This window comes from Canis lupus, chromosome 13 (assembly GCF_003254725.2).
Source record: "Canis lupus dingo isolate Sandy chromosome 13, ASM325472v2, whole genome shotgun sequence".
Classification (NCBI taxonomy): Eukaryota; Metazoa; Chordata; class Mammalia; order Carnivora; family Canidae; genus Canis; species Canis lupus.
The window spans coordinates 21,353,909-21,425,997 of record NC_064255.1 but is presented as its reverse complement, the minus strand read 5'-3'; the positions used below and the strand labels follow the sequence as shown (position 1 = coordinate 21,425,997).

General features: G+C 42.9%; 1 long non-coding RNA gene across 2 annotated transcripts; it reads left to right on the top strand.

Moving 5' to 3' along the window:
* Nucleotides 1–19,935: 19,935 nt before the first annotated feature.
* LOC112662285 (uncharacterized) lies at nt 19,936–68,000 on the top strand. 2 transcript variants are annotated; one of them, XR_004809982.2, is made up of 3 exons: nt 19,936–20,241; nt 66,906–67,098; nt 67,889–68,000. It is a non-coding gene; the product is annotated as an uncharacterized LOC112662285 (long non-coding RNA). The 2 variants fall into 2 exon arrangements; XR_007401821.1 differs by lacking the exon at nt 19,936–20,241 and adding an exon at nt 51,943–52,148.
* The last annotated feature ends 4,089 nt before the right edge of the window (nt 68,001–72,089 follow it).

The following is a 72,089-nucleotide window of genomic DNA, read 5'->3' as shown; positions in this document are numbered from 1 at the left end:
CTTAGGAACATTCTATGGGCAGTATTGGGTCTTCAGCACACCATTGTCTAATCAATGGGTGTGACACTTTCTGAGGGGCTCTCTCATGAGGCTGAGCTTCACTTCCCACAAAGGCAAGTCTTGTTCACACATTCTTTATTGGTTCTTCGCTCTCCATGTCTCATTGCCCCATCTTCTTCCTTTGTCTTACCCTGGGATCACTTTCAATTAAATTCCTTGCATCCAGGATGCCTGGGGGACTCAGCAGTTGGGTGTTTGCCTTCAGCTCAGGGTGTGATCTCGGGGTCCTGGGATTGAGTCCCACATCAGGCTTCCTGCATGGAGCCTGCTTCTCCCTCTGCCTATGTCTCTGCCTCTCTCTCTCTCTCTTTCTCTCTCTCTGTGTCTCTCATGAATAAATAAATAAAATCTTTAAAAAAATTCCTCGCATCCAAGTCCTTATCTCAGAGTCTGATTTTGAGGGAACCAGCGTCAGTTTTAGCAACCCCTACCTCAGATGTGTAGCAACGCCTGGAGGAAGGGTCCATTCTGCCCGACTTAGTCCGTTTGGGCTACTCTTAACAGACCCACAAACTGGGTGCCTTAAAAACAATAGGAATTTACTTCTTCCAGTTCCAGGCTAGAAGTCCCAGAGCAAGGCATTGGCATATTTGGAGTCTGGTTAGGGCTGATCTCCACACAGATGGTGATTTCTGGCTGTGTCCTGACATGGCGGAAAGGAATAGTGAGCTCTTTGGGCCCCTTTGGTAAGGGCACTAATCCTACTCATGAGGGCCCCACCCCCATGACTTAACAATTTCCCCAAGGTCCCACGTCCTAATACTATCCCATCAGGTTTTAGGATTTAATGTATGAAATTTGGGGGGGTGCAACTATTTGGGCCATAGCACTAGTGAGCACAGGTAGTAGAGGTAGTTGTTGATAAGTAATAATGATAATAATATTAAAACATGGTAATGATGCAGGTACTTAGCGTGTGTGCCAGACACTGTGATAAGCTCTTCATGTGCATTGGTCCCCTCAATCTTTAAACTGCATAAACATGTGCTATTTGTTATCCCAGTTGGTGGGCAAGAAAACCAAAGCTTAGGGTTGTCAGGGAGCTTGCTCTGGACACCTGGTTGGAAGTGGCAGAGCTGGGATTCGAGGCTGGACCCTAGGACCTGTGTCCTCAGAGAAGGGGACACCTGGTCTGGTCCTTTAAGGAAGAGTGGGTGGGATCCTGCCAGCTGGGCAAGGGAACAGTAGGAGCAAAGGCATGCTGGGGCATAGTGAGTCTTGCAGAGGGGCTCACAGGAAGCGTGGGATGGTTGGGAAGGATCGCCATAGAAAAATAAGTGCAAGCTACTCAGGCTGTGGTAGACTTCACTCACCCTACTGAGATCTTTGGGCTTAGAGTGGTTGCAGGGGACATTTGTCAGCACAGTATACTGTACTCAGATTGGTGTAGCACAGCAGAGTAAGGGACAGGGTTGGGAGAGGTGGCTGGAAACCAATTAAGGAACAATTGTGATCTGATTTGCTTCGATCTTGTCATTCTCCCAACTCCTTTTGTGGGAGACAGGTCTGGGCTGGCAGAGGAATTGAGCAGGTCCCCTGGGATGACCCTTTCAGCAACTGGCTGCTCTTCCTATAGAGGAGCCAGTTTTATAGAGCAGCCCACAGACTGTCCTGATCTATAAATAAGCCTTATCTGTCACCATTCACCCCCTCCTCCAATGCTCCTGGCAAAGCCTTTTCTAGAATTCAGACAACCAGAGAGATCTCTGAAGCCTCTGGTGGGGGTGAGGAGTGGGCGGGCAGTTCCGAGGGATGCAGTCAGTGGAGTTGTGCATGTTTGAGCTGCACAGGATCTTGAGGAAAGGGAGACTGAGGCCCAAAGATGGGAGCCTGGGTCTCCTGACTCCCATTCAGTTACATGGCTCCACCCTAAGCCCTTTGCTTTCGCTATTTCTGTTGCCTACAAATGTTCTTTCCCTGGAGAGTCCCTTAGAATGCACCTCTCCTCCTCAAGGCTTTGCTTAAAATCTCACCTTCCCAATGAGCATTACATCCTCATGATTTATTTATTTTATAACTGGAAATTTGCAATTATTGACTTCCTTCCCTCATTTTGTCCATCCTCCAACCCATCTCTCTTCTGGCAACCATCATCTTTCCTCCATATTTATGAGTTTTGTTTTGTTTGTTCATTTGCTTTTGTTTTTGTTTTTAAAATTCCATATATAAGTGAAATCATACAGTGTTTGTCTTTCTCTGTTTGACTTATTTTACTTAGGATAATGCACTCAAGGTCTATCCATGTTGTTGTGAATGGCAAGATTTCATTCTTTTTTTTTTTTTAAAGATTTCATTCTTTTTTATGCCTGAGTAACATTTCTTTGTATATACACACACACACCACATCTTCTTTATTCATTCATCCATTGATAGACATTTAGGTTCTTTCCATATCTTGGCTATTCTAAATAGTGCTGCAATGAACATTTGAGTGTATAAATCTTTTTGATTTAGAGTTTTTGTCTTCTTTGGATAAATACCCAGAGGTGGAATCCCTGGATCATATGATAATTCCATTTTTAATTTTTTGAGGACTCTCATATCGTTTTTCACAGTGACTGCACCAATTTACCAACCCACCAACAGTGCACAGGGATTCCCTTTTCTCTACATCCTCGTGAACACTCATTATTTCTTGTCTTTTTAATTTTAGCCATTCTAACAGGTGTGAGGTGATAGCTCATTGTGGTTTTACTTTGCATTACCCTAATAGGTAGTGATGTTGAGCATCTTTTCATGTGCCTGTTGGCCACTGTATGTCTTCTCTGGAAAAATGTCTATTCAGATCCTGTAGCCAATTTTTAAGTGATTTTTAAATTTTTTGCTATTGAGTTATATGAGTTCTTTACATATTTTGGCTATTAATCCCCTATCATATATATGATTTGCAAATATTTTTCCCATTTGGTAGGTTGCCTTTTCATTTTGTTGATGGTTTCCTCTGCTGTGCAAAAGCTTTTTATTTTGATGTAGTTCCACTTATTTATCTTTTGTTGACTTTACTGTTGGAGTCAGATCCAAGAAAATCATCATTAAGACTAATGTCAAAGTGCCTACTTCCTATATATCCTTATAGGGGTTTTATAGTTTCAGGTTTTACATTCAAGTCTGATCTATTTTGAGTTAATTTTTGTGTGTGCTGTAAGATAATGTCTAGTTTCATTCTTTTGCATTTTACTGTCTTGTTTTCCCAACTCCATTTATTGATGAGACTATCTTTTCCCCATTGTATATTCTTGCCTCCTTTATAAAACATAAATTGACTACATATGCATAGGTTTATTTCTGGGGTTTCTACTCTATTCGTCAGTTAATGTATCTGTTTTTATGCCAATACCATACAGTTCTAATTACTATAGTTTTGCAATATAGCTTGAAATCAAGAAGCCTGATGCCTCCAGCTTTGTTCTTTCTTAAGATAGCTTTGGCTAGTTAGGGTCTTTTATGGGTTCCATACAAAAATTTTTTTTTTCTATGAAAAGTACTATTGGAATTTTGATAGGGATTGCATTGAATCTATAGATTGCTTTGGGCAATATGGACATTTCAACCGAATTAATCCTTCCACTCCATGAGCATGGAATATCTTTACATTTCTTTGTGTCATTTTCAATTTCTTTCATTAATGTTGTATAGTTTGTAGTATACAAATCTTTCATCAACTTGTTTAATTTATTCTCAGGTAATTTTTTTTTGGTGCAATTGTAAATGGGTTGTTTTCTTCATTTCTCTTTCTGATAATTTGTTGTTTGTATGTAGAAATGCAACTGATCTTTGTATATTGATTTTGTTGTATCCTGCAAGTTTACCGAATTCACTTACTGTTTCTAATAGGTTAAATTTTTTTTTTTTGCACGTGTGTAGTCTGTAGGTTTCCTGTATATAAAGTCATGTCATCTGCAAACAGTAGCAATTTTATGTCTTCCTTTCCAATTTGGATATCTTCTAATTTTTTTTGTCTGAATGCTCTGACTAGGACATATATATTATGCTGAATAAAAGTGGTGAGATTAGGCCTCCTTGTCTCATTCTTGATCTTAGAGGAAAACATTTTAGCTTCTCACTGTTGAGCATGATGTTAGCTGTGGGCTGTCATGTATGACCTTTATTATGTTGAGGCACATTTCCTTTATATCCACTTTGTTGGGAGCTTTTATCATAAATGGATGTTGACTTTTGTCAAATGCTTTTTCTGTATCTATTGAGATGCTTATGATTTTTATCTTTCATTTTGTTAATGTGGTGTATCACATTTATTGATTTGTGGATGTCAAGACATTCTTGTATCCTTGACATAAATCCTACTTGTTCATGGTTATGATTCTTTTAAAGTATTAAATATAACTTGCTAACATTTTGTTGAAGCTTTTTTCATCTATGTTTATCAAGGATATTGGTCTGTATTTTTATTTATTTATGTACTGATTGATTGTTGTGTCCCTGTTTAGTTTTGGTATCAGGGTAATGTCTTCATAAAATGGGTTTTGGGGACACCTGGGTGGCTCGGTGGTTGAGCATCTGCCTTTGGCTCAGGACATGATCCTGGGGTCTTGGGATCGAGTTCCTCATCAGGCTCCCCTCAGGGAGCCTGCTTCTCCCTCTGCCTGAGTCTCTGCCTCTCTGTGTGTGTGTCTCTTGTGAATAAATAAAATATTTTTAAAAAATAAAATGGGTTTGGAAGGCTTTAAGGATTCTTTATTAATACCAAAATGTTTGAAAATGAAGGCAAATCAGAGAAAAATTCCAATAAAATATTTGAGTAAAAGTATTTTTATCTGTAGCTATGGATCTCTATCTCAGAGTTCCTGTTGACAAGGGAGCTGTGGTTTGTAGCCAAATCTGAGAAGTGTGGAGACAAGAATAATGAATAGTGGTCAGGTGATGACACCTTGGAATGTGAATTCTTTGGAGGCAGGTGTGGCATCCTCTATACCTCAGAGTCCTCCATACTGCCTGGTCCAGAAGAGGCTTTCAGTGGAGGATTACATTCAAGCCTTGGATTAGTAATAGAGGGACAGTAGGCAGGGGATAATTGTTTTATTTTAAAGATGAAGATCTGACGCCTAGAAAAGGATGATTTGCCTAAAGTTTCCAGCGATTAATAACCAGGTCAGGCCACATCTCACACCTCCTGCCCCCCAGGCCAGTGCCTTTCCAGTCCTCACAGCACTGTTCATCATCACCACCAATGGGAAGGGGATCAGCTCCTCCCCACTCATCCAGATTCCACCCTGTCTCTGGAACAATGAGTGTCACAGGCAGAATAATGCCCCCCAAGGGGCTCCGAAGGATGTCTATCTTCCAGTCCCTAGAACTCATAAATGTGTAAGATCATGTGGACTTAAGGTTGCAAATCCATCTACCTTGAGATAGGTTCATTCATTGGGATTATCCAGCTGGTCCAGTGCTGTCACAAGTCCTTTAAGTTCTCTCCTGTACAGCAGGAGAGAACTAGAGATATCAGCATGGGAAAGACACAGTTCAGTGCTGCAGGTGTTGAAGACGGAGGAAGGACCATGAGCCAAAGAATGCTCTAGAAGCTGGAAAATGCAAGGAAATGGATTCTCCCCCAGAGCCTCTAGAAAGAATGTAGCCCTGCCAACACTTTGATTCTTAGTTCACTGAGATTCAATTTGGACTTTTGACTGCTAGAACTACAAGGTAATAAACTTGTGTTGTTTTGAGCAATTGAGTTTGTCGTAATATGTTAGAGCAGCAATGGGAAACTCATACAACAGATACTCCTGGATTCCTGGCTGGGCACCTTTGACAAGAGCATTGTGACCTCCCTCAGTGAGAGGAGGGTGTGGACAAAGCCCACCTCTTTATAATTAGTCATCATGCTTAATTTAATTGTTTGCTGATCCAATTAGTAATTTATCCATCAGCTATGATTAAATCGCTTTTAGGCCAAGATCAGGGAATACTCCTAGTGAAGCCCAGGAGCAAAAATACCCTAAACGGAGCCTTACATGAACCCTTCTGACAACAAGCCTCTGAAGTGGGTATTGTACCCATTTCACGGACAACGAAACTGAGGCTCAAGAGGGAATCAATATGCTGTTCAAAGTCCCATGGGGAATGGCAGCTTGAATTCAGGTTTGCCTGGGCTGGCTCTTCTCCATACTACACACTCCAGCCTCAATCGCCTCCTTGCTCAATGTTAAAGAGGAATTTCAGAGTCCCTCCGTGGAGACTCCTTCTCTGCCGCCCACTACAGACATGCTAAGTTACCACATGTGCTCTCTCTGTGTGGCCTGGACATCATCCTTCATTGCCCCCACGGAGGTCTTGTCCTCTTAATTAGATCACACACTCTGGGAGGCGGCACTGGCTCCTTCTGAATTCTGCTCGGTGCCTGGAGCCTGCTTTAGGGGCTCACCGAATTCCTCCAGGAGGAAAGAATCAAATCTACCAGGAGAGCAGGAGAAACCCCTTCCTCTACTTTCTTTTTCTTCATTTCCTTAAAAAAAAAAAAAAAAAAAATTATACGTTTATTCCAGGGAGAGAGAGAGAGAATGAGCAGGGAGGGGCAGAGGGAGAAGATGCCAAGCAGGCTCCATGCCCAGCACAGAGCCAGACGCTGGGCTCAGTCTCAGGCCCCTGAGATGGTGACCTGAGCTGAAACCAAGAGTCCGACACTTAACCGAATGAGCCACCCAGGCACCCCATCCCTTCCTCTTCTTTCAATCTATGGGGAATTCCCACCCCCTTTCCCTGAAAACCTAAACCCACTTCTGCAAGTAGTTGTCACTGGGTATTATAACAAAGGTGTGTGTGTATGAGCCTGGAAGAAATTCTTTTAGTAGAAGTTTTAAAAACTCAACATTGAAATGCTTTGGGGAATGCTTTGATATGCATGAGGGAAGTCCTCTAGAGTTTTGTTAGGGTCTCTCTCTCTCTCTCTCTCTCTCTCTCTCTCTCCCTCACACACACACACACACACACACACACACACATTTCTACAATATGAAAGATTCTCTTTGCCTCCTCCATACTCAAATGATGGTCGGTTTTAATTCCAGGGAATTTCTCTGTTGCTGTCCTGTGTGGATGGAGAGGTCTTCTTTGCTTTGCTCAGTAAAATCCTTTAATTCCTTCATTGCCGAGTGCTACGAGAAGGGCCAAGGAGTTTGGACCGCAAGGTGGGGCAGGAGAAAATACCCTGGCTCTGAACCAGAGGACTAGGATTTCTCCAAGGTCAGGCACCTAAATCCCAGGCCCTGAAAACTCCTTCCCCTGTTTGCATGAAAATTACACATGTGAGCCCTCCAAATCTACTTAATTGACAAATTGATGTGTGTCTCTGGAATTGTTTGTGCAACCGGCTGCATGTGAATCTGAGAGAGGCGAGGGCGTCAGAAGGGCGAGCTGGGATATTTTAATATTCAGTATTTCCAGACTCAGCAGGCAGCAGGCTAAATCTGTCCGCTGATGGGCAGACATGAATTATGAAACCACTCACGTAGGTTGAGAGGTTGCCCGGGGCTGGGGAAGTGTCGCCACCAGTGTCCCCGCGGGCTGGCTGCGGGTAGGGTCGCCCCCCCAGCAGGGATGGTCCAGGACAGGTGCGTGAGCAGGTGCGGGTGTGGCCCTCATGCAGCGCCACCAGCAGGAGCCCCGCAACGAGCTGGGCAGCGGGATCCCAAGACCCAAGGGATGACCCCAGTTTTCTGTGCGGCCAGAGGGTGAGGCTGCCCCCTAGTGGCAAAGGTCCACAAGGAGGGGAGGCCCTGAAGTCAAGGGGTCCCAGGGACCTGTGACCTCCTTCCTGCCCTAGGTTCTGACACCTACACCTCCTCCCTCCACAGGGGCAGTGCGGGCTGAGGGGTGCCCCAGGGTGAGCCTGGAGGCTGGGAGGTCAGGTCTAATCACCAAGGAGAGAAACCTGAAGGCCAGGGGTAGGGTAGGTGGTGGTGGTGGTGGTGGTGGTGGTGGTGGTAGTGGTGGTGGTGGTGGCAGTGGACAGCCTCCAAGGGCCAGGGAAGGGAACCAAGGAGCCCATCCTCTGCAATCATATTTACCAAGTCAATAATAACCATTTACTGCTGATCTGTGTCTGCAATGGTGCTGAGCACATGACACGTATTTTCTCAATTCCTCACAGCAATCCTATTCATTAGATATCATTATTTCCCCATTTACAGACAAGAGGCAAAGAACCCCAGTTCATCATTACCATGTCTGTGGTAGTTAACAGTTGGGTAATACTTAATGTAACACAGGCACATTACAAGCATTATCTCACAGAATCTTCATGCTTATTTGAGGATGTAGGTTTTATTATTCCTTATTTCCATTATATCATTGAGGAAGCAGAGGCTTAGAGAGGGTGTGTATCAGTTGTAAGCATTTGCAATGTAGCAAACCAGCCCCAAAGTTAGTGGCTTGAGACAGAAATCCCTCATTTTTTTAGTGCAGGGAGGGGACAATTTGGGCTGGGTTCCCCTGGGCAGTTCTTCTAGTCTCAGCTGGTCCAGGGAGAGCATCATGCATCTGTGGTCAGATGCTGGCCAGCGAGGGAGCTCTGCTTCAGGGGATCGGTTGGTCGGAGGCTGCGGTAAGGGTGGAGGTGGGTGCATGGGTGCCTCCTCACCCAGCTGGCTAGCCTGGCTATGAGCTGGGCAGGGGGTCTGAGGGGGAGCCTGGAGACATGCAAAGCCTCTTGAGGCCCTGGGCTCAAAACTGGTACGAGGTCACTTCTACTGAATTTGATTGGCCGGAGCAAGCCTAGGATCCACGGACAGGGAATATAGACTCCTGATGGGAAGGGCTGTGAAATCACAGGGCCAAGAGTGAGTGTTGATACAGGGAGGGTTGGAGAAGTGGGGCCATTTTGACAATGTATCTCTAGGTGGGTACCAGGAACAGGTCTGGGAACAGGTCTGGGTGGAGTAGGATTCCCTGGTGGAAAGAACAGTATATTCAAAGGCCCCCGAAGACTTCTTCTAGTCAGGATAGAGCACGTGTTTCTGAAAAGTTGGTTGGGGTGCCTGGAATATAGGAGGGGAAATTTGGAGGAGTTAGGGACGGGGTGTTATTCCAAGCACTTCATCTGGGTTAACTCCATCGTCCCAATAACCTCATGAAGCAAGCAGTGTGGTTACCTCCCCTGTTTCTAGATGAGGAAAATGATGGAGAGGTCAAACAATAGTCCAAGTCACACAGCTAGAAGCAGCAGTGTCAGGGTTCCAAGTCAGGGGGTCCAGATATAAAGCCTCCACCCCGAATCACTTACCACCCTGCTGGCACCACAACAGGTAGGAGAAAGGACATGGGAAAGAGGAGTTCGGGTGTACAGTAGGAGGGAGGATGTCGGAACTACTTTCCTGAGGGGCCTAGAGACACTGGGATAGAGATTCCCTGTCACCTCCTATTCACCCAAGACTAAGGCTGCTTGTTTTTGTTTGGATGTGGGAAGAAGCTGGGCTTTCTGACTCTGTGACCCTTACAAATAAGAGCACAATAGTATCAAGTGTATTCACTAAGATACTTTTTCTTTAAGCAACAGAAACTGATTCCATCCAGCTCAAGTTTAAAATGAAGTATTTTTCTTTTTTAAACATTTTTATTTTATTTATTTATTTTTAAATAGGTTCCACATCTGCTATGGGGCTCAGACTCATGACCCCGAGATCAAGAGTCCTATGTTCCACCGACTGTCCAGCCAGGCACCTCTAAAATGATGTATTTCTTAGGAAAGTGCTGGGAGAGCTCACAGAATCAGATCGTCCTAGGAAGGGTAAGGGCTGCACAAGGCCCTGGGACCTCAGAGGCACCAGTTGCTGGGCTCACTTTTCATTTGCTGCCAGTCCCATGACTTGGGTCTAAAGACTTCCAATCACTATGACTTATGTTTACATCTTGGCTTCCTGTGGGAGAGAATCTGGCACAATTTGGGTGGCATGTTTTTATATTGGACAACCTGTATCTGTCCAGGAAACAGGGACATGAGCACAGCCAAGGCCACTGGGGGAAATCACTATGAAGCCATCCTGCTTGGTGTCTACTGCTTGGCAGCAGCATGAGCGCTAAGCACCCCTACTTACATCCCCGGACAGTTCCAAAGACATATTTTTTCTCAAGGAAAGGAAAAGGCTTTCTTCTCCCAGGGATCCAAAAGTTCTAGAGCTTCTGACCAAACTCTCACCCGCGGCTTTATTGCAGATATGAATTCTCAGCAAGAGCATACGAATGTGATTTTATTAATTGACTTTTTTTCCGAGGCTAGCAAATAGTTTTCATTAAATTATAACAATCCAAGGCAGATGATATCCTTAAGCTCAAACAATTTTGCCATACAAAGATTATATTTATATTTGAGTGCTTTTCAATCCTGACTTCCTAAGTGATTGGGTTATAAAATATTTATTAGTGGTTCAAAAGCATTGCTTTTGCAAATTCAGTATCTTCTCTAGGATAGGTTCTAGGGCAGACGGCTCTTTTTGGCTGAGTTCACGGTGTGATGTGCAAAGGTGCCTCCTTGCATTTACTGAGGGGTGAAGCCAGGCTCTATAGGTGATCAGCTCCTCTTCTGAGCTTCATATGTGCTTTGCCCCTAAAACTGAAAAGGCCACTTGCACAGATTCCATGAAATCCATGGTTTTCAAAAATAAGTTTGGCTACTTAAATTTCTAGATGGGAGTTTCTTATAGATGGGCACAACCGGCTTCCATATAAATATTTTATAACTGCTCATTCCAATTCTTAACATAAATATGATTTTCATGAGCATGTAGTCTATTGGGAGAGTATTTGGGGTGGGAATTTAAGACTCAAGATACTCACCAGACCTGGATTTGCCACCATTCAATTCATGATACGACCTTGAGCGAACACGCTCATATTTATTTTGTTTATTTCAATATATCAAACTAAAATTGGTAAATATCAGTTAGGAATGTGTTTAGCTACAAATCAGGGAAAACCTGAAAGGGGTTTATTTTTTCCTTCCTTTCCTTTCCTTTTTTTTTTTTTTTTTAAAGATTTTATTTATTCATGAGAGACACAGAGAGAGAGGCAGAGATATAGGCAGAGGGAAAGCAGGTTCCCTATGGGGACTCCAATGCAGGACTCGATCCCCAGACCTGGGATCATGACCTGAGCCGAAGGCAAACACTCAACTGCTGAGCTACCCAGGTGTCTCAGGGTTTATTTTTTTTTCTTTCTTTTTTTTGGGGGGGGGGTTGTTTATTTTTCTAATGAGACAGATCAAGAGGCAGGGAGTCAAGAATTAGGAGTCAAGAAGCACCCCCCTCCCAAATAGTCTTCTCGTTACATCTTGTTTGCCAGAACCGAAATATGGCCACCTCTACTCACAAAGGAACCTGGGAAGGTGATCCTTTTATTTGAGCATATTAAAGCCCTGAATCAAAATAGGGGTCTGTCAGTAAAGAAAAATAATGAGTGTGGGGTAGCAATTTAACTGTCTCCTTTTTATCCCAAAGGGGCAGAAGGAGACCATTGCTTATTGGTTCACTTGGTCTTTTAGCTGGCAGTGAGCATTGTGTTAAGTCCTTCCGCTGGTCAACTCAGGTAAATTAATCTATGTGTGGCAGACAGGAACTCTAGTGGAGAGATGAAGAAACCCAGTCTTGGAAGCATTGAGAAAATTCCTCAAGGTAGCAGAGAGGAATGAATTCAAAAGTATCTCCTTTTTCTATTGACTTTAGGAGGGCTGGATGAGGTCTCTGGTTACTCTGAATAGTTTCTGTTGGCCTTCAGGGGAGGGGTTAGAGCATTCTCTCCCTTCTTTCCTTCTAAAGATGTTATTTACTTATTTGAGAGACACAGAGACATAGGCAGAGGGAGAAGCAGGCTCCCTGCAGGGATCCCAATGCAGAGCTCGATCCCAGGACCCCAGGATCACCCCCTGAGCCAAAGGCAGATGCTCAACCACTGAGCCACCAAAGTGTCCCTCTCTCTTCTTTTCACTCCTCACCCTGAAGAAGGTTGGGCTTGTGGGTAAGAGAGGATTCCCAGAGGCTCTTATGTCCATGTTTGTGGGTGCTGGGATTCTTGTCCAGACCTGGTCTTCCCTGAGGACATCATCATTCCTTCCCAGATTTCCTGCAACAGAGTGGTGGCAGGTTCCTCCTTGGAGCAAGGAGCAGGATCACTTCCTCACTGTTGCCCCACCCAAACTTCATGCTGGGCATTTGCAGGGATGGGAGAGAAGGAGAACAGGAGTCATTTGCCCCCAGCTCTCAATAGCAGGTAACACTGATTAGCTGGCCCCTACAAAGGGGCGACGTTGTAAATAGTCAAGCACACAGTGTCGGGAGCCTTTGGATCACACCTGGCCAGTTCCTGGCTACGTGACTTGCGAGTTGATTGCCGTACAGCTCAGTTTCCCCATCTGTGAAATGGGAGGTTAACAGTACCTGTCCTAGGGTTGTTGTGAGACTCTGCACACACAAAGCACTGAGGACCATGCCTACCATAGCCAACACTGGTGCGTGCTTAAGTCAGCTCCTTCTGACTGTCCTCTCCTCCAGACATCTTTATGATTAACTTGCTTTTATAGATTCTTTCTTTGGAATCTTGAAAGCCAAGTCTCCTGGGGGTTGTTCTTAAGTTACTATTTGTTTTTAATGAATCCTGGAGTTATCAATTAATGCCTCGGTTCCTGCTGTTAATGCAGAGCAAGAAAAAATAATAGCTAATATTTCAGCTCTTACTCTCCTGCCTTTCGAAAATACAGATTAACAGTACAGTGTGAGCTATGCCCCCTGGAGTGGTGTCATATGGTGGCCCTCCGATTAGTCAACTTGGGAGGGATGGGTTGGTAAATAGTGAAGATCACTTCACAGTTGGGGCTGAGCCTTCATGTTTCTCATCCAGTATTTTCCTTGGCACCAGCTCTCCTTCCTATACACACACATTGCAGTCATGAGTGTATATGCTCACATGTTTGTGAAATATATTTCTCAATATGGATCACGGTGGGCCCAAGGAAGACCACTTTCCATGTGCTGCTTTTCTGTGTGTTCTCAGTCACTGCCAGGAAAATGCCACCTGGAGACAAGAGGTCAAAGCACTGGATCCTCGTCCCTTCTCTGCTCTCGCCTCAAGCCATGATATTGGGCAAGGGACCCTCCCAGTTGGGCCTTCAGCTTCCCCTTCTATGAAATGATCTGTAGGGCCCACCCAGCTCTGCAGTTTTCCAGGATTTTCCAAAAGATGCCTTTGGACTTTGGAAGTGCAGCGTGCTCGAGAGATGTTGGTTTTCAAGTTTTCCGTTCGAGGATTGCCTTTGTGTTTTGAGCATCTTGTTGCTGAAACATATAATCAAGAAAGAACAGACTGAAGTTCCTTTTCCCTTCTCCAAATGTGATGCTTAAATAAAATGCAGTTTCCTGGAGCAGATACAGAGGAGTAGAAATGGATAGGGTTTCTCCTCTCTTTGAGCAGTCCCAGAGGAGGCTGCAAACAGCAGGGCATCCCTTCAACCAGATGGGCCTCTGAGCCTGGAGAGCCAGGCAGTCACAGAAAATAGAGAAATCAGTGGCAGAGATGAGGAAAGGCTGTCTGCTGTGATGTCGGCTTATTCTCGCAGCTGAATATAGTCAGCCTGGAGGCTGGGGAGAAGAGGGAGATTAACCCGGGCTGGTGGGCTGGGATGTTCCAAGTCACAGTTCTGATCAGATGAGACAATGGCCCAGTGAGCTAACTTTGGATGCAAGGCCTTCTTGAGAGCAGAGCCAGTCTCAGGAGACGTTAGGACACGGCAGGGTGAGCTGGCACTCGACACCCCTCCCCCTTTAGTGGCTTTGCCTCATTTTTCTTGGTGTTGTGAACAGCTTTATGTATCCAGGATTCTCCAGAGAGCTTCCCATGTGCCCCACCTAGGCCAGTCTTGATTTATCCAGTGACACTCTTGATTTCATATGTTTCCTACTCCCTTCCTTAGACCATTAATCTTATTAAAATTTTAGTGGGGGCGGGTGGAGCATGGTGGGGTAGAAGGAGTCCATGGCCTTTGGACTCAGTCTTGGGTGATGATTGATTGTGATCTTTTTGCTCATAGTCATGGGGCCTTGGGTAAATTACTTGATTTCCCTCAGCCTCGGTTTTCTCACCTTTGAGATGGGTACAGTCATACACAACATAAATAGTAGTTCCCCTCATCCTTGGTTTTGTTTTCTGCAGTTTCAGTTACCTGTAGCCGACTGCGGTATAGAAGCAGGTGATCCTCCTGATGGATTATCAGAAAGTCAAAAGTCATCTACCACTAGGTCGAAAGGCCTGTGTTATTCACCTCACGTCATCTCATCATACGGCATTTAATCATCTCACATCATCACAAGAGAGGTGAGCGAAAGAAATAAGATATTTTGAGAGAGAGACTATATTCACGTAACTTTTATTACAGTGTATTGTTACAGTTATTCTATTATATTATTGTTGTTCATCTCTTACTGTGCCCAACTTATTTTTTATTTTTTAAAGATTTATTTATTTGAGAGAGAGAGAGAGAGCATGAGCATGGGGGGAGGGACAGAGGGAGAGGAGAATCTCAAGTAGATTCCCTGCTGAGTCCAATGCAGGGCTCAATCTCATGACCTTGAGATCATGACCTGAAATGGGTTGAAATCTAGTTGAAATCTAGAGTGGGATGCTTAACCGACTGAGTGACCCAGGGCCCCTACTGTGCCTAATTTATAAATTAAACTTTGTCATGGCTCAGTATGTACAGAATAAATATAGCACAGAGCTTGGTACTGTGATTTCAGGCATCTGCTGGGGGTCTTGGAATGTATCCCTCACCAATAAAGGGGCTACTGTAGCATTATTGAATTAGATGAGATACAAAGGTTGCCTCAAAAAGAAAACCACCATTAGAAATGCCATTTCTTCCTACTTGTCCCATCTTATACTTCCTGTGCATGAGAATCTGGGGAATTTAGAAAATATACGATGCCTCAGATCCACCCTATCTCCTGGTGGGAATCAGTGCTCTTTAAAAGCTCCTCAGGTGGCTGTTGCAGCCTGAGTTAAGACCCGCTGCCCTCAGGCATTGCTGATCAAGGGTGTGCTGCTCCATGTCTCTGCTGCCTCTATTCCCATCCCCATTGGATCTGACTCCTAAAGTCAGTTTGCCTTGTGTGTTTTAATCTGACAAACGGCAGGTGATTAATCAAGGTTTGTGTGCTAGATCCCTCCCTGAGCCCTGGGTATTTATTTTCATTGGCACCTTGACAGGAGTAGGGCCATATTCTCTTCCGGCACTAAGGGGAGGGAACGGGTGGATAAAGATTTACTGAAATGTTGTGGCAGAGATGATAGGCTGCAGACAAGACATTCTCTGGGACATTAGCTGAGAATCAGAGGGGCCCAGTAGGACTGGTGAAGCAGCTGGGCAGATTTCCTGTCTTCATTCAGCAGTGCTGGAGCAGGAAACCTAGCAGCCAGGCTAGGACAAACTTCAAGAATTTAGAACTCAGGGGGTTGGGTCAGGATGTGCCTGACTGTGTGGTGTGGCCCAGGAAGGGAGGCAGGTGTTTTTGACTGACGGTGGCTTTCTGAGTTAGTCCTTCTTTCTCCCAGTTACATCTTGCAGGAAACCTTCAAACTGTATACTCTTAGGCTCCTGGGTGGCTTAGAGGTTAAGTGTCTGCCTTTCGCTCAGGTTGTGATCCTGGGATCCTGGGATGGAATCCCTTGTCAGGCTCCCCACAGGGAGCCTGCTTCTCCCTCTGCCTCTCTGCCTCTCTCTCTGTATCTTTCATGAATGAATGAATGGATAAAATCTTTAACAAACAAACTGTATACTCTTGACCCCCCCCCAAGGTCATCTAGAGATAATTTCCATACAGCCCAAAGTTTCCTGCATCTCTCAGCTTGGGGGTGTTCTCTGGCCTTGGGAGCTTGGCACTCACTGGGTGGCAGGCTGGAAGTATTGGGAAATTAATTGCTTGGGTGCCACCTTCACATGGAGGAATGTCAGTTGGTGGATGAACACCCCCAGCTTCCCTGCCCTTTGGTGGGACAGTCCTAAGCCATGTTCTGCATGGTTTCTTAGACGGTCTCCTGCGTGACAGAGTCCCAGATGCCACAGTGACAACACCCCTCATCATGAACCTTTTGCTGGCTTTCCTCCCTTCCCTGTCTCGCTTTCCTTCTGAAGTCTTCATGGATAGAGGAAGGAAATCATGGTAAGTGTAGTGCTTTCCAATCTGCGAGTTTTGACCCATGAGGGAGTTTTGCATCCATTTCTTTTTTAAAAAATTATTTAATTTTAATTAATTTATTTGAGAGAGAGGGAGAGCAAGAGAAAGAGCAGGGAAAGGGGCAGGGGGGAGGGGCAGGGGCAGAGAGAGAAGCAGACTTCCTGCTGAACAAGAAGCCTGTTATTGGGCTCAATCCCAGCACCCTGGGATCATGACCTGAGCTGAAGGGAGCCTACTGAGCCATCCAGGTGCCCGTGACGTCCATTTCTAAAAAATGAAAGGGAATGAATGTGACATAGCAGAGTGTGCTACATGTTGTGAGGGCACACACTGTTATATGAAAATTTCATTTCAGTCACATGTGAATATACTCACATGCTGGTGAAATATATTTCTCAACATGGATCATGGTCAAAAAATTTGAAAACAAAGAAACAAAAAAAATGAAAACATTGCCATCGTGGGCCTCTGTGGTTTTTGTCTTCCCAGAATCCATTTTCCATCTTCCTGAAGTAATAGTACTTCAATATTCCTCTCAACAAGGAAAGAAGACAGTGCCCCTAATTAGACCTAGTCTTGGTGGGACAATCAATCAAAGTGTTGCATCACTCCTTGGTCAAAAGATGGTCTCATGACCCATGACAGCTCAGTCAGATTATTGTTCCAGGGAACTTGAATCTAGAGAGGACACATGAAAGGGCTAAAAATCATTAAAGATGCTTCACTCAAAGGGCATGGATGTCTGGATGTTCATATCTATATGTTTCCTGAAACCTAGATCTTTAAACTTCCTTAACTTTTATTCCCTTCTAAAATTTGGTTGTTGAGCCATTGGGTTGGTTCTGTGAAATACCTGTGAATTTCTTCCTTCCTTCCTTCCTTCCTTCCTTCCTTCCTTCCTTCCTTCCTTCCTTCCTTCCTTCTTCCTCCCTCCCTCCTTTTGTCTTTCTTTTCTTTTCTTTTCTTTTCTTTTCTTTTTTTCTTTCCTTTCCTTTCCTTTCCTTTCCTTTCCTTTCCTTTCCTTTCCTTTCCTTTCCTTTCCTTTCCTTTCCTCTTTTTTCTTTTCTTTTCTTTTCTTTTCTTTTCTTTTCTTTTCTTTTCTTTTCTTTTCTTTTCTTTTCTTTTCTTTTCTTTTCTTTTCTTTTCTTTCTTTCTTTTTACCCTGTAGGTAGGTAGATCTATCTTCTGTTGCTAGAGACCAAAGAACTCTCCCATACCTGAGGACTTTGGAATTAGCTGAGCCTAACTCTACTGTCACTTGCCTGAGTGACTGGAAAATGACTTCTCTAAGCTTCAGGTTCCTCTCTTGTAAAATGAGGATAGGAATGCCAGATTGGAGGATATAGAGGATGTTTATATGGCACTTGACCCTAGACTTTCAATTAATGGCAGCTACTATTGTGAGCCAAATTTTAATCATCTCTCCCTGAGTAGTCATGATTTTCCACTTATTGAATATCTGTAGAGTAGATGAATGAATCCATGTGACAAGATAGATTTTCACAACTAAAACCCGTAGCTGAATTTCTTTAAGGAGTTACACCACCTTGGGTATTAAACATGTGATTTGTTGCTCAAAAACTTAATATGAGAAAATCTCCATGACCTGGGGTTAGGCAAAATAATTCTTACTAAGGACAACAAAAGCAAACTCCATAAAAGAAAAAAATTGGATAAATCAAACATTATCAAAATTGAAAACTTCTGCTCTGTGAAAGACAATGTCAAGAAAGTAAAAAGACAGCCTAGAGACTAGGAAAAAAATCTTATACAAATCACATAATCAACCAAGGACCCATATTGAGGATACATAAGACCTTAAAAACATACAACCTAATCTAAAAGTGGGTGAAAGACTTGAACAGACATATCACACAAGAGGACATATGGAGGGCAGAGAAGCACTTTAAAAGATGTTCAGCATCATTAGGCATTAAGGAAAAGCGAATTAAAGCCATAATGAGTTGCAACTACATACCTATCATACTGGCTACAATAAAAGTACTGACAATATCAAGCATTGAAAAGGATGCAGAGCAACGGGAACTCTCCCACGTTACTGATGGGAATAAACTATGGCTCAACTACTCTGGAAGATGACTTGGTGGTTTCTTATAAAGTTAAACATACACTTGCCACATGGCCCAGCAATCCCACTCCTGAGAAATGAAATGAAAACTTAGGTTCACACAAAACCTGTCCACATTTTTACAGCAGCCCTGATCATAATTATCCCGACTTGGAAACAATTCCAATGTCATTCAACAGCTAAATGCGTATACAAACCGTGGTCTATTCATACAGTGTGCTAAAACTCAGTAATAGAAAGGAATAATCTCAAAGAGGTCATGTTGAGTAAAAGAAGCCAGTCTCAAAAGGTTACCCACTGTATGATTTCATTTGTACAGGGATTAGGGGAGGGTGGAAGGTTTGGCAGTAAAGAGCACCAAGGAGTTCTTTGGGGGTGATGGAACTGCTCTATATCCTGATGATGGTGGTGGTTACATGAATCTATACACGTGTTAAAATTCAGAGGACTGTAAATGCAAAAAACCCCACAAAAAAACCTTCCTGTATGATAGTTAAAAATCCCTTTTCATCATGTAGAGTGAGATTGTGTTCATTTGGATATTTTTGTGTCCTGTAGATCTACCCCAACCAATACAGTAGCCACTGATCACTTATGCTAGTCCCAACTGAGGTGTGGAGTAAGTATCAAGTGCACATCAGGTTTTGAAGACTTAGTACAAAAAAAAAATGACATGCAATATCTCAATAATTTTTTAATCCTGAAATAGTACTATTTTATATTGAATTGAATATTTATATTGAAACAGTACTATTTGGGACAGATTTGGTCAAATAAAACATATTATTGATTAATTTCACCTCTTTCTTTTTACTTTAAAAAATGTGGTTACTTGAAGGCTATCACTACAATAGGTAGCTTGGGTTGTATTTTTATTAGACAGCTGCTCTGGATGACGCAGTCAGGGAGGAATGGGGAGGTCTGGATTTTTCACTCTTCATCTGGATCTGCAGGTGCAGGATTGCCCTCCTCAGGGCTGAACAGGATGCACCCAGGGCTGAACAAGACTGCATTTGGGGGCCGCTCACCCCCTCCCAGTCTGTCTGAGAGGTGAATGCCTCTTTCCACAGCTGCTTCATTTCCTGTCTGGCTTTTGGGAGGCTTTGGAGGAGAAGCAGGTGAGGGCAAGGTGAGACGGGCTTCATCAGAGGTTGGGGTGGTGGTGGCATCAAGTGATGGGTTAGACATGAGAGAACCTCGGGCCTTTGTTAGACTTGAGCTAGAATGCCATCTTAGCCACTGGCTAGCTGTATAGCTCTTGTTCTTTCTTAGCCTGGGTTTCTCTGTGTGCAGGAGAGAAAAACAGGTCTTGGAAGGGTTTCCTGGCCTGTGAGGGCTGCGCTGAGGGTGCCTAGGAGAGCGCAGGGAATGCACCCAGGAGGCCTTCTGGAGGTGGTCCTCTTGCTCCTTCTACTACTGCTCCTGCACCCCGGGCTCTGGTCTCCCTCCTCCTCCCCCTTAGTTGAACCCCGCAGCACTCTGCCCAACTTTTCTCCCTGATTCAGCACTGAGAAATGCCAAGGCAAGCGTTCCCATGAAGCTGCTTGTCAGCAAACACCCACTCCTGCCTCCGCTGCCCCCCCCATGTGTCAGAGACGGGCTTGGACTCCACGCGAGGCCGGGGCGCTGCCAGCTCCAGGGCTGACTCACACACACCCCTGCACAGAGGCTTCAGAGATCAGAAATTGGAGACTCCCGAAGAGTGCGGCAATCCAGGGAAGGCGAGAGGCCCTCCGGCTCTCAGGGGGGCTCCTGCTATCTCCCTGGATTCCATTTCAAAGGCATGAAGGCCTTGGTTTGGGACGTGTGCGCCTGGTCTGTCTGGCTCACTTTTTCTCCTTTGCCTTTCGTTTCAATTGAGCTGCTGCTAGTTATTTTGTTGCACGCCTCCCACTGCTCAGTGTTGGCATCAAATGGTAGGTAGGTACGGTGCAGCCTTATCAGCTGCATAGTTTGTCAAAGAAGCTTATTGGGTACCTGTTTGGGCAGGCACTGTATGGGGCTCTGTGGAAGGGACGTCCGAATTGGAGGTCTCTTGGGGCTCCCACGCATGGTAGTGGTGGTTGCTACCTGGTAGGGCTATATTGATCACCACCAGGACTTTAAGAGCCACAGGGTTCTGTTGGATCCCCAAGTTCAGGGGGCTGTGTGGCTTGAGGACCTCAGATTTAGGCCTGGGGTGGGACTCAGGCCATCAAATGAGGCCCTGTTTCGGGATGGAGCAGTGTGGTATGGGGGTCAAGGACATGGCTGTTGGCATCTGGCAGCCATAGGGTGTTTGCATCTGGGCTCCTCCACAAGGGGTCCTCTGGCTGCAGAGCCTGATCTGGGTAGGCCCCGCTTTCTCGGCTGACACCTGGGGTCATAATACCACTTCTTGCAGCTCATGGTGAGAATGTGACACCTGCCCTTTACTGAGCTGCTGCTGTGTGCCACAGACCTCACTACTTTCCAGGGGGTTTCAAATTTAATTCCTCTAACAACCCTACAAGGAAGGTATTGGTTTTATCTGCGTTTTACAGGTGAAGAAATGGAGGCTTAGGGAGGTTAAATACTATGCCCAGATGTAGATTCTAGTGCTCTGCTCCACACACTGCCTGACCCAACCTTCTCCATGTGGATGCTCCGGTGGGGACAGGGACGAGGGCTTCTGGAGCACGTGGGGTGGGGTCTTGGACAGCTGAGATTCCTCCCCTGGGAAGCCGGGAGGTGGCAGGGGCTGGGACTGTGCGTGAGCTAAGGCTCTGGACCTCTGAAGCATCTGCATTGTTCCATCCGACTTCATTGGCAAAATACACACTCAAAGGTAAAATTGGAGAAATTTAAGATGGTGATTACAGAGCGTCAAAACCCAGGCATGGGTGACCCCTTGAGGGCTGGGCCTGTGTGACTGCACTGGGCAAACAGTCACAAAACTGACCCTATTTTAAATGCTTTTTATGGCATGAACTTTTCTAAAGTGAGAAGTAAGTGTGTGTGTGTGTGTGTGCGTGTGTGTGTGTGTCTGTCTGTCTGTCTTGCTGTGTATTGGGTTTCCTAAATTGGGAGTGGACTCATCTACATGGATGTGTGTATATTAAAACATCCAGCAGCAACTCAACCAGTGTGACTCTGGGAAAATGAGTGCAGTGTCTGGTTATCTGCATACATGGAGTCTCTGCTGTTGGTTCAGTGGCCACACTGAAGACGCCTGAGTGTGCAATGCTCCTCCCTGCCCAGTTCAGAGTGTTTAGTTCACACCTTCCTTGGGAGGGAGAATAGTGCTGTGGCTAATAGCTTCCCTCCAAGGACTCCAAATACTTGGAGTTATTGATCAAACTCCCGACTCTGCAATTTTCTTGCCATTTGACCTTGGGTCAACTACTTAACTCTCTGGAAGCTCAGTTTTGCCATCCGTAACATAAGCGAATGGTACCCAAGTTCTCTGACTCTTTGAGGATTATAATAACAAGGGCATGAAAAGCATCCAGCACAGTGCCTGGCATGTATCGACACTCAGTAGATATTGACTGCTGTCATTATTCTTGAGTTTAAGAACAGCAACAGAACTTAAGAATTGTGTGTGTGTGTGTGTGGGGGGGAGGTAGTTAATTATCAAACTGGAATAGTACCAAGGATAAGATGGATGAATGAATTCTGAGAACTTTTCTCAGTAGTTTATTATCTAATAATAATGCTTGAGATGTGTTCATCATTGTATAGTCCACAAAGCACTTTCTTACACATAATTCCACTCTAGCCCCACAACACCCTTGCAAAGTAAGAAGAATGAGAAATTTATTATCCTGTTTTACAGATTGAGAAACTAGAGGCCCAGAGATTAATGACTGCTCATTTATTCAACAGTCATTTAATGGGCACTTACTGTGTGCAAGACACTATGCTAGATTTGGGGATAAAAATGAGTAAGAGGGTTTTTTTCCCCTGCCCTTTTGAAGAACTTATTGTGGGTCAGGGTAGCTAGAGCAGGCTTGCAGGAGGATGCTGACCTTAAGGTAATGTATCTGTCAGGATAAATCAGGTGATGGTGCAGAAATAGCAACAACAAATTTCTGGGACTTAAAGAAATGAAGATTTATTTCTCATTCATGCTATTGGTCCATCATGGGTCAGCTAGTGGCTCTGCCCCCCTAATTTCACTCTGAACCAGACAAGTGGAGCAGCCGCAGGTTGGAACATTGCCGGTTGTGGTCGTAGAGGAAACAGATCTGAAACTGGGAGGGTCTCACACCAGCAATCAAATTCTTCAGTCATGGGCCAGACTTTTAATATGGTTGCACCCAACCACGGGGGGGCAGAGCAGAAAGTAAAATTCCACTATGTGCCCAGAAGGCAGAAAGCTGGAAATATTTGGTGAGCAGATGAATAACTACTCCAGCTGGGCAGGCTCTGAAGGATGGGTAGGAATCAGGTGAATATTGGCCAGGTGGGTTTGGTGGGGAGCGTAGAAGGGTGAAGAGGAATTGGAGCCTTAAAGAGAAAGAGGCTGAAAAAAAAAAAGAGAGAGAGAGAGAGGCTGGTAGGAGGTATGGGGGGGTGGGGGTGGGAAACAATGGGAGAGACAGGAGGCAGAAATGCGAAAGGCGCTGGGGGAGGAATAGTGAGTCTGCCAGTCTCACTGGAAGAGTTTGATTCAACAGTTTATTTAACAAGTACTGACTCAGCTCCTATGTATATTAAGCGCCGGGACTGCAAAAGAAGGAAAAGCATGGTGCCTACCTTTGAAGAGCCTACAGTCCAGTAGGAGAGCTAGATTTTGTACATGGAACAAAGAGAATCAAAGTATAAGAATATTCTTATTCAAAGTATAAGAATATAAGAAGAATAGTGCTTATGTTTGCCGGGTACTCTTCTGGGATTTGTACATATTTGAACTTATGTAATCATCTTGTAGCTTCACAAGGTAGATGCTATCATTCCCATTTTATGGGTGTCAAAACTGAGGCATGGAATGGCTAATGGAGAGCAGAGGTGGGCTTCAAGTCCAAGGAGTCTCAGTCCAGTGTCTGTGCTCTTAATCCAAAAGCTTTACCCTACTGTTTTTTGTTTGGTAACTTGTGAGTTGGGGCTGTGCCTCTACTCTTGGATGGCAAGTAGTTTTGCCTGCAGATCCAAAATGATAGATTGTTATTGGCTGCTTGGAGCTCTGTGTTGGGAAGAGTTCCAAGACCAAGCTGGGACTCAGGGAGGAGAGAATGATGTGATTAATTAGTAATGCCTGCCACGGCATGAGAGGTGGTATTGTCAGCACAATGTATTTGGTAACCCTCGTCTATTTAATGCCCAGGGCGAAGTGGATTTAATCAATTTATTAACAATAAAGACAAAACCAAACAACTAATTCGTTGACCGTTTGCCTCACTTTTCAGTCTGTTTTCTTTCTTCAAGGCTCCATCACGTTTATGGCAGCCTAGGTATTCCTTGCTTGAGCAGTTAGCTTTCCTTCCTGGAGATTAATGTTTAAAATATCAAAACTGTAACCCCTCAGGCAATCATAACACCTTAATTGTCAAAACAACAAAAATATCAGCCATGGCCAATGTTCAATCCATTGCACCCCTGGTAAAGTCATCAGCCGGGATGGCATGGCAATGACAATAATTAAAAAAGGATTCTAATTGCTGAGCCTGATTTCTGTTCAAGGAAGAAACCATCAGTTAGCTTGGGGAATTCAGCCATGAGAGAACCCAGCTGTAGCCTGCATCATTAGGGGAATTCCTGCCCAGAAATGTTGTAAGGCTTTCCTCTGAGGGGAAGGTTCTAGAAACATTGTCTCCCTGCACCTCCTTTTCTTGGCTTTTCTTTCCTGGGTACCACTTCTACCTATACTCAGACTTTCATTTCTTTCATATTATTTCACATAATTCCTAGGAATGGATCCCAAATTTGGGTGCATGGAGATATAGCTAGAACTTGGAGCTCAGAGCTCAGATGATGAATAGGTTTCTTCTCCCTGGCCAGCTCTGATCAATTGCTCGTGGCTACTGAAATGCTGAGTTGAGAGGGTTTGCAATGGACGCAGCCCGAAAGCATATAGGGATTTATTAGTGATGTCTGCAATGAGCGTGGGCTAGGGACAATAATTTGTGTAAGCTTCCACTGGCTCTGCCAAGATGGAAAGCCTGCACTGTTCCTACAGCTGTGATGTTAGTGAATGAGCTTAGGGTTTGGCCTGAAGAGGTACTAGTTCGAGTCCTATCTCTTCGCTTGGAAACGTCACTTACCTCCTTTCAGTCTTAGTAAACCTTAAGTAAACATAATACTTCTTGTCAAGTGGTTGTAAGAATTGTAGGGATGATGTACATTCCTTCAACAAATACTTGTTGAGCACCATGGGAGGTGATGGAGGTACAATGGGGTGGTACATTATGGACATGATTCCTGCCCACACGAGCTTATTGTCCAGTGTGTGTGTAGGGGGGAGGATATATTTGTTTTCTAATGCTGTAACCAATTACCACACATTTAGAAGCTTTAAACAATATACATTTTTGTATCACACGTTCTGTGTGTCGGGGGTCTGGGCACAGCTTAGCTGGCCCCTCAGCTCAAGGTCTTATAAGGTTAAACTCAAGACATCCACTGAGTTGTTCTGTTCTGATCTGGAAGCTTGACTGAGGAAAAATCCACTTCCAAGCTCATTTAGGTTGCTGGAAGAGTTTACTTTCTTTCCATGGTAAGACTGTAGGCCTTGGTTTTGGCTGACTATCAGCTGGATTCCATCAGGCCATAGAACATTGATTGTCTCAATGCACCCCCAACCCCCATCTCTTTTCTTAACTTTTCTTTCCTGGTTACCACTTCTAGAAGCTACCCATAGAAACTGCCCATGACAACTAGAGGCTTCTTGTAGCTCCCTGGCCATATGGGCTTCTTCAACAAGGCCAGTTACTTCATCAAGTCAGAAAGCAGAGTCTCCTGCTCCAGTCTGCTGAAATGGAGTATTATGTAACCTAACATATCCACGGGAAGGACATCCCTTCATCTTGCTGTATGCTATTAATTAGAAGCAAGTCATAGGTCCTACGTATATTCAGGGGGAGGGGATTATATGAAGGCATGGAAAACACAGGGTCACTGGGATCATTGGGGGGTCACTTTGGAGTCTCTCCATCACAGGGACATACAAACAAGAGTTTGTGTATAAGAGAGTACACGTATGGGACACGTAACCACAAGAATAACAGTAGTGTGATAGTTGCTATGATGAGGAGATTCAGAGTGTAAGAAGGCCTAGATTGGGACACTCAAACAGTTTCAGGGTTGTCAGGACTTCTTGGAGGAAGGATTTTTCAGGCTGAGACCCAAAGGATGATCAGGGTTAGCCATGTCATAGGATTTTATCCAGATGCTACTTCTTCTCATGACTGTGTGCCACCCAAAATTGGAACACGTCTTCAGATAGGATCTTTCAAGCACTTACAGTGAGACCCTTTCCATATTTGCTCTGGGATCTTTTCTTTGTTAATGGACCCCAAGGAAAATCAGCTCCTGGACTCAAGTTTTACAAGATGACAAGGAGATGAGTACTAGGGTGAGAGGGAGATGGCGGGTCAGGAATGGGCTTCTAGGGATTCTCCGTCCAGCTAGTGTCAATTCCCACTGGTTCTCCCTTGGAAGGAAGAGAAACTGATGGATAGAATGAGAAACCCACTATCTGGTTCAGAGTGGGCCTATAGTTGAATAATCTACGGCCCAACCAAAGCTTTTCCCATTCCATACAGATCTGTTTAGAAATAACGAGAACATTGACAGTGCCATCCAAAGTCATGTCCCAATTTGTTAAGCTTTTAGGAGGCATTACTTGCTGTTTTTGAGAATAATGCATTATAGTTGTGAACATTTGCTGTATGACAGGCACTGGCTAAGCCCTAAGTGCTTAGATGGATTATCTATCCCAAGAAGAAGCTTCTCAGACACCTGGGTAGCTCAGTAGGCCAAGTGTCTGCCTTCAGCTCAGGTCATGATCCCAGAGTCCCTTGCTCAGCGTGGAGTCTACTTCTGCCCCCCTCCCTGACCCTCCCCCCATTCTCTCTCATAAATAAATAAAATCTTTATTAAAAAAAAAAAGCTTCCTCCATGTCTTCTAACACATTAAATTCTGGTAGAAAGATTATCTGTGCCTTTCCTTGCTGCCTATTAAAACCTTCCTCATCTTGCATGCTCCACCTCAAGTCCTACCTCTTTTAAGAAACTGGCCATGAGCACCCCAGGGCATATCATCCCTACCACCAAGTTTATCACCCCATCAGCCTCTATCTTCCATCACTTATAACAAGAACCATAGCATTTTGGTGCTCTGACTCACCTGTCCCTTTCTAGCTGCTCTTCTACCTTATACTCTATCTATCCCCAATCAATCTGACCACAATAACCCTGGTCTCTCTTCCTGCAATTCTTGCCTCCCTCTGCTCCATCCTGGGTATTGTGAACAGATTGGATTTTCTAAAGTTCAGTCTCGATTGTGTCACTTTATCCCTCAAAAACATCCAGTGCCTAATGTTTAATCCACACCAATTTTTCTTTTTCTTTTTCTTTCTTTTTTTTTTAATGATATCTACATGCAGTGTGGGGCTTGAACTCATGATCTTGAGACCAATAGTCACACACTCTACTGACCGAGCCAGCCGGGTATCCTTAATCCACACCAATTTCACTTCCAGCAATTTATCTCAGGCATATTTGCCCATGTGTGAAATGATGGCTGCCGTACATACCGAGTGCTGGATCACTGGTAGTAGCAGCAGACCTGAAGCAACTTGCACATTCATCAATAAAGGCTTGGTTAATAAGATCTGGTACATTTGTAACTGTGGTTTTTAAGCCTGGTTGCACATTCAGGTCACCTGGGTGTGGTATATTAGAATGATCTCAATTTCTCTGCTATTTCTCCTATTGAGAAATAGAGTCTAATGCCCTTTTTCTTGTTTGGGGACTTGCTTAAGTAATAGAAGGGGATCAAATAGATAGTCTGAGACCTCCAAGGCTAGGTTATAAGAAGCTTTGTAGCTTCTGCATTGGCCTCTCGGAACTTAAGTTCTGGGATGAGCCAACTGCTAGGTAAGAAGTCTGATTATCCTCAGACCACTATACTGTGAGGAGGCCCAAGTTAGCTGCATGAAGCAGGGTGGGTTGGGGAAAAAGAGAGAGAGAGAGAAAAAGGGGGAGGGCTCTATTCAGCCCCAGCCCAGGCCCTAAGCATGTGAGTAAGGAAGCATTTTTATATACTTCAGCTTCTAGAAATATGATGTAGACAGTAACCAAGGCTTCCAGCTGATGTCAGAATCAAAGCCCCAGATCCGTGGCTCCAATCAAACCATTCCTGCTATCTCCCATCCATTCAAACCACCCCACCAGAGTGTGCCCTCCACCCCCAGTCGCTGTGGAGCATAGACAAGCCATCCCTACTACACCCTGCCTGAATACTTGGCCCTCCGAATTGTGAACATAACAAACTGGTCATTGTTTTATGATTCTTAGCTTTTGAGGTGGTTTATTGTAGAGAACAGATAACTGGAACTCCTGGGGATCTTTTAAAATCTTCCCAGGCCATTCTAATGAACAACCATGCTGAGAATCACTGGTCCATACAATTAAATGCTATCTATCCATTTGAAGTGAATAAAGAAGCTCTCTTTGGGGTCACCTGGATGGCTCAGTCAGTGGAGCATGTGACTCTTGATCTCAAAGCTGTGAGTGTGAGATTACTAAAAAAAAAAAAAGCAAATTAACTTTAGAAAAAAACTTTAGAAAAAAAGAAGCTCACTTTGTTCTGCTCTGGTATGATACCTAACTTATATTGTCAAGGGGTAATTAGAAAGTTACTGGAACAATTTTTATTTTTTTTAAAGATTTTATTTATTTATTCATGAGAGAGAGAGAGAGAGAGAGAGAGAGAGAGGCAGAGACACAGGCAGAGGGAGAAGCAGGCTCCATGGAGGGAGCCCAACGTGGGACTCTATCTCAGGTCTCTAGGATCAGACCCTGGGCCAAAGGCGGCACTAAACCACTGAGCCACCCCGGCTGCCCAACAATTTTATACTGTGCTACCATTTGTGTAAAAGAATTATGTAGGTACGGATCGTTTCTGGAATAATATATAAGAAAGTGGTAAGGAACTTGTGTTGGTACCAGAGAGGGAGACTGCATGGCTGGGGATCTGAGGAAAAATTTTTTTACTCTATGATAGCATTCATATTTTAAAACACATAAATGTGCCAGTTTAATGGTAAAGAAATTCTGCCTGGAAAAAAAGAAAAGAAATTATGCCTGTTGCTTACCAAATCCTTTAGCCTGATCTGGCCTCAACCTTCATTTCTAGGCTTACTATTCACTCCTCTGATTTTACATTAAAAACTGGTTGTGTTAAGAAGAATAACGGCCCCTCTCCAAGATGTCCTAATGCCTGGAACCTGCAAGAGGGACTTTGCAGATGTGATCCAATTAAGTAGTTTGAGATGAAGACATGATCCTGGATGATGTAGGAGGTGCCCAGGGTAATCCCAAGGGTCCTTGTGAGTGAGAGAGGGAAATAGAAGTCAGGGAAGGAGAGCTGGGGAAGTTAGAGGTTGGAGTGATGTGGTTGCTGACTTTGAAGATGAAAGAAGAGATGCCCTGAGGCAGGGAATTTGGGCAGCCTCTGGAAGCTGGAAAAGTCAAGGAAACAGATCCTCCCCTCCTCAGAGCCTCCAGAACCAAGAGATCCCTGGGAACACAGTGACTTTAGCCCAGTGAGACCCATTTCAGACTTACGACCTTTAGAACTATAAGGTAATAAATTTGTGTTGTTTTAAACACCAAGTTTGTGGTAATTTGAAACAGCAGCCATAGGAAACTCACACACTGGTGTTTCTCCAGATGGTGGTAAAATAGGCCTTTCAAGGGAATATTAATGAAAATAATTAAAAAGTTCTCCAATATAAAACAAACAAAACTAATAGATTATAGTTTTTAATCAAGTTAAATGAGGTATAATTTACACACAAAATATGTATCAAAGTGTATGCATTTTATGTGTACAGATCAATGAGTTTGACATATACATACAACCATGTAATCTAGCATCCCAGTCAAGATATAGAACATTTCCATTACTCCAGAATGTTCCCTTGGGCCACTTCCTATCCCCACAACTCGCCCCAGGTAACCACTGACTTGCTTTTTTTCCCACTAGACAAAGTATTTTTTTAAAAGATTTTTTTTTTTTTTAAAGTAGGGGAAGGAGCAGAGTGAGAGGGCAATGAGTATCTCAAGTAGACTCGGTGCTGAGCCCAGAGCCTGACGTGGGGCTCGATCCCTGGAGAACAAGATCATGACCTGAGCTGAAAACCAAGAGTCAGATGCTTAACAAACTGACCACCCAGGGGCCCCTAGAGAAATTATTTTTAACTGTGGGGTTTCTCAGGATCTTTAAAATGTTGAGAGGGTTGTGAATGTCCAAGGAGAGGTGCTATGATCAGGGGTTGCATGTCCAGATTTTTTTTTTTTTGACCATGAGTCTTTTTGTTCTAGAGAATCTCACAGAATGAGGGGCTCTCAGAACACACCTGAGAAGTGCCTTTCTGCTCACCTGCTCAGCTCAGGTGTTTCCTCCCTCTTGAAGTGCCCATCTCTAGCCTTTGAAAATGTACTCATGGACAAGCACCTCCATGAAGTAGATCTTTCTCTCTGCTAAGTCTTATATTCTCTGTTTCACATCTGCAGGACACACATTGCATAATAGTTAATATTATAGCAACATTACATTTGCATTATAGACACATGGCTGTATGGTCTTTTCTGAGGGCAGTGAGTGCTATTTGCTTTACTATTACATGATTACGAGGAAATGCTCAAGTGTTCATCAAAGTCAAAGAAGCTATGCTCCAAAGTAACTGTTGAGCTGCCCTAAACTTGGGGCCGTCACTGGCTAAAACATTTTGAGGCTCTGCTTCAGACACCCATAGCCGTGTGAATTTAATAGGCTGATGGTGAATGACTCCCTCATCTTCTTACCGCATATCAGCCCAGCACATTCCTGAGTCCTATGGATTTTATTTCAGAATGGTCTCTCCCATCCTTAGCTTCTTTCCTATGTCCTCTGCCAATGCCCTGTTCAGGTTCTTACCATGTCTCACTTACATTATTACAACAGCTTCCTAGATGGTCTCTCCTCAGTCTTGCTCCTCCTCTTATCTACATTCCATTCTAATGCCAAGATCCTGATCTTGTTCTTTTGCCTGAAAATCTCAGCACAGTTGCCCTTTGCTTGTAAGATCACATTAGAAGGGCTAGCGTGGCAAACTTGGTCCTCCCCACATGAGAACCTTTGCCTCTTAAGCTTCACCTCCTGTTCTTCTTTTCCATGTCCCCTCCATTCCAATGACTGTGGCTTCTCACAGCTTCATGGGCACACTGCCCTTTCAAGGTGCCATGTTGTTCCTTCAACTTGGGATGCCCTTCCCCTTCTCCATCTGGCAAACATCTAGTCATTGGATGACTGTTCCAAATATCACCCCAGGAAGACTTCTCTTCTTCCCAAGGTGCAATGAAATCTTTTGCTTCATTACACGTCAGTAGTAACTGTATGAATTTCTTTGGCATAGCTCTTACCTAACCGCATCACAATGTAGTGTATCGGTTTAGATGCTGTTTCCCTCATTACAACATGAGATGTGTGAAACACAAGTGACCCACTTTATCTCTGTATTCCCAGCACTTAACACAGTGCCTAGCAAAATGTCTTTGTGACTGATAATGCCTAGTATTTACTGAGTTTTTACTATGTGCCAGGCACTGCATTAAGTATCTTTGTGGGTTAACTTGATTAGTTCACTTCTTACACAGCCCTATGAGGAAGATTGTTAATGGTTCTGTTTTGCAGAAGAGAAAACAGCCTTGGAGTAGTCAGAAACTTTCTGGTACAGCTGTTTTTGTCTATTTCACCCAACTGGTAAGCGGCAGAACTTGTATTTCAACTTGGGTTTATCCCATTTGTTCTCCTAATGCTCCTTACTAGTATTTCATGAATGAATGATGGGATAAATGAATGAATGGTGAACACAGCCAGTTATTGGGATATTTAAAGTATATATCTTTGAGCAGCAGACCAGGACCATTTCCTTGGCTTGGAAAAGGAAGAGGAAACGTCTCAGCAGAGGTAATAGCACTAGGAAAGCCTGAAGACAAAGGGGTACGACTCAGAGAAGTGAGAAGACATTCCCACTTGTGGGGAGGACCAATTCTCATGTGGGGAATGTCTCTTACTACAGAGTAGTAAGTGACAGTGTCTAGAATCTCAACTCAGGGAAGGTTCCAGGATGGGGCCCTGAAGCTTGGCTCCTGCTTCTAGCAGCCCCCTTCTCCAGGGAAATTCCAATGCTAGGCTAGGCATTTCCAGTTGCAGGTTCAATGAATCAAGAAGGAGCTCCCTGTCTTCTGGGGAAGGCCACCCCTTCCTTCCCTGCCAACCCCCAACGCTCTCCTCATCTCCAGACTTGAAGGATAGTGTCAAGAAGATGTCGATGTGTCACCAGGAAGAATTAGTGTTGCTCAACAAACCTGCACTTCCCTGGTCTGTTCACTCTGTCTTCTATCGTGCCATTTCAGACCTTATCCTCCTGCTTATACTTGTAGCATTTATTTCTTCTCTCTCTCAACCCATTAACTTGATTCCTATTTCAGGGAAAAATCACAGACACTGGAGGAAACCTCTGGGAGCTCTGTTACTTTATTTACCAGGTTACTCACGTTGGACACATATGTTCGACCTTTTCCGGCATTACTGGTCAGACTCTCCATGCTCCTTTATCAGGCTGGACTCCCTGGTGTGCTCCATCTCATCCTCCACCTTCGAGAATTTCATCAGCAATTCTTCCTCTCCAGCACTCATCAGTGGATCACTTTTATCCACATACACACATGCTGTTATTTCTCCTCCCCGGGGCTTGCATGTACTGTTCCCTTTACCTGCCATGCTATTCCAGTAAATATTTGCAAAGCTTGTCTCTTTGTTTCCTTTGGCTCTTTGCACAAATATCATCTGACCATGCTGTTTAAAAGTGCAAAAATCGCAGAACTATGCTCTCCTTTCCTTTTGGAAGCAACAAGAAAGAAAAATGTGAAAACAAAGATTTAAAATTTTTAAAAAAGTGCAAAAATGTCATCCTCCCCATCCCATTTTAATTTTACTCTGTAGTATTTATCACCTCTTGACACGTATGGACTATTCATTTGACCCTCCAGGGCAGGGATTTTTCTTTTTCTTTTTCTTTTTTTTTTTTTCATTGCTGTATCTCAGCACCTAGAATAGTACCTGGCACACAACAGGCCCTAATGAATGTTTGTAGAAAGAATGATTCAGTGACTTCCCTTCCCTGACATCCCTGCTGGTTTGTAGCAACAGTGTGATTTTTCCTTACAAAGAGAGAGAGCTATTCAGAAAGATATTACCACCCACCGCTTTCACTCAGAAGTTCTTAGCACAGAGCTTCTCAAACTTTGATGTGCATTTGAATTGCCTGGGGGCTCTTGTTAAAATGCAGTTTCTGATTCAGCAGGTCTGAGGGGCCCGAGACTCTGCATTTCTAACCAGCAACCAGGTCCTATAGATGTTGGTGATCCAGACCGCACATTGAGTGGCAAGGCTGCTTTGGTCATCTTAAGCATTGGTCTTTTTTTTTTTTTTTTCTTAAGGAATAGAGTGAGTATACATATTTACATAGTGCATTTACATATTAACTGTGTAAACATGACACTGAGTTTAAGCAGTTCTATGTTCAATGTGTTTGTAACTGTAGTTTACTAAGTTTGTGCAGTTTCATCCAGGGTTATATACGCCCGGGGACGAAATGTTGGTAGTCTGTTGAATGATGACTGTCCATTGTCTGGGCAGATTTAGTTCAGTTTAGTTTTGGTGTGTGTGTGTGTGTGTGTGTGTGTGTGTGCAAGAATAACATTATTGAGGCTAATAAGTTTCCTAGCAATTGTCTGATGCAATGTGCCATGTTTTGGCAGGAAATCAATACAAAGACAAGTCCTGCCTTTCCGCTCAGATGATTATTACATCACTCTGTTTCTGTCTAGAGAACAATATGGAGTGTTTCTTATGATAATCACCAGAATCAATTAGTTTTAAAATCGTAGAGACTCCCTACACTGTGGGTACAGTTTGTGTGTCCCATAGAGGGGAAAGGGGAAAGGCAGGCAGAGACTGAAAACCAGCCAACACCCCTTTGCCAAGTCAGGTGTTCTGGCTGGAGTTGCATTGCCTTTTTCACCTAGAGAGGGTGCTTTTTTGCAAACTGAATAAAAGTAGCTGTTGTTTGGTTGACTGGTCCTAAAGCTAGAGAGCTGCAGAGGAAAACAGGGAGTGCTGAGCACAGCATTTGGGTATTAGGGAGGTGGAGATACAGAGAGCCAGAGCACTTGTTCTTATCAACGTCAGCATCTAACATTCATTGAAGTCTTAGGATGCACGAGGCCCTAAACCAATTGCTTTACATACATTGTCTCATTTATTCCCTATCACAGCAACCCCCAAAGTTAAGTAATAGTATTATTTATTTCATCCTTCTTACAGAGGTATAAAACTTGGAGAGGTTAAGTGACTTGTCTGGGGTCACAGAGCTATGCTAAATGTAATTTTTAAAAATACACATTATAATCTTCAGGTACATATTAAATTAATCGAATTAAATTAAAGTACAAATTGTATCATATCAAAGATTTTATTTGAGTCATTAATTAGTGCAAGAACCAGTAAGATGTTAAAGCTTACCCAAAGAGCATTAGAGAATTTGGGTATATGCAGGTGATTTAACAAAGAAATATAAGGATGGTATGGTAGCCTGGAAAATGCTCCTCCATCCTCCGAAGACGTCTATGTTCCGATGCTGGAATTTATGAGTACATTACCTTAAAGGTAAAAAGCACTTTGCAGGTGTAATTAGGTTGTGAATTTTGAGATGGGTAGATTATCCCAGATTATCTAGGTAGCCCAATATATTCATAAGTGTCCTTATATGGGGGGGGGGCAGGAATATCAGAGTGAGAGACGGAAGAGCAGAGGCTAGAGTGATGTGCTTTGCAGATGGAGGAGGAAGAGGCCACAAGCTACAGAATGTAGGTGACCCTAGAGGCTGGAAAAGGCAGGGCTACACATCTTCTTTTAGAGCCCCCAGGAGAAACCAACCCTGCTGACACTTGATTTTAGCCCAGTAAAACTGATTTTGGACTTCTGGTTTCTAGAACTAAGATGAATTTATGTTGTTTTAAGCCCGAAGATGTGGTACATTGTTATAGCAGCAGGAGGAAATTAATACAGAAAGATTACTGGATTAGATAGAAAGCTGGTTAATGTCCAACAGAGCCATAAACCATAACCCTTGGAGCTAATTCTTCCACCAGAGTTAAATGATTTGCATCTTTACTGAACCTAAATTTACAAGTTAACCTCTGCCCCTGCAGAGATGAAAATTGCCTGGTCAGTACAAAGTCAAGTCCAACACTGCACCAAAAGAACACCCAGTAGTCCCTTCTGGATATTCTCAAGGTTAGGACACTCTTCTAGATAGCTAGGAAGTGAAGGAGCTGGGATTTGAGCAGGGTTTTTCCAAGTGCAGGGCTTACCTTCTCACTAGCATCAGTTGGTAGAGTAGCAAGGTAGTCTGGGACAAAGCAAATTGTGCATGGGAACTGAGAACATAGCCCAAAGACTGTCAAGGTGAATTTACCAATTCTTTCATGGTGCATTCCCTGAACACAGGACTTTCTCCCTTCCTGGCCAATGGTGGAAGTTCCTACTTAGAGGCAACTGGCTGGCTCAGTTGGTAGAGCATACAACTCTTGATATCGAGGTTGTAAGTTCAAGCCCCACATTGGGTATAGAGATTAGTTAAAAATAAAATCTTTAGGGGTGCCTGGGTGGCTCCATTGGTTAAACATCTGGTCTGACTCTTGGTTACAGCGTAGGTTATGACTTCAGGGCCATGGGATTGGGTTCTATGCTGAGCATGGAGTCTGCTTGTCTTTCGCCTCCCTTCCTACCTCTGTTCACATTCTCTCTCTCTCTCTCAAATAAATAAATAAATAAATAAATAAATAAATAAATAAATAATAAAATCTTAAAAAAGAGAAATTCCCACTCTAGCTTTCTGAGAACTTAGAGTCAAGCTTTTAAATAAGTGGTTAAAGTAAGTTCCCAGTGGGTGTATCTTGAGAGGTGTAGTATGAAGCTGAACTCTCACCTCTACTCCTCCCCACCTTGTTTAGGAGCAAAGGTCCCTGAAAGTCTTTTCTTTAAAAATATGTTACTTGGTTAAGCATCGTAATACCTTGTCTAGCAAATGCTTGATAAAAGTTTGAATTGCATATGGTTTGGGGGAAGAGAGAAGTGAAGACTTTGGGGTTGGGGAATAACTAAAGGAGCAAGTGAGAGGTGCCAAGAACTAGCATGGCCTTCTTAAGAGATGGTGTGCTGAAGGTTCTGACAGGTGGGCGGCTTTTATAGGGGAGTTGGAGCTATGGTTAGACTGGTAAAGTGTGGGCCAGTGTCTTGATGAGGGCTGGGGAACATAAGTTTACATTATAAGGCAATTATTCTTGACACTGAGTAAACATTAGAGTAAACTGGGGAGAATTAAGAAATGCACCGACCCTATATCAATTTGCTAGGGTTGCCATGACCAAGTACCACAGACTATGTAAACAAAAATTTATTTTCTCATGGTTTTGGAGGCTAGAAGTTTCAAGATCAAATTGTCAACAGGATTGATTCCATCTGAGACCTCTTCTTGGCTTGTAGTTAATCATCTTTCCTTGTGTCTTCATATGCTCTTCCCTCTGTAGCTATGTCCAAATTTCCTCTTCTTATAAGGATACCAATCAGATTGGATTAGGGTCCATCCTAAAGACCTCATTTTAAACTTTACCTCTTTAAAGATTCATCTCTGAATATAATCACATTCTGAGATACTGAGGGTTAGGACTTCAACGTAGGAATCCTGGGGGGACACAGTTCAGTTTATAACAGACTCCATCCCCAGAGGCTGATTCAGGCAATCAGGAATGGGGCTGAGACTTTGATATGGGAAACTCCATTTTAATGTATGCCCAGGAATAACAACCACTGCTGTGGGGTCTACGCTGCAGGTGATTGGGAATGAAAACTGAGGAATAAGTGGGTAGATTTCTGCTGGTGAAAGCCGTGTACCTGGCTCACCAGGATGGCTTTGGGAAGATCATTCAAAGATGTTGTGCATTAGTGGTTTCCTCTGTGAAGTGAAGACAATAGCTTGGCCTGCCTTCAAGCAGGAGGCCGGACTGGATATTTTTTGAGGTTTCTTTCAGTTCTAAGATTTCTTATTCTGGAAGCAGTGGTAAGGTCAGTTTATGGTGGTGGTGAGTGTTGGAAGAGACAGGGAGAGAGTCACTTTTAATGTGCTCATGGCCACCACTGTAGCATCCCAGCCCTACCACCATTACCATCATTAGCAACATCACCAACATCACCAGGTTCACCACCATTATTATAAGCACCATCACCATTGCCAGTGTTCTCTCTATGCCTGCTGCCATCACTCCTCCCGCACTGGCATCAGCATATTATCATGAAAAGCAACTCCATCAAACTCAAATCCCTGTGCCTATGCTCCATATTTCCCTTTCCAAGAGGCTGAAATGTTCCAGTTTAAGGCTGGGGCATAATCTTTCTTTTAATTTTTTCATTTAGGACTTGGTCAGTAAACAGTGACATAAACCCAACCAGACATGGAATAAGCAAAACAGAAACTTCTTGGCTCAGAGAAGAGCAAGGGCAACTCTGATTTCAGGCATGGCAAGATTCAGGGCTCAGATATAATCATGTGTCTTGCCTTTCTGTGTGGCTTGTGCTCTGTTGGCTGAGTCTCAGGTTCCCTGTGGTGGCAAGATGGCAGCACTAGCCTTGTCCTCTCAGATTTCTTGTATAATGGAAAAGAAAATAATAGAATGAAATAATTCAAAAATATTTATTGAAGGGTGCCTGGGGGGGTTCAGCTGGCTTAGTGTCCAGTTCTTGGTTTGAGCTTGGGCCATGATCTTAGGGTCCTGGGATCTATCCCCCCATCAGGCTCACTGCTCAGCAGGGAGTCACCTTGGGGAATCTCTCTCTCCATCTCCCTCTGCTCCTCCTGTCTCTCTGCCCCTCCTCCACCTCAGACATTCTCTCGCTCAACTAAATCTTTAAAAAAAATTTATTGAGGGCTCACTGTATGTCACAGGCTCTTCCACATGCTAGGAATACAGAGAGAAAGAGAAAAGCTTCCTCTTGTCATGGGGCTTTCACAGGAAAGCCCTTGAGGGGTCTGATTGGATGTCTTTGGACACCTGCCAGCTGTGAACCAATCACTGTAGCCAGGAGTATGGGATGTGTTAATTGGCTTGGGCTGGGTCATGTGTCCCACTTAGGAAATGTCGGTTTCTTTCTGAGTGCAGGGACTAGTCATAGTTCTATTTGTGGTGTGCCCTGGGGCATAACTCAGGGACTTGTCAGTAGTAAGCAAATGAGAAATAACATGAAAGGAGTGAACAACTGAGTAAGCAGAGGAGAGAAAGTGTGTGATAGGCAAATGTATAAAAACACTTTAAAAGTGGACAGAGGTAAACAAATCAAACCATAAAAGGATGGCTATCAGCTGCCAATCAGAAAACGGATATAATATTAACTGTAGATTATTTCCTAAAAATATTTGCACTGTGTGTTTCTTATCAGGATAAGAAAATCCTGCTCGTTATTCTGGGGAGCATTAGAAACAAAAGGAAAACTGTGGTTACTTTCCGAGTTGTCCTTGGGCCACCAAACCCAGGGATCGCTCTGGGACTCATACTTTGAGGAGCAGGTGAAAGAAGAGATGAAGAGGGCTTACAGCTGGCAGCTAAATATGTTGATGTCATTATGTAAATGTCTGCTACCTCCATCTTTCCTCTTTCACTCTCTCTGCCTGCGATGGGCAAGTAGGAAACATTTCTCCCCAGTGCCTGAGGTTCTTAGGCACAGCTTCTCAGTTCCTTTGATACAGGCTGCCCTTAGTGTTCCTTTTATGTGTATTTCAATTGGTAAAAAAGTAGAAGGCAAGAAAAAAGTCTAGAGGAAAAATTTATACCTCTAAAACTAACATGTCAAAGAGCCTTTCATTGGTTCTGGATACTCAAAGTTCAGTTTCACGTATCTTGTACAGCATCTAGATAGTTCAGCACTTGCAGGAATATGTGTGTTTTCATTCCACCATTCAAGGAAGGACATGCAGAGGATGCATCAGAAGAGGTAAACTAAATTATTAAGAGGAACCTACATTTGAGCAAGAGCTCAAAGTCTATGAATTCAAGGATGGAAAGACCAAAGCTTTGAAGAAATAAGCAAATGCTATGAATTCACGAAAGACATAGAAAATATGTCTGTAAATGAACTTGTTCACCAAATTTCAAGACTCAGATAAGAGGGGCACCCATGAAGTTTCAAAAGGCTAAAAGAATCACAAATCCTGAGTGTGTTTTCAAACAATGGGGATAAACACTCGGAATTCCATGACTTTAGAAGTAGCAATGTTTGAAAAGATAAAGTCCTTTGAGAATTTGGATAAATTCATGGATGACAGACCAAGAGTGAGTCTTCAGAGCCTGGAGGATGCTCTAGATGCAGCCCTGCCCACAAAGGACAATCACATCCACCCTCAATTCTGTCAGAGATGGAGTGTAAGACAAGTGTCCAGATGGATCATGGGCAGGCCGAGGACAGCTCTCAGCAATGCTTTGAGAATAAGCGAGGAGATCTGCTGTGTATTTGAGGGTTTGGTTTTTTGGGTTTTGTGGGTTTTTTTTGACTCGATGGTTACCATTAGAATTAATACCATGAATAAATGATTTAGCAAATAAATAAAGGGGAATGCTGAATAAAGGGTTTTTTTTTGTAACTTTTAATTTTGAAATAATTACAGATTCATGGGAAGTTGCAAAAATAGCAGAGTCACATATACTCTTCACCCAGCTTCCCCAGTGGTGGTATCAAGCTGTAGTACAATATCAAAACCAGGAAACTGACATTGGCATGTTACTATTAACTAGACTACAGATCTCATTTTGTTCTTATCATTTTTGAAGTGTGTTTGCGTCTATGTAATTGTATTCATGTGTAGATTCCTATAACTACCATCACAATCAAGATGGACAACTGTTCCAAGGAAGAACTCCTTCACACTACCTCTTGCATTCCCACTTCCCTATCTTCTCCCATCCCTGGCAACCATGAAGCTATTCTCTATTTCTATGGTTTTGTCATTTTTTATCATGTTACAGAAGTAGAATCATACTTCAAAAGGCATGTGACCTTTACAGGCTGACTTTTTTTCATTAACATCATGCCCCCAAGGACCATTCAGGTTGTTGCGTGTGCCAATGGTTCATTTTCGTTGGTGGTGAGTGTTTCATCATGGATATACGAGTTTGTTCCACCACTCACCTATTAAAGGACATTGCAGTTGTTTTCAGTATTTTGCTATTATAAATAAGGCTGCTGTGAACATTTGTGTACATGTCATTTGTGAATATAAGTTTCCGTTGTTCTGGGATAAATGCCCAAGGACTGTGGTTGCTGGGTTCTATGGTAAGTGCATGTTTAGTTTTACATGAAACTGCCAAACTGTTTCCCATAGTGGTTGTACCATTTTACATTGCCGCTAGCAATGTCTGAGAGACCTAGTTTCTCTGTGTTCACGTGAGCATTTGATATTATCCCTATTTTTCTTAAGATTTATTTTTATTTATTTGAGGTGGGGAAGGGCAGAGGAAGAGGGAGAGAGAATCTTAAGCAGACTCTGCACTAAGCATGGAGCCTGATGTAGGGCTCAGTCTCACAGCCCTGAGATCATGACCTGAGCTGAAACCAAGAGTCAGATGATTAACTGACTGTGCCACCCAGGTACTCTTGATATTATCCTTATTTTTTACTGAGCTATTTGAATAGGTGTGTAGGGATACATCATTGTGGTTTTAATTTGCATTTTCTTAATGACTACTGATGTTCACTAACTTTTCTTGAGCTTCCTTACCATCTGTGTCTCCTCTTTTTTGAGATATTTGTTCATGTCTTTGGGCCATTTTCTAATTGGATTCTTTTTTTAAAAAAAAGATTTTTAAAAAAGTAATCTCTATACTCAACATGGGGCTTGAACTCACAACTCTGAGATCAAGAGTCACAAACTCTACCCACTGAGCCAGCCAGGTACCCTCTAATTGGATTCTTTATTTGTTTTTGTACTGTTTGTTGAGTTTTGAGAGGCCTTTATATAGTCTTCATACAAGGCGTTTGTCAGATATATGACTTGCAAATATTTTCTCCTAGTCTGTAGCTTGTTTGTTCATCCTTTAAATGGGGTCTTTCACAGCAGAAAACAAATGGAGGTTTTAAATTGCCATTTAGAAAAGCCTGACCTGTACTTGAGAGCGCTGGGCATGGTCTCTCCATTGGTTACCACTCATCAGGGCAGATCATGGGTCTAATTCCCATTTGGATGTGCTCAGTCAGCTTTAAAATAGCTCACCCCCCCCTAGGGGTTAACTCTATTCAGTGGCTACAGGTCAGTGTTTTTCAGAACATCACAAAAAAGATGAGCTGACAAAGAGCCGTCCACCACTGAGAGAACAATTCGAAGGGCATGTCCTCACTGATCCAGGAAGTGAGTCTGGAGCATCATCTCTTCTTAGAAAACTGGAAAATGCACCATCACCAGGATGGCGTGAAAGCCAGCATTCCAAATGCCCGGAGGGTTCTCAGGCTGTTTCACCACAACATCAAGTAACAAACAGACTTGAATTCACCGGGTGAATTTAGCCAAAAAAGAGGGCCAAAACACACATGGAATTCAAAACCAGAAATAATCTCGAGTTTGAGTCATCCAATGCACTTGTCTACATTGATTGCATTCACCAGCTAAAAGTCAAATCCACTCCATGAGGCAAATGCAGCCTTGACTCAGGTTAAGGGTTGCTGCCATGGGGACTACAAGAGTAGAGATTTTCTGACACACTGCCGGCATGAAAGGAATGGATTACAGCTCCGTCTTATGTAAATTTCCACTGGGGGAAAAAAGATTAAAAGGAAAAATAATCATGCTTTAGTCATTTTCATTTAAGGTAATAAGATCCTTTAATTCCTTCTTGGAAAAAGAGGCAACAGCTGTCCTGTCATAAATAGTAAGACACTTGACTTGACATTTTGCAGGAAACCAATCTTTAGCTGAAATTTTGACCTAATGGTGCACTAAGTTATGTTTTTGAAGAGGAAGATAGATTTTCTCTCAATACATGACATAAGCCGATTGGCCCCAGCAGGAAGAATTAAATACAAATTGTATCAACCTCAGTGTTTGAAGTAGACAGAGAAATCTTATCCTTCCTGCCTCTCCTGTCCAGACTGAGTGGGATCTGGAGGAGGGCGAGCTATCAGATAAAGACTATTTCACAGAATTGGTAAGTGGATGTTGGATGTGTGCTTCTGCGACATTCATTGTCTTTCCATTTTGGCTGTAGCTCCCAACTCTGATGTGTGGGTACACCTCACCCAGCCCTCAGCCTGTGTGGCCACTTGAATGAACAACCACACGGCCCTTGCACAGCACTTTGATTTAGGCGCTATCATTATTGTTATTACCATTTGCCAATGGGAGGACTTCTTCCCAGGCAGGGTGACTTGCTCAAGGTGTCAAAGCTGGTAAGTGGGAACACCTGGATTGGAACCCAGATGGTCTGACTCTGGAGTCCATGGTTTCAAGCCTTCCCAGTGTCTGCCTCTGTCAGGCTGGATGTCCATCTTTAATCTCCACCTGTAGCCCAGAATAATAGCTAGTCTGGTTGTTTTTCTCAGGGGCCCAGAAGTGTGGAGTGTTTTTTATGTAAGTCATCTGGGGAAGTTGATCTTATCTTGGGAATTCTACTGGCAGCTGAGGATGGAGGGAATTTTGTTTTTCCCTGTTCCCCTCTGGGTTCTACAAGGAAGATAAAAAAGTTTGTTGGGGGATAATATAGAAATGACTGTATTCTCTCCTTTCTTAGGTAATGGGTAAGCGGTTTATCAGCTATCTTGCTCCACACATCCTCCTTATAGGAACCCTGTGTTTTAGCGCATGAATAGTCACATGCTCCAGCCAGGCCAAAGTCTTTCCTGGAAATTTTGTTAGAATTATGGAGAAGGAAAGTTCTTTTTGGAGACAGTTGGCTTTAATTCTCACATTAGTCTGGAGCTGTGAGAGACTGTCTTCTCTAGGAGCAGAGAATCTGCCTGAGAATAAAGTCAGAACATGGGAAAGCAGAGTGGAGAGACATGTTGTTATCATGGTACCCCTGGATTTAGCCATATCTGAGATTTAAATTAATCCTGAGTCTAAAGTTGTGTGAACTGGTAAAGTAATTTCATGTTTGTGTGGATTCCCTGTATGCACGACTATTAAATTTGATTTTCTCCTGTGTGTGTATGTGTGTGTTTGTGTGTGTGTGTTTAAATTAAGTAAGCAATATGCCCAATGTGGGGCTTGACTTCACAAGCCCAAGATCGAGAGTCATGTGTTCTCCTAAGCCAGGCAGGCACCCCTGATTTTCTTCTGTTAATCTGTCTCATGCCAATTTGATTCTAAGGCCTGCTAGAAGGACCATAGCACAGAGGAAGGTCTTCCTCCCCAACAGCTGGCAGTCAGCAGGATCACTTTAACTTGCTGGCCACTTCTTGCCCTGGACTCTGCTACATCTGAGAGGTGCTTAGGACATCTGACAAGCAGCTAGCAGAAGGTAAGATTTCTTACCATGTCAGCCTCCTGGACTCTGTCTGCAGAGTCCAAAGGAGCAAGAATGGTGAGAGTCTTTTTCTCTATTTCAAAATTTAGGTTAGTAGGAGAAAAATATGTGTGGAACTAGTTCCTTGGTCCTAGTAATGCTTTGGTTAAATTTGATAGAGTATTCTCTTGTTACTAATCTGTTGCCTCCCATGGTCTTTGTATGTGTCATGTGATGTGTACACGAGGTGAAGTGTGTTGCTAAGGGCCATCCTGGAAGCCTAAGCCACAAAACTGGTGGGCACAGGTCAAGTACTTAAAAGCTGTTAGAGTGCTCGCCACCTTAAGAAGACTCCCCTGATAGGATAAGTCATAGGAAAGGTTATACTGACCCTAGGTCATCTGCCAACCTCAAGAAAAGTTCTGTGTGGGCACCTGGCCGGCTCATTTACAGTTGGTCACGAGATCAACTCATGATCTTGGAGTCATGAACTTGAGCCCCATGTTGGAGGGTAGATTGTACTTAAATTTTTAAAATTTTTTTTAAAACTTAGAAAAAACCTTAAATATAATTTAAAAAAGAGAAAACTTCAGTGGATTGAGGTATGTTGTAAAACATCATACCGTCTCCAACCCCCTGGAACAACCCTCTTAGGTATTGGTGTGGTTCCAAGGGACCTAAGGCTTGGCCAAGACTGTTGATGTGCATATATTTTCCCTTCATCTCCTCTGTTCTAAGAGCTTGGCTTTGTGACCATGAGAATATTCTCTTTGGTTTCCACTATTGGAGAGTGCACTTAGCAGGGTGCATTTTGGTGGCCAAGCAGATGAGGGAACTGACTCCGACTCTCTCTCTCTTCTGTCTGGCTGTGCCAGTTCTCATGAGAGGTTCCAGCTCATAGGAACTTTTGTTGTCTAAGCCTTTGCTGCTTGTTAGTGCTGGAAAGTCCCATTCCAGTATTGTCTACACGTGTCATAGTAACAGGCCTATGACTGGAGGCATTTCACAATTTTGTGGCAGACTGGACGTATCATTTCCACCACACCATTCTTTCCACCTGTACAATGAAGGTCCTCACTTTCTTAGACTAATTTTGGGAGCAAAATTCTGGATCACGGGCTGTATCACCTCTGCCCTTGGATGCATCTTGCATTTTTGGCTAAGCCATTAAGGCTTATTGGTTTGATTTGCTGTTAGATTCTACTTGTCAATGGCCAGATGATGAATCCTTTCAATTGGCCATACTTTAAAGAAAATATTCTTTATAGAGAGCTCTCAATTTTCTTAGTAGTATAATGGCTAGCCTTAGGGACTCCCTTGATAAGATAAGATCACAGAAACTAGGCTCAAGGCTCAGAAACAAATGTCCATATCCAATGTAAATTTCCCTTAAAATTTGGCCTCATTTACCTATATAGGACCTCATCAGCCCTATAAGACTTACAGGGAACATTCAGCTCTAATCTCTAGGTTCAAAGTGTACATGTTGCTCACATAGATGCTGAAAGCCAGGAAATACATTTAACAAAAGCACATGAGACTGGCAATAAGGTTCGTTTTGCTCCTACAGTCCAGGAATTGAGAATTGGGCTCTGCCAACTTCAGGCATTCCTATGCAGTGTTCTTTGCATGTGTGTATTAGAACCCCCCACCGCATTGCAAAAGAATTTGTACCTCTTGGATGGTGGCAAAGTCTTTTAAAGATTTTATGTATGTATATATGTATGTATGTATGTATTTGAGAAAGACAGCATGAGTGAAGGGAGGAGCAGAGGGTGAGGGAGAGGGACAAACAGACTGCACTGAACCAGGAGCCTGATGCAGGACTCTAGGACTTGATTCCGAGGACCCTAAGATCATGATCTGAGCTAAAACCAAGAGGCCAGCACTTAACCAACTGAGCCACCCAGGCACCCTTAGTGGCAAAATCTTTTAAAGTATAAGCTTCTACTTTTAAAAGATCCTACAAAATTCAGAGAGAAATGTAAAAGGCTAATGGCTTATTTGCTACCTTCCCTTCAGAGGGAAAAGGGACCAAAATTTCTCCTAGTCCCTCCTACAAATGATCTGTGAAAAGAAAAAACCAACAATGTTCAGGGACTAACAGAATTAGAGGGCTTTTATTGAAATCCTTTACACAGACAAAAATCTTTTTATTCCAATTTTAGTTAAAAATCTTCCTAATATAACAAAGCAAATTTAGCTAAAAAGTCAGGCCAATTGCATAACATTTAGGCTGTAATATAGTTGTTTGGGGGGAATTAAAAACAACTCATTATCTTACAAATCTCCATAAAACCAGAAATGGAACTCCAGAAAGAAGTCAAGCCTCATCTATCTGCCAATCCCCAACCTTGCCTATTCCTCTGAAATGTTTGTGGATATTTTAAAGATCAAGATTGGAACAAAATTATCCTGTACTCAGGAGAGAGGAAGGTGAATTTAAATCACAATTTCCCTGAAACTCTGAAAAAAAAAACAAAACCCCAAAACACTATTTTGCACTCTTTCTGTACCATGAAATATAAATCTTCTGTCTTTATAATGTAAATACAGTCTACAGTTGCCTGAGACTGAAGAAATAAAAGGGGTTAAAAGAAATACAAACTGCTGGAATGAATGGCTTTTGTGCCCAGACTCTAGCACCTCTTAGACCCATATGTTCCAACTCTTCACCTCAGACAAAATATAGGTGCTTTCTCTCTGCCTTGGTGATGTAAATTTTCTGCCCTCATCTTTTCTAGGACCTCAGAGCAATTCTTTGAGGTAGAAACAACTAGGAACTTTAGGGAAACAATTTTCTTTTCTTTTTTTTTTTAAAGATTTTATTTATTTATTCATGAGAGACGGGGGGGGGGGGGAGAGAGAGAGAGAGAGAGAGAGAGAGGCAGAGACACAGCAGAGGGAGAAGCAGGCTCCATGCAGGGAGCACGACGTGGGACTCGATCCCAGGACTCCAGGATCACACCCTGGGCTGAAGGCAGGTGCTAAATTGCTGAGCCACCCAGGGATCCCCAGGAAACAGTTTTCATTTAAAAAGAGAGAGAGAGAGAGGGAGAGAGGGGGAGGAATTTGGAAATTGGGCTTTTAATGTCTTTCCCACAAATATTAGTAAGAACAAAGGCTAAAAGATTGTTTACATCTTGTCTGTGTATGTGTCTATATGTGTTTTATTTTTTTCTACCTCCGGATGATATTGCTGAAATTCACTTGTATAAGAGCTCTATTTAGTTGGTTGAAGGCAAGCACTTGTAAGAAGTGGGCATTCCAAAAGTCAGAAACTAGCTCAAATGTTTTATCAAGTTCACGTAAATCTGGGATAGTACTAAAGCTAATTTAAGGTTGTTGGTTTAATTAAAAGAAAATTTTCTTTGGAGTTATACATTAAATGTTAAAACTTATTTTACCTGTGCTTAATGAAGATCAGATGGGTACTTGTCTTTGTTGCAAATTTGTCCAAAAAAATTAGAATAATAGTTGACTTTGTCAAATGTCTCATGAAGTTTTGTAGGTAATCTAAACATAATTGTTAAGAACAAGTATATTAAATAGATGTAAATAAGATTAAAATGTTTATATTTATGGGTAAACTTACAAAACATTTTGGAGTTTTGCTAAATTACATGATGAGCCAAGTTTGAGTATCTAGATCATTTCCAAGTAAGATAAGATAATGAAATATTAAATACTAGTTTGTCTACTTCTGTCTTACTGTAGAGAAACTAAAATGAATACAATTTATTAGTAAACTTGGTTTGTGCTTTATTTAAAAACTGTACTGTGAAAAATACATGTTTAGAAATTATAAAAATTTTCATAAATTTTCTAGCCAAAAATATTGGTATAACAAACCATCTTTCAATTGCTCACTGTTTAGTTTACACTAGAAATGAAGGTTTGTAAGTATGAAGAATTCCAGTAAATGCAATAAGACTTCTAGAGGGCAGCCCAGGTGGCTCAGCCCTTTAGCACCACCTTCAGCCTGGGATCTCCTGGAGTCCCGGGATCGAGTCCTGCATCAGGCTCCCTGCATGGAGCCTGCTTCTCTCTCTGCCTGTGTCTCTGCCTCTCTCTCTCTCTGGGTCTCTCATGAATAAATAAATAAAATCTTAAAAAAAAAAGACTACTAGAAATAAGGTAAACAACTTTGTATTTAAGCAAAGTAAGATATGTGTTCTTTTTTGGAAAATATGTGGAATGGGAATATACTTTTGTTGAGAGAAAAGAAAGTAATTTTGTTCTAAAATAAGACTAAAGACGAAAAACTTAGGACAAATTCTGAATGTAAACAGGAAAGTTGTAGAAGATTTATAGAGAAGGAGTCTTTAGAAGGGAATTTTGTGTTTGGTCAGTACTGGTTAAGATTAGAATAAATTTACATAAGTAAGTGAGTTTTAAATAAAAAATACACTGGTGCAAAAGTTAAAATTTTTGTTTTCTCTTATTTAAAAGAAAAAAGTTTTCTAAAACTATTGATCTACTCTTAATAATAAATTGTAAATGTTTTTATCTTTAAAAGTTATCTGCCTAGAAAGCAAAGGATCTGTTTTGCCAAAATAATTTCCTATGTTTATCAAGTCTTTGATTTAGTTGAAAAACAAAACAAAATAACAACAAAAAAACCAACTAGATTTTGCTCATAGCTATGTAACTTTATGTATTTGTCTTTGGTATCTTTTATTGTCACTTTTGTTAAATGGGTAATTAAATGTTTTATAATGATCTGTGATTTTAATTAGTCAAAAATTTTGATTTTGGGGGGGCATACTTCCCGAAATCAAATTCTAAAATAAAATTTTCTTTAAAGTTTATATTTAAATTCCAGTTAGTTAAGATATAGTATAATATTAGTTTCAGGTGTACAATATAATGATTCAGCACTTCCATACATCACCCTGTGGTCATCCACAATAAATACACCCCTTAATCCTCATCTATTTCTTCCCCTCCACTGCACCTACATCCTTTCTGGTAAACCAACAGTGCTGTTCTCTATAATTAAGAGTCTGTTTTTTGGTTTGCCTCTCTTTCCCAATCTTTCTTTTTCCCCCTTTGCTTATTTGTTTTGTTAAATTACACATATAGGTGAAATCATATGGTATTTGTCTTTCTCTGACTGACTTATTTCAGTTTTGCATAATACTCTCTAGCTCCATTCATGCCATTGCAAAGGCAAGATTTCATTCTTGTTTATGGTTAATATTTTATTGCATATTCTATTGTATATATATTATGTTGTATATATTATATATATTATGGTGTATGTGTATATTATGGTGTATATATAATATATGGTGTGTGGTATAATATATATATACACCTCATCTTCTTTATCCATTCATCAATCAATGGACATTTGGGCTGTTTCCATAATTTAGCTATTATGGATAATGCTGGTATAAACATGGGGGTGTATGTATCCTTTGGAATTATTATTTTTGTATTCTTTTCCTACATTTAATTTAACAAATTTTTTTAAGTAAACTCTACCCCCAACATGGGGCTCAAACTCATGACCCTGAGATCAAAAGCTGCATGCTCTTCCAACTGAGCCAGCTAGATGCCCCAGGGTACTTTCTGAGGAAGCTCCATACTGTTTTCCAGGGTGGCTGCACCAATTTGCATTCCCATCAACAGTGCAGGGTCCTCGTTTATTCACATTCTTGTCAACATGTGTTGTTTCTTGTGTTGCTGATTTTAGCCATTTTGATAGGTGTGGGATGATATCTCATTGTAGTTTTGATTTGTATTTTTCCCTGACAATGAGTGATGTTGAGCATATTTTCACGTATCTGTTGACCATCTGCATGTTTTCTTTAGAAAATGTCAAATCATGCCTTCTGCCCACTTTTTAACTAGATCAGTTTTTTTGGGGGTATTGAGTTTTATGAGTTTGTTTTTGTAAGCTCTACGCCCAATGTGGGGCTTGAACTCATGACATCAAGATCAAGAGTCATGTGCCCTACCAATTGAACCAATTAGGCACCTCTGAGTTTGATAAGTTCTTTATGTATTTTGGATAAGAACCCTTTATCAGATTTGTCATTTGCAAATATCTTCCCCCATTCCATAGGTTGCATTTTAGTTTTGTGGATTGTTTCCTCCTCTGTGCAAAAACTTTTAATTTTGATGTAGTCCCAATAGTTTATTCTTGATTTTGTTTCCTTCGCTGCAAAAGACATTCCTAGAAAGAAGTTGCTATGGGTTGGTGTCAAAGAAGTTACTGCCTGTGTTCTCTCCTAGGATTTTTATGGTTTCAGGTCTCACGTTTAGGTTTTTCATCGATTTTGAATTTATTTTTGCATATAGTGTAAGAAAGTGGTCCAGTTTCATTCTTCTGCATGTTGCTGTCCAGTTTTCCCAACACAATTTGTTTGTAAAGACTGTCTTTTTGCCATTGGATATTCTTTCTTGCTTTGTCAAAGATTAATTGATCATGTAATTGTGGGTTCATTTCTGGGTTTTCTGTTCTGTTCTATATTGATCTATGTGACTATTTTTGTGCCAGTATTATGCTGTTTTGCTTGCTACAGCACTGTAATATAACTTAGAGTCTGGAATTGTGACGTTTCCTGCTTTGTTTTTCTTTCAAAGTTGCCTTGTCCAATCAAGGTCTTTTGTGCTTACATACAAATTTTAGAATTGTTTGTTCTGGATCTGTGAAAAATGCTGGTGATATTTTGATAGAGATTGCATTAAATGTATAGATTGTTTTGGGTAGCATAGACATTTTAACAACATTTGTACTTCAAATCCATGAGCATGGAATATCTTTCCATTTGTGTCCTCTTCAATTTCTTTCATCAGTGTTTTATCGTTTTCATAGTACAAGTCTTTTACCTCTTTGGTTAGGTGTTTATTCTTAGGTATTTTACCGTTTTTGGTGCGGTTGTAAATGGGATTGATTCCTTAGTTTCTCTTTCTGCTGCTTCATTATTGGTGTATAGAAATGCAACAGATTTCTGCGTGTTGATTTTTGATCCCACAACTTTAATAACTTGTTCATCAGTTCTAGCAGTTTTTTGGTAGTCTTTTGAATTTTCTATATATAGTATCACGTCATCTGCAAGTAGTGAAAATTTCACTTCTTCTATGCCAATTTGGATGCCTTTTACTTCTTTTTGTTGTCTGATTGCTGTGGCTAGGACTTCCAGTACTATAGGGAGCAGTAGTGAAAGTGGACATCCATGTCTTATTCTTGACTGTAAAGGTAAAGCTCTCAGTTTTTCCCCATTTAGAATGTTAGCTGTGGATTTTTCATATATGGCCTTGATGATGTTGAGGCATATTCCCTCTACACCTACTTTGTTGAAGGTTTTTATCATGAATGGATGTTGTACTTTGTCAAATGATTTTTCTGCATCTATTGAAATGATCATATGGTTCTTATCCTTTCTTTTATTAATGTGATGTATCATGTTCGTTGATTTGTGAATATTGAACCACCTTTACATCCCAGCAACAAATCCCACTTGATTGTAGTAAATGATCTTTTTAATGTACTGTCGCTAGTATTTTATTGAAAATTTTTGCATCTATGTTCATCAGGTTTATTGACACGTAGTTCTCTTTTTTGGTGATGCCTTTATTTGGTTTTGGTGTGAGGGTAATGCTGGCCTCATAAAATGAATTTGGAAGTTTTCTTTCCTTTTCTATAAAATAAAATCTTTTGACTATAGTCTGAGATGTTCCAGGGGACTCCTGGAAATCTTAAGGAATTTTATGAAACATTAGACTTATTTGGTATGTTAAACAGGAAGCATTGTCAAATAAGTGATACTAAACTTTGTTAAGATTATATTTTTGTAGGGACTTTTAAAGCAAGAGTTTTAAAAAAATGTATAAAATTCCTAGAAACCTGATATCCTTATTTGTTATTATCTTGAGTGTTGTATGTCACAGAAATAGCAAAATTTCCTTGCTGATTGCATTATAATGAATTCTAATAAAATCTTTAACCATGGCCATTTTTAAGTCTTATCCTTTGCGTTAGGATTTATACTGATACTCTTACAAATGTGTTTCTTATTCAGTGAGATGCATAGGAAAAAACTTAAAAAAAAAAGATTTCATTTATTTATTCATGAGAGACACACAGAGAGAGGCAGAGACATAGGCAGAGGGAGAAGCAGGTTCCCTGCAGGGAGCCCAAAGCAGGACTCCATCCCAGGACCCCGGGATCATGCCCTGAGGCAAAGGCAGACGCTCAACCACTGAGCCACCCAGGTGCCCTGAAAAAAACCTCTTGAGTGCAGGTTTCTGATAACCTTATGATCATAAAACTGAAGTAGGTAAGAATTTCCAAAACTAATGGAAAAACTGGATTCAAGCAAAACAACAATTAATAACATGGGACTGAATAAACTCAAAAGGAGAATAGTAATTTTTATGATTTTTTTTAATTTTTATTTTTTTATTCATGATAGACAGAGAGAGAGAGAGAGAGAGAGAGAGAGGCAGAGACACAGGCAGAGGGAGAAGCAGGCTCCATGCAGGGAGCCTGACACAGGACTGGATCCCGGGACTCCAGGATCGTGCCCTGGGCCAAAGGCAGGCGCCAAACTGCTGAGCCACCCAGGGATCCCCGACTTTTTGTTTAAAACATTGCTGGCTTTTTAACATGTCTTTTTCTAGATCTAAGTAAATATTTTCTCTTAAGCTAACTGACCTACAGCAATTTGGTAAATTATAGCATTATAAGCAGAATTGCAGTATTTATCCTTTCTTTCTACTTGAACCCTCTAGAATTAAAAGACTCAGTGAATATTCATGTATATATTATATACATATATATATAGTATTCTTATATTCTAATGGCAATGTATTTATTTACAGAATTTCAATAAGAATCCGTTCTTCATGTAACAGGATACCATTGGAAACATTGCTTATATTATCAAGGCTTTGACTTGAATGTTCCATTTGAGACCTGTACAGACTCAGATATGACCAGATAGATTTAAGGAACTAAGGTTGACTTTATGGAACCAATAAACCCCATGGAGATGTTGGCCTGATACCTTGCATACAGTTTCTAGCAGCTTAATCAGGTAAGTAAAGAAGGTCACTTCCTGGCAGGTGCAGGAAACTCAGGATATACCAGGGACATGGAGAAGAGAGGAATTCACCCAAATCCATAGGTACTATAGGGAAAGTCTGGCAGGTATTTGGTGCAAGTTTTGGTTGGGCTATTAAAAGTTCAATATAGGGGTACCTGGGTGACTCAGTTGGTTAAATGACCGACTTAATTTTGGCTCAGCTCATGATCTGAACCTTGTGAGATCTAGCCACTTGTTGGGGTCTATGCTTAGTGTGGATTCTGCTTAAGATTCCCTCTCTCTGCCTACCCCTCCCCCTGCTCGGTTGCTCACACACTCTCTTAAATAAATAAATAAATAAATAAATAAATAAATAAATAAATAAAATCTTGCTTAAATTTATTTATTTATTTATTTTAGAGAGAGAGAGAGAGAGAGAGAGAGTTGGAGAGTGCAGGCGAGGGGTGGAGAGGCAGAAGCAGGGGGAGAGAGAGAATCTCAAGCAGATTCCAAGCCCGGCACAGAGCCCTATGTGGGGCTAGATCTCATGCTCAACAACTGAGCTACCCAGGTGCCCCAGTAAATAAAATCTTAAAAAAAAATAAAGGAACCTTTATGGCCAATCACTATTTTTGCTTTGCTTATGTAAATAATTAAGGCAAGGTGTTAAAAACTAGATTTACTTTGCAAACACATTAATTTGCCTATCTTTGTTAAAAATGAGGATGATTATAAAAGATAAAAATGTCTTGATAACATACCTGAGTAATTATTAGATTCTAATACTGTTTATTATAAATTAGAACAGATCCTGATTTCTTCTAGTGCCTATCACTCTCCAAATGAACACGTCTTATTTTCCTCCCGCCTGTATGTTGTATTCATTTAAGACCTAAAACTGCCCTTTTTTCCTGAATTCCTGCAAACTGAATATGAACGACTTGATATAAACTTCAGAGAAACCACAACAGCTCATGTGTAGATAGTCTCATGCCTATTGCTGTGTGGGATCTTCAAAGATCTTGAGGTATTTGAACTACAAACCAGGAAAATCTGTTGACTGTCATGCCTACTCTCACTGTATCTGATGATGCTTTGGGCTTGACATCTAGAATTCTTCTCCACTGGTTATCCTCAGGACTTAAAAACTGATTTATATTATGACCTAATCATTAACCATTGTTTTTCTTTTTTCCCCCATAGAAATGCCTCTTGTGTAATTCTGATTTCTTTCTTTCTTTTTTTTTTTTTTAAAGATTTTATTTATTTATTCATGAGATACACAGAGAGAGGGAGAGGTACAGACATAGGCAGAGAGAGAAGCAGGCTTCATGTATGGAGCCTGACGTGGGACTCGATCCTGGAACTCCAGGAACACACCCTGGGCCAAAGGCAGGCGCTAAACCACTGAGCCAGCCAGGGATCCCCAATCCCTTATTTCTTGAAGCATAGGCCTAACTTTGAGAACACATTAGTATCCTGAAATGAGTTTAACTGAACTAACCTATGGTCAGGAGTAAGACTAGCTCCATGAGGGATGCCTGGGTGGCTCAGCAGTTGAGGATCTGCCTTTGGCTCAGGGTGTGATCCTGGAGTCCTGAGATCAAGTCCCACATTGGGCTCCTTGAATGGAGCCTGCTTCTTCTTCTGCCTATGTCTGTACCTCTCTCTCTGTGTGTCTCATGAATAAATGAATAAAATCTTAAAAGAAAAAAAAAAAAGACTAGCTCCATGAGATGGAACAATTTTCTAGCTCAACTTTTAATATGTAGAACTTCCAGGGAAGTTCCAGGCAGGAGCCCAATTCTGTAGGGTCACAGGGCAGGCTGCCCCAAAATGTGCTCCTTTGGCATGAAGATTATTTTGAGTTAAAAGTAATAAAAACCCAACATATGCAAGAGAAGTGCTCTGCTTCCTCCCTGACTGCCTAAATTTACATTGGGAAGGAGAGCCTGCAAGGGGAAGACAAGTATAAAGTAGCACCCGCCCCCTTTGCCAAAAGCTCATCTGGATGATAGAACAACCTTGTTTTTCTGAACATCTCCTTTACCTCCTTGCTAACAAATTTTCTCCATTTGTGTCCTCAGGCCCCTTCCTTTTTCCTTAGCTCATGCAGGGTTCATATTGCCTCATTGTCTTTGGAATTCCTTGTTGGTGTGGATTCCCTTTCTGTATGCATATTCAATTTAATTTTTTCCTGCCCCCTCCCTTTTTTTTGAAGTTGAGGGCACATGGCTGGCTAAGTGCATAGAGTATGGGACTCTTTTTTTTTTAATTAATTTATTTATATGCGAGAGAGAGAGAGAGAGAGAGAGAGAGAGAGGTCACAAGCAGAAAGAGAAGGGCAAAGGGAGAAGCAGGTTCCCCACTGAGCAGGGAGCCTTAATGCTGGACTTAATCCCTGGGATCATGACCTGAGCTGAAAACAGATGCTTAACCAACTGAGCCACCTAGGCCCCTAAGTATGGGACTCTTGATTTTGTGGTCATGAGTTCAAGCCCCATGTTGGGCATAGAGCTTACTTTAAAGAGAATGTTATGTAAACGAATATATCCTTTTTAATAATTTATACTGGTTTGAGCTGCATTTTGACACTTGCTATCAAGAGTCCTGAAAAATATACCTTCTTCTGTCTTCTTATCTCCAGCCATGTTCTTGTAACTGTAACTTCCCCATTAGGGGAATTAAGAGGTTAATATAAGATGTAGAGATGGCAGTACCATTTCCCTATGTAAGATCTTTTGATGGCTCCCCAGAGCCTACTCAGAGGAGGCAAGCTCAAAAGTCTTAAGAGAACAGGGAGACAGTTTATATGAAGGAGGGAGGCCAGGTGGAAGACAATAGAAAGGGGTTCAGTGAGTGAGAAGTGCCTTGCCTCTAGCCATTATATTCAGAATGCAAACACTGTGCTCACCAAACAGAACACATCTAGAGGTTGGTTTTGGCCTCCTGGCTCTGGAATCTGCAATTTCTGGCCTATTTTGCGGGTTCAAGCTCCTGCAGACAGCCTAGGAGGCCTTCGTGACCATGCCTCTGACACTGGCTGAGACTCATTTCTAGTTGCTAGATGCTCTAAGATTGCTAAACTGGCGCTGGCCTCTTGCTCTTCACCATTCTGTGCTTTTGCTAATGTAACTTCTTTACCTGGAATCTTGGTCCACTCACTCTTTTTATCATCTCTTCATCTTTATCTTGCTAAATCCTATTTATTCTTTAATATTCACCTCAGGTGTTACCAGCTCCAGGGATTCTTCTCTTGGTGGGACAGGTGTGCTTCCTCTAGGCTCCCATAGTTGGCCTTACACCTCCTTGTCATTACGCCTGACAGATCTTGTTTGCTTACTCACAATGGTTCCTTCTCCTGTTTACTTGCCGGGAGAATCTGTCTCTCCCTACAGAGGCTGAGAAAACCTGACATTTTCTTTCTCAGCCTGCCTTGCAGCTAAGGTCTGGGATGTAATCTGTTCCTGCTGGCAGGGATTGGATAGAAAATCAACTAACTCAAGGGGGGACACCTGGGTGGCTCAGCTGTTGAGCGCCAGCCTTCGGCTCAGGGCGTGATCCTGGGGTTCCAGGTTTGAGTCCCACATCAATCTCCCTGCATGGAGCCTGCCTCTCTCTGCCTGTGCCTCTACCTCTCATTCTGTGTCTTTCATGAATAAATAAATAAAATCTTTAAAAAAGAAAAAAGAAAAAAGAAAGAAAGAAAGAAAATCAACTAAGGGATTCTTGGGAAAGATTTTCCTCCATGACAATAAAGGAGTAATGCAGAGAACACCCTGCCTTTCCATTTCTATTGTTGAATATAATTCTCTGAGAAGTGATGTTTGGAGCCCTAGCAGCCGTCTTGCAACTATGAGGGGAAAGCCAAGAGAATCACAGAGAGAGAGAAGCAAATCCCTTCCATCCCAGAGCTGCTGAACCACATTAGGAGCTTTCTCCCTCATCTTTTTTGTTATGTGAGGTATAGTAATAACCTCCTGTTGCCTAAGTCACATCTGGGGAGATATTCTGTTACTTTCAGGTGAATACATTCTAAATGATTCAACATATGTTCATGTTGCCTTTGTGCCTCCTCTTTCTGTAAGTTATTTGTGAGAAAGGATGATCTTATACTCACCTTTGTATCCCTGATGTCTAGCAGGGTCAGAACTCAACAAATGTTCATTGAAGTAGTGTTTATTTTATTTTTTTATAACTTTTCCATTAAGAGCTACAGTAAACAGTGTGTGCCAGACAATGTCTGTTCTATTCAGGAGATCGGCCTTCAGTGTTGGAGAGTGAGAAATATATCAGTGAATCTTATATGGGTAACCCCCTGGGGACTTATGGGAAGGTTCTGATACAAATGTTATGTCATCTCAGTGACTATTGCTATTCACATTGTTGATTCAGACCTATGAAAGCTTACTACAAAGCCCAGCATGTATGTCAGATGAAAGTGTGGTGTATTGACTGGAGAAGGAAAGGGGTAGTGGGTGCTTACAGCCCCCCTCTGTCATGCTACGCCTTCTCATCTCCTGCTATGGTCCCTGAGGCCCCTTTCTGACCCCATCCCTGGGTCAATGGGACAAAAATGATAGCTGCTTTCATAAACTCAAATCCATCAAACACTGTAGACTTCTCTTGGTCCTTAGTGGCTGCCTAAACTCTATTATTAAAAGTTGGAGGTTGCCCTTAGCTTCTTGGAGGTTTGTGAGATTCCATTTTTATTGAAGTGTGCAGAGCATTATACCAGCTTTAGCTAAAAATGGTGCAGCGAATCAAAAAGGCAGCTACTTTGGAGAATCCATTTGGCAACCCCAGTCCCTTAAGTACATACATTTAATTTTATGGTTTGTTACACAAATCAGTTGAACTTGTCATATCAGAGAAAGCCCATGTATTTTGGAAAGCCCTATAAATTAAGAGCAGACATTCTTATATGGGGCTTGTGCTATTTTGTTTTTATTAATAAGGGAGGAAGATCACTTTAGATTTTAGTATTGACTCATGGAGAAGCCATTCCCCTTTTCGCATGTTCACATCCCTGCTACCTTAAATCTAATCTCCTCAGATCTTCCTGACTGAAATTTAGATGGTAGAGTTAGATCTCCATGTGATCTAGAGTCTCAGCGTTTGTAGCCAGGAAAGTGACTTCTACAACGTGGTATTAGGGTGGTGGGTTTGTGTGTGGGGTGGGAAGGAGAGGCATAACATTATGCCTAAGTCATTAATGGTCATACCCAAGAGAAGCCCAATGTCTGAGTATATGTGGGGTGTGTGTTTTCAAAGGAAAGGAGGTTAGATTACCTTTTCATTTTTTCATGGCCACGAGTTTGCATCTCTTTAGTTTCAGAAAAGTAAATATAAGTCTCTCAGCCTGGATGAATTGCAACGCATGGCCAAAAAACTACCCTATGTTCTGAAACTCTTGGCTGAGCTCTCATCACCTGTATGGCTTCCCTGAATCCTATCTCTCTTCTTCAAGGAAACAGCATTCTTGGAGGCCCCTCAGTTACATTCTGTTCTCCTGTATCCCTGGTAACACATGATGATACTTTTTGTTTTTCCTTTGATCAACAACACAACTTTGAGATTTTTACACTGTTCCTTTCATGTTATACCTCCTTTGTGGCCCAGACTATCCATTTATCCATCCATTCACGCACTCATCCAGCCACCCAAACACACACCCATCCATTGACCAATGCACCCATCTACCCATTCATGCACCCATCTACTCCACAAGTACCCATCCACTCAACTTCCATCCATCCATTTATCCAACTATCTATCTACCCACCCATCCACTTACCCATCCATCATTCATCCATCCATCCATCCATCCATCCATCCATCCATCCATCCATCCAACAAGTATTTGTTAACCACATTCTATTTGCCAGCAGTTTTCTAGGAGCTGAGGATATAGTGGTGAACAAGCCAGGCATGTCCTTATTATCACAGAGTTTACATTGTATCTGGGGAATAATATTAACAAACACTAAATGTAACAACATCAGATGGTGAAAGTGCTGTGAAGAAAAATGTGGCAGCCATAAGAATGGGCCTCTCTGATCTCAGACTGCAGGGTGTGTAAGTGACCGAGAGAGACTCTGTATTCTGAAATCCCTCACTGTGTTTGACTAGGACCATGCTTCTCAGGGGCTGTTCCTCAGCAATAAGACTCAGTGAAGGAATCCTTGAGTTTGGATACTCTCTGGTGGTCTTGCTCAATTTTTCTTAGAAATGTACTGTGGCCTAGGACTTCTTACCCTCTCTCCCTCCTGTCTCCCCCCCGCCCCCGCACAGTCTCCTTCCTTCAGGCACACCTCTTCATGGCAGCCTACCAGCTCTCCTAGCCCATCCTACATCCCTTCTTTTACTGTCTCACACCTTCGCTCTGATAAAAGTTTGCATTTTGTTCTTCCATCTCAGCATCTCTTTCTTGGAGGACCTGGGCTAATGCTAATGCAGCCTGAAAGAAGAGGCTGTGACTTGGGGTTGGAGTGACTTTGGATAAGTGGCAGGAAAAGCCTCTCAGAAGAGGTGACATTTGTTTAGGAATTTGATTGGAAGGCAGGATGACCCACACAGACACCCGGAAGAGGTGTACTTGGGCAGAAAGAAGAAGAGCACATGTTGAGGCATAGAGACCAGGGTTTTTGAGAGGAGCAGTCCTTAAAACTGCTGGATGGGGAGGGAGGGCAAACCAGTCTCTGGATTCCCTTCAAACTCTCTTGCCTTTCAAGTGGCTCTAACTTTATCTACTTTCCATATTTGGCTTTCCCTAAGATTTCAGACGAACAAAGGCTTCCAGGGTTTAAAATATAAATACTCTGCAAATCACTGCTCTAGATGAACTCTGTGATCTCTGCCCTATTTTATACCTCTATCTATCAGTCCATTGTCCATGGAGAGAATAGGTAGGAGAAGAAACTACCTCTATTTGGAAGGCTAATTGTTCCGCAGAGATACTGGATTAGTACAGGGCAGGTGTGGATAAGGGGAGTTAGAGTCAGTGATTAAAGGGCTGGCTGGCTGGAGGCTGGTGCAGGGAGTAGGGAGTCCCTGCAGTTGGACAGCAGCCAGAGGACCGGCCTGTATCAAGTAGGCAGAGGCGGGCTGACAAACGACTGCCGTGTGTGCTAAGCCTGTGGAGATCATGGGGCGTAAAGGGTTGTCCTCCATGTGAGATGGAGAGGTGTTTGGAGAGGTGGCTGTACTCAAGGACTTTGGTTTCATTTGTAAACTATTAATATTACCCAGGAGAAAAGTGATAGAATTTACCTGTTGCCAGAGGGGTTAGTAACTGAATTTATAAAAATCTCCTGGCCCTACCTCAGTGGTAAAACCTTACTTTCTCCCCACAGAGTGTTCAGTAGAAAGGGAGACCAATAGCAGCAATGCAAAGAGTGAGCTGGAAATGAGCAGATTTCTTTTTTCACCAATCCTTAACGACTGTGTAGAGAAACCAGAGCCACTGATAGGAAAGTGGGTGTATATGCACTGAGGTGAAGATGTGTTCACCCAGTGAAGACGCAGGAATCTTTAAAGTGTGCTTTTGAATTAAATTTATTTAGTAATCAGAGGCTCGACTACAGTGGCTAAAACATCTAAGAATGTTTTGTCTTATGTAAAATAATTTTTGAGGTAAGTAGTGGGTGCTGCTAAGACAGCTCTACGAATTGTCAGACACCCGCACACCTTCTGTCTTTCTACTCTGCCACATGTACCTTCCATTCTTATAGTTCAAGATCGCTGCTAAGGCTCCTGCCATTGCATCTAAATTCCAGGCAGCAGGAAGGAGGAATGGAAAAAGGCTTGTTCTTTTCCTATTAAGAAGCCATTCAGCATATCACATACAACATTTCTGCTTATGTGTTGTCAGCTAGAACTTAGTTTCATAGGCACGCCTCACTGCAAGGGCGGTTGAGAAATGAGTGATAATGTTCTCAGTTTAAAATTTGGGTTTTGGTCTATAAGAAAGAGGAGGAGAGTGACTTTTGAGAAGCAACTCATTGTCTGAGTAACTTAGTGAGAAGTATACATAGCTGAAATGGGACACAGCATTCATTCATTCATTCATTGAATCATTTGCTTCCTCCTACACTACTTCAATAAATATTGCGTATTTGGGTGCTAGGGACCTGAGAATGAACTGTTTTTGCCTGCAGAGTACTCCCTAAGTGTGTTAGAGATAAGGGCAATGACATGTGAGAAGCGACCAGACAGATGGGTCTAGGTCCAGTGATAGCCAAAGCAAAAATTTTAGTTCTGGTTGGGCTGGGGAGCCTTGCAGAGAAGAGGACACATGAACGGGGAGTTGGAGAATGAGGAAGTCTCCAAGTGCAGATGGAGAAAAGGCATTCTGGGTGGGCGGACTGAGAAGTGTGGTGGCATCTGTAAAGTCCCATTGGTGTGAAATAGTATGACAGACCCATTTGGGAGCTGCAAGCATAGCCAGAGAAAGCTAAAGAGATGGGCAATGAAGCCCTTTGGTGTCTGCTAAAGACTTTGGAAAGATGCTTGTCTATTCTAGTCTGTCTGATTTCAATGAAGAATTGAAGGCAGTCGAAGGCATTTGGACTTTATCTTGTAGGTAACAGGGAGCCCACTAGTGGGTTTTGGCCGATGGAATGTGGGCTGAGGTAAGTGTGTCAGTTCTGAGCCTTAGGAGACACCATTGTTTCTACTCGCCCCTCTGGAAACTTCCACCGTGGGAAGAATATACCTCGGTTCTTGGGGTTCCTTCAGCTTGGGCTCCAGACTGAGATGTATGAGGCAGACCTGCACTTGATCCACAGGTTGACAAAGAACTAACCCAGCCACCTCATAAAGCAACAAACAAATGCTTATTTTGTTCACCTCACAGATTGGTGATTGTTAGGCAGGAGCACTGCAGTAGAAGCTTGCTAATATACCTGGTGATTAGATTCCTATCATGTCACACTGTGCTTGCTAGATGGGTCGGTTTGGCCAAGCCTACCTGTTTGGTAGACTAGATAGCTTCATAGCACATGTGAGGGAAATACCACACAAAAGGGGTATTCCCCAACCCAGGGGTGTGAGGCTCATCTGGATGGAAGAGCTTGACACCCAGGTGACTGCCAGTGTTGGTTTAGCTCAGGACTTCTCGACCTCCATGATACTGACATTTTGTTGTGGGGGGGCTGTCCCATGCATAGGAGTTTAGAAACATCTCTGGAGTTTACCCACTAGATGCTGGCGACACTGCTCTCTCCAGTTTGCAACCACCAAAAATGTCTCCAGGCATTGTCCAAAATCACTCCCTGTTGGGAACCATTAGTTTAGCTGACCTGGATTCAGTTTTTTGGTAAGGCAAGAACAGAAATTTATAACTAATGACATTATTTATTGAACACTTACTGAATTTGAGGCTTCTTGTTAAATACTTTTAGCAATTGAGCCAATTTGGAAAGTATATTAGTTTGTATTACTATCGCCATTCCAAAGTACCACAGACTGGGTGACTTAAATAACAGAAATTTATTGTCTCATTGTTCTGGAGGCTGGAAGTTTGAGATCATGGTGTCATCAGGGTGAGTTTCTTCTGAGATCTCTCTCTCTGGCTTGGAGATGGCTGTCTCCTCAGATTGTCTTTCCTCTGTATGTTGTCTGTACCCTAAGCTCCTCTTTAAGGACTCTGGTGATACTGAATTACCCTAACAATCTGATTTTAACTTAATTACCTCTTTAAAAGCCAGTTCTCTAAATATAGTCACATTTTGAGGTGCTGGCAGTCAGGAGTTCAACAAATGAATTTGTGGGAAACATAATTCAGCCATAACAGAAAGCCTACAAGGGAGGATACACAGAGGTGGGGGAAACTCTTGTTTCAGGAACACATTTACTGGGTAGAAGAGCAATTTCAACTCTAGAATCTATGCTTTTGATCATACTCCATACTGTGTCCCCAAGAAATTGGTTCTGAGAAGAGACAGGAAGGGAGACACCATATAAGTACATGCAATGTATTCTCTGTGTGTTATAGTAGGAAAAAAAGGATAGGCTTGTTCAGATGTGATGTTCACTCCCCTTACATATCTGTGCATGAGAAGAACTTCCTCCAATAGTCACATTGTTTCCCTGGTTTCCCTGGTCACGTCAGAAAAGCTATACAGATTGTAGGAAGTACTCAAGCCTCTGCTGGGCTGGACCACTCAATCCTACTCAAGGAAAAATGTATTTCTGGACCCTGGGCTCTTTGACGATTGAATTAAAAAGCCTTAAAAATGTCTACCTGCTAGTCTAGCAATTCCATTCCTTGGAATTTATCTTTAGGAAGGAAGCAAATATGTGTATGAAGATTTATGCATAAGATATTTGATTTTAGCATGATTTGCAAGAGCAAACATTGGATAGATATTGGATAAATAAATTACAGCATGTCCATATGGTGGAATGTTCAACTCATAGATGAATATTTTCCTCCAAGGGAAAAACCTTCATGATATATTATTCTTTGAAGAAAAAATATTTGGATACCATATAGAGTATGTTCCGAATTTTTGAAATTGTGTACGGTATGTCCTCATGACCCTGAACAAGGAGGTACTTCTAGAATCTAGCAGAGATGAATTGTAGTCTTGGTTTTCTGCTGTCCTGCCAAACCTGTTCTGTGCCCAGTTCTGAAAACTGGAGCAAGTCCTAGGGCTTCTTTTGTCACTCTTATCCAAGAAAAAGTCATCTACTCACTACAGTCACAAAAACCCAGTCTCTACTAATTAGTATGTCCGCTCCATGGAACAGCTCAGATTCTCCAATCTTCACTGAAAATGAATATTTCTTCCCTTTCCTTCTTCAACTGTGTCAGGCTGGCGCCTGTAGTGAGAAGGGGGGGTGGGGCTGTTGTGTCTCTTTCTCTTCACTGGGTGCTTTGGTTCTCTCCCCATTCCGTCCAACACGTCCTCTGGTTCCTCCAGAACTGGGAAGAGGGAGAGGGAAAGAAAGAGGCAGGAAAAGGCTCACCTGACTGGTGTTATTCTAGCCACCTGGGTTTTCTCATGCCTTCCTTCATGGGTCCTTTGCAGCTGGTCCCTTCCTGTTCCTGGTGGGCACCTGCGGTTTGCTTGACCGGGAGCTTATGTCTCTTCTGGCGGCTGCTGCACGACTTCTCCCTCCCCTGCTGCCCCAGCATCTGGCCAGTTCTGGTTCTTGGAAACCTTCATACATCCTTTGTCCTGATGACTTGGGGAAAGTGAGCCACCTTCAATATAACCTCTCCTTACTCCACCCTCAGGGCTGCTAGTCAGCCACAGTCACTGGCCCTTTGGATCCCTCAACGTGATTGGAATATCAGTCAACTGAGTTCTGCATGTTCCAGGGACTATGCATTGAGCCTTCTTCTAAGAGGTCTCACTGAAGCCCCGGTGCCTTGGATAGAGCCCCCACAGGGAGGGTGGGAATCTAGACACTGACGGTTCTCTTCTCAAATCCTTACCTGACACCAACCCCCACCTCTGCCTCTCCAACTTCTTTAAGGTTCTAGAGGTGGGTAGATTGGGCTTTTTTTTTTTTTTTTTTTTTAAAGTAAGCTCTAACCCGAACATGAGGCTCAAACTCAAAACCTCAAGATCAAGAGGCATATGCTCTACCAAGTGAGCCAACCAGGTGCCCCTGGATTGGGATTTTAAAACCTGACTAAATCAAGTCATCTTATCCTGTGTTCTGGTGGTCTTACTTCTCACTTTGAAATGGGAAGCAGTTGGCTCTTGTCTTGGAGTATCAGCTGATACTGAAATGGAAGGAACCTGTTCTCAACATTCTGTTTTGCACAAAGAGAATAAAGAGGCAGCCAGCATGCACGTCAGTCTTGCAGAGGCATGTCGGGGAGAGAGGATGGGGGTCTGGATAGAAAGATTGTCAGGGTCCCTTCCAATCCAGAGATTGTATGGCAGGCAGGCAGGGAATATGAGAAAGTATCATTATGTTCCCTGACTGTGATGTTGGAGAGACAAGACATGAAGCATGATAGCGGTGGGCCATCGAAAATGTTCTTAATGGTAATAAACTCAATAACATTAAGTGTGAATAACCAAGTGCTGAGTGTACAGGACAAGCTTTATGTCTTAGAGAATGGAGGTGAGTCAGCTCACTGCTGCAGAGGGTGTCTGAGAAGAGGTAGGTGGAAACTGAGTTTGGCAGTCAGCAAGGGGAGACACGCCCCACCTAAGCCTCCATGGCCTCTCTTCTCAGGCTTTGTACTTACTTGTTCTCCCAAATGCCACCCTGCCAGGAAGTCGTTCCTTATCCCTGTAGCTGGAGGTAAACAAGGCATCTCTTGTCACCATTGCATTTTGTTTCTACTCTTGTTTGCCCTGGCCCATGGCAGGTAACACACACACACACACACACACACATAAACACACGTTATTATGATGTCCCCAGGCACTCAGTGAGCCTTTGGCTGGGTCAGAATTAGGGCTGAATTCCTGTTTTTTTTTTCCTTTATTTTTTTTTGAAGATTTTATTTATTTATTTATTTATTTATTTATTTATTTATTTATTTATGAGAAACACAGAGACAGAGACATAGGAAGAGGGAGGAGAAGCAGGCTCCATGCAGAGAGCTCGATGCGGGACTTGATCCCAGGACTCCGGGGATCACACCCTGAGCCAAAGGCAGATGCTCAACCGCTGAGACACCCAGGCATCCCTGGGTTCCTGGGTTTTGGCTCTCCAGCCCCTCCTCCCAGGTGTTTCCAGAAGCCTGGAAAGTACTTCGCTGGATATTCCAACCCTCCTGGCATTTGTGATTAGGGATGTGTGCCCAAATCCATTTTGTGTGTTTCCAACTCAGAGCCTCCTGGAAGGGAGGTGCTCCCCAGAGACATGGCAGGCAACTGCAGAAAGCTGCAGTCCCAGCGCTGGTCCTGCTGAGGAGGGCCCAGCCCCCCTCCGTCTGTGTCTCTTCACTGAGCGGTTGGCCTGCGTTTCCAGCAGGCCTGGGCTCGGCGCTGGGCATGCTGATGGACTCCTGGGGTGGCTCTACTCTATGAGAGCAAGGGACAGGCCTGGCCCTGGAGAGGGGTAATGATGGCCGAGTTGGTGCATCTGGGTTAGCAGTAGGCGTGGCCACCACCAGGCCCGCAGAGCTACTACACAGGGCGGCTGGAGAGCCTTCTGATTCTGCTCCAACTTTGCTCAACTGCCACCTCCCTTAGGGAGAGTTCCCTGCTCCACAGGCTGAGTTAGATGCTCCTGTGTGTACCGGAGCCACCGCACTCAGCCCTCAACTGTGGGAGCCCTCCGCCAAGCGTGTCTTTGGAGGGCCAGGCCCATGCATTTATCATCCCACTGTGGGTGCTGCATTGGCGTCAGAGCTGGGTTTCCTGTAGGAATTCACACCTGGTTCTACCTGCTCACCATCCTTCTCTCCCCTTTTGTCACAGTGAGTCTCAGAAGACTGAGTAGTTTCTTCTGAAAACACCACCCTCTTAACACCGGGAGGGCAGCCCTGCTGGGGAGTGGAGGAAGACGGGGTGGCCATGATTCTAGCCAGTGTTCCAGTACAAAGGACAACTAGAAGAAGGTCTAGAACAGTGCAGACTGATGGAAAAATAATGTGAAAAAAAGGACAAAGAAACAGTGAAATCTAATAATATATTTTATTTAACCCAAGATATCTAAAATATCATTTTCATATGCAATCAGTACAAACCATTATGAATGAGATAGTTCTTTTTTTCTGTACTAAGCCTTCAAAACCTGATATGTATTTTATAGTCAGTGCATCTCAATCTGGACACTCAATTTTCATCAAAAATACTTGATGTGTATTTCAATTTCATAAAATTTGCTGTTGAAAAAAACTGACCTATCCACCCACGTCCTTCCAAGCATAAAGTTTTCCAATAACTGAATTAAGTATCTGTTTTTAAATTTAGATGAGTTTAAATAAAATACAAATTCAGTCACGCTGGCCACTTCTCAAGTGTACTCGTTGAGTCCCATGCAGTTTCTAGAAGGAGGGCTGGGAGGGAAGAGAAGACGTGACTGAATCAGGGGAAGAAAGCCCAGTGGCTCTCAAGGGTGGTGGCAGCTTCAAGCCAAATATACAGCAGCTTCTCCAAATATACATTGCGCTCATTTTCCTTAAGACTTTTGGGGCTGAAGGCAGATGGCAGTCATGGTGGGAGGCTCAGCTCACTTCCAGGACAGTCTTCAGTGGGGTGAAACTTGTCTGCATTTTCTGCAGCATCATTAAACTTGGACGGTGGTTTCCTGCTGGGGGGCCATGGAGGACTGAAATTCTGGGGAGAGGCTCCTAGGTACCCCCCACCACTGAGAGGGGTGAGGGCGCTGCGGAGGGCCCTGGAGCTGACGGAGGGATCAGTTGCTCCCCCTACCGAGAGCCACAGGACCTGCCTGGCTGCAGCCACCAGAGAGTTAACAGGGGCTGAGGCTGCCTTTTGTAGACTTGCCCTTCACATGCTGGAGGCGGTCAGTGATCCTGTGGGCTGGAGGACCGTTGGCAGGGGTCAAAGAAAGACTGGATCTTTTTGGGGTTATCAAGCCTCGGAACACAGAGGCCTTGACTTTGGAAGCATAGAAATGTTAGTGCAGAAATGCATCTTAGAATACAAAGGTAACATGGGTACCTGGCTGGCTCAGTCCGTAGAGCATGCAACTCCTGATCTCAGGGTCCTGAGTTCAAGCCCCAGGTAGGATGTAGAGCTTACTTGAAAAAAAAAAAAAAACAGGCGAGTAAGATAGTTTAATAAAGTTCTGTGGTCTCCAAACTCAAAAATTGTTTTTCTCTAGACTTTACTAGCTGGTGTCAGGTGTGACAGACACATCCCTGGAAAATTCAGCTAGGAGCTGGGTTCCGTTCTCGGCAAATGGGTTGAGAGACCTCTGGCCAACCCAGTGGATATCCAGGCTAGCGGAGGAGCGCTGAAGGAGATGAAAAAAGTCTTCACTCTCAAGGAATCTGCATCCAGGGGGAAGACAGAGGGTAAACTGCTAATCAAAAACGTAATGCAATTGCAAGGGGTAGTGGGCAGGGGGATGGGGTGACTGGGTGACAGGTACTGAGGGGGGCACTTGATGGCATGAGCACTGGGTGTTATACTATTTGTTGGCATTGAACTCCAATAAAAAATATGCATATAAAAAATGTAATGCAGAGCATGATGTCTAGTGGCAGATTTCCTTCGGGTCCAAAGGAGGGTTCAGCAAAGAACAGCCCACAGGCCAAATCCAGCCCAAGGCCCATATTTTGTAAGTGAAAAAGGCTGGTCCCTCAGCAGGCTGGTTTATTTGTGTTGTCGGCGTCTGCTTTTGCCCCCTAACGGCAGAGCTGAGTACTTGCAGAGAGTGAATGGCCCTCAAAGCCTCAAGTACCTACATACTATCTGGCCCTTGAGAGAAAAAAGTTTTCAGGCCCCTGGTCTAAGGCAGGGGACAGCTATTTTCAATAGAGAAGCATGTTGGATCGGCTTCTGGGAATAAAGAGCCGAAGAGAGGGAATTCTGGCCACAGGCCTGGTGACCTGATTCCAGGACAGAGGAGCGGGCCAGGCTCCCAGCCTGGGTTCTTCAAGCCTGTCCTTACTTCTGAGCAGAAAGGAATTCAATCAATTTTTCCACACCTTGTAGAAAGAGAAAGAGAGAGGATGAGTGAGCCGAAGTTCGTAAAGGCTTTGAGAGTAATATGAAAAAAAGCATCCATTAATCAAAAGATATTATTTCTATTTTATTGTTAAGTGGATGCTAATTTTCTTTTTTTCTTTTTTTTCTTTGCAGTCCCGGCTGCCAGCTTCCTCCTTCCTGTTGTTCTGCCTTGGAAAACCAAACCAAACCAAACAAAAAACTAGGCATTACCACCACAGACCGCAAAGGCATTTACTTTAAGAAACGTGTTTTCATTCTTTTTCAAGATCCAAATAGGTGCAAGTAGGCTTAGATAGATTCCACAAGGTCCAGACTTCAAAAGGTTTAAAGGGTGTGGGAAGAAATGCCTCCCTCCTATTTCTTGTAAAGATTTTATTTATTTATTTGAGAGAGAGAGAGAGAATGAGCAGGAGGGAGGGGCAGAAGGAGAAGCAGACTCCTCGCTGAGCAGGGAACCCCATGAGGGACTTGACCCCTCTGTTGACGAAAGGGAAGAAAAAACCCGATGAACTCCTTGCTGAGCAGGGAACCCCATGAGGGACTTAACCCCTCTGTTGCTGAAAGGGGAGAAAAAAATCCAGAGAAGAAATGTGATTGGTGTGGAGGATACTCCTTAGGCCAATGGCCATGGCCAATGACCAGAGGACTCCTCGCTGAGCAGGGAACCTCATGAGGGACTTGATCCCCTGGGATCATGACCCAAGGCAGGTGCTTAATTAACTGAGCTACTTGGTTGCCCACCTCCCTCCTATTTTTGAGGCTCTCTGTTCCTCAGTTTGGAGGCGGCAAATGGCACCAATCTCTTGTAGTGTGTATCCTTCTTGAGATATTTTAAGCAGGAGGAAATATTGACACACACACATATTTTTTTCTTCCTTTCAACACAAATGATTATCTCCTATATATACACCATTTTGCAAATTGCTTTCCCCCCCCTCGTTAATGCCTTTTGGTAAGTGTTTCACATCACTACACACAGAACTCCCCCCTTCTCTTCTTTGTGGTGTAGTGTCCCATCACATAGAGGTGCCACTCTGTATGGAAGTGTTTTAGTGGCACCTAGGGCTGTTGCTCTACCCTGGTGGCATCGCTGGGCTCAGGGGACAGGGTCGATAACAGTGCCTGGGTAGAGGTTCATCCTACTGATGGCTTGAAAGATGGCCCCTCCTTAGTCCTCCGCAGGCCAGGCAAGGGGGTGAGGGGCATTTCATTCCAGCAATCATGTCACAGCGTCCTTCTGCCTGCTTTGGCCACCTGTGGGATTAACCCTGTCCTTGTGATTGCCTTGCCTCAGGCTGCTGTGGGAAAAGCACGTATTCCAACTGGAAATCGAAGTCAAGATTATTCTGATATAGTTGGATCAGGTGGTGGCGGTGGCGTTTGGCAGGCGTATTAGTCATGGCTTTTTATTGAAAGTTATAAATACCAATCTCAAACTGGCTTAAGCAAAAAGGAGGATTTGTGGACTCACACAGGCAAACAAGGCGATTGGGGAGTTGTGGCAGACACCCAGTTTCCTACCTGATGTACATTCTCTCCATGTTCTCGGTGTGCCCAACTAAAAGCGCTCAGCTCTTGAGGCTCCCTTGCAGCTAGGGTGGTCACGTGACCCTTCTCTGATGGAAGTAGGCATGCACAGGTTGGCCCATCTGAGAATCCTCACACTTAGCTGGTGTATGCTTTTTTGTCCTTTTTGCCTGGAATGTGGATATGACACCCAGAGATGCAGGAATCATCCTGGAAGATGAGAAGGAGAGTCAAGTCAAGTCAAAATGGTAGGAGAGGGCTGGGTCTCTGCGGTCACCATGGAACCTGCATACCAGATCTCTCCTGTCAGCCTTTCAATCAGATGCCACCTGCGAAAAATAAACTCCCCTTTGGGTCAGTCCTGGAGTTGGGCTCTTATTACATGCAGTTCAACCCAGGCCAGCTCTGATTCTGTGCATCTGGAGTCTAGGATTTCATAGTGTCAGGTTTCTCTATCTCTCTAGTTCATTCTCTCAGAATCCTCAATGGGGCAAGGGACATGACACCAGTAGCTCTGGAATGCACTGTGAAAGCTTCCGATCCAGGAGAAAGAGGGAGCTAACCCCTCTGTTGCCAAAAGGGAAGAAAAAATATCCAGAGAAGAAATGTGATTGGTGTGGAGGATACACGTTAGGCCAATGACCATGGACAAGGGGTTGAAGTAATATGGCTGACCAGGTCTGTGCCACCTAAGCTTATCTGGAAAAGAGAATGAGAAGCAGTTTCCAAAGGAGGAGAGGGGATACTTTTACCAGGAGGGTGGGAAGGTGGGAGGACAGATGAAAACAACAGATGGCTCTCTAGCAGGCACTGGAGTTTAGACATGTGGAGAGGAGAGAGAAAGGCATTTCAGGGAGATAGTCCCCTCCCCTAGGAAGTCTTTTCTGATGGCCTGATTTAGCCACTCCTCTTTCCACCCCATTAGCTCCCTTGCTTATTCTCACGGTAGCACCTGTCTCTGTGTATCACTGTCTGTCTCTTCCTGGTGGCTCCTCAAAAGTGGGTACTTCATCTTATCGATCCTGTATCCCTCCCTCACTGGTGTGTAGTGGCCATTGAATGTGTGGATGAATGAATGAAGGAACAGCAGGAACAAAGACACAGAAGAGGGAAGTCACCTCTGGTTTGGTTGGAATCTTGAGTGTGTGATTTAAAAAAACCCAGTTAAGTCCTGGGGCGCCTGGGTGGCTCAGTCATCTGAGCATCTGACCCTTGGTTTCGGCTCAGATCATGTGTCATAGGTCATGGGATTGAGCCCCACATTGGGCTTTGTCCTCAGAGTCTGCTGTAGATTCTCTCCCTCTTCCGCTGCCCCTTCTCCTGTTCACACACATGCTCTATCTTTAAAATGAATAAATCTTAAAAAGAAAACAACAACATTCCAGTAAATCGTAAAGTGAGGGCAACGTTGAATGTTAGGTTAAGGAGTTTGGGTTTTGTTATGGAATTAGGGAGCTACTGAAAGCTTCTGAGCCAGAGTGGCATGATCAGATTTTCTATGGCCAAAGTCTAGATCCTTTTGACTCCTGGCCTCTGTCTTTATTTTCCATTCTCTGGCTTCTCTAGGATTCTTCTTGGCCTGACTCTTCATCGGTCTCAAATTTGGTCCATGTTACCCACCAGTGCTTCTCTCTGCCCCACCCCTTTCACCAGTCAGTTCTGGGCTGATTCTGGTCTTCACTGCGCAGGTGGAAAGGATGGTTTTCCCTGACTGGTACCAACTGGATGTCCTTCTAAGGAAGTTTCCACCTGAGCAGCTCTTGTCTGCCCTCTTCTGGGCACTCGTGGCTACAGCTACTTGCTCTTTGGAACTGGATATAAACAGGTCACAGCCTCATGATGTGGCTTGTCTTCTTATATTTGCCCCCAGGTCTCCCTTAATTACTTACAAACCAAAACGGAAGTTGTTGTTGTTTGAGTGACAACCATATGTGTAGGTTTGTCTGGTAAAAGCAACATATAGAAAACACTTCGGACTTTCCACCGTCTAGCTATTTTTCATTGTGGGCTCCAAGGGCTCTCATAAATGGCAGACTATTACTTTTTGCTAATTTACATGCCTCTTCTATTTATTTGTCTGAACAGAGGTTACTTTAGTTTATTTCACCATTGAAGAGGTAATACATTTGAACTTTATAAATATGTAAGCCTTACATTTTTATATACCCTTGGAGAATAGTCTTCCCAATAAATCGCTACTGCTTTCATCCAAGTAGAGAAGTCCATGAACATATTTTTATCTTTCACAATAGAATCGAGGCAATGTCCTAATTAATGATTTTTATAAGAGGCAATTTCTGTTTACAGAGAATTTGGGCCTGTAACGTGGATCAGAAACTGTCTCTGGGGTTTTTTTGATCTCATGACATGATGGATACACATCTTCACAAAATACCTGATTGCATTCTTGGCCTCACCGTGGGTGATGGAATGATTTTTTTCTGAATATGTGGGTTTTCTTAGGCCAAAGCTAAAACTTGGCCTGCCCACTCTGGTTAGCAGACTCATTCAAATGCATTGGCTCTAGATCCCATAATTTCTGCACAGTCCCCAAAACCACATCTTGCTCTCCTGGGTCCACATTTTGAATTCCTCATTTTCCCTATCTATTCAAGTCCAGCCTTTCCCTCAAGACCTACTTTTAATATCCTTCCTCTGAGATTCCTCCCCTGCATCCTAATCTCTTCTAAACAGTAACACAGCTATAGCTTCTCGCATATATTTAACAAAAATCATGCATTATCTTGTGGCATCTTTTTACCTTTTTAATGAGTCATTATTTATAAATTTGTATTGCCATTTAACT